At 33.9% G+C, this 72089-nt stretch overlaps 5 protein-coding genes across 10 annotated transcripts; 3 read left to right on the forward strand and 2 right to left on the reverse strand.

Moving 5' to 3' along the window:
* Positions 1 to 5139: 5139 nt before the first annotated feature.
* LOC121246666 (protein DEEPER ROOTING 1) lies at positions 5140 to 24274 on the reverse strand. Of its 4 annotated transcripts, none has more exons than XM_041144896.1 (10): positions 24142 to 24274; positions 22970 to 23093; positions 22644 to 22753; positions 18483 to 18523; positions 17285 to 17354; positions 7791 to 7863; positions 6240 to 6754; positions 5850 to 6015; positions 5665 to 5720; positions 5140 to 5529 (listed from the first exon to the last, which is right to left on the reverse strand). In XM_041144896.1, the coding sequence occupies exons 3-9, from the start codon at positions 22707 to 22709 to the stop codon at positions 5701 to 5703; spliced, it is 951 nt and encodes a 316-aa protein (XP_041000830.1). In that variant the 5' UTR covers positions 22710 to 22753; positions 22970 to 23093; positions 24142 to 24274; the 3' UTR covers positions 5140 to 5529; positions 5665 to 5700. The 4 variants fall into 4 exon arrangements, with proteins under 4 accessions (XP_041000830.1, XP_041000829.1, XP_041000831.1 ...); XM_041144895.1 differs by having other exon boundaries at positions 22970 to 23531; positions 24142 to 24267; XM_041144897.1 differs by lacking the exons at positions 17285 to 17354; positions 22970 to 23093; positions 24142 to 24274 and having other exon boundaries at positions 22644 to 22730.
* A 10087-nt stretch (positions 24275 to 34361) lies between these two features.
* Positions 34362 to 41972, reverse strand: LOC121247590. Its single transcript, XM_041145965.1, has 13 exons — positions 41278 to 41972; positions 39702 to 39854; positions 39386 to 39598; positions 39216 to 39305; positions 38948 to 39064; positions 38414 to 38683; positions 37704 to 37860; positions 37118 to 37195; positions 36635 to 36735; positions 36268 to 36438; positions 35699 to 35773; positions 35128 to 35235; positions 34362 to 34815 (listed from the first exon to the last, which is right to left on the reverse strand). Exons 1-13 carry the CDS (start codon positions 41671 to 41673, stop codon positions 34477 to 34479), a joined length of 2268 nt encoding a protein of 755 aa, XP_041001899.1. The 5' UTR covers positions 41674 to 41972; the 3' UTR covers positions 34362 to 34476.
* An 8666-nt stretch (positions 41973 to 50638) lies between these two features.
* LOC121247184 (proteasome subunit alpha type-6-like) lies at positions 50639 to 56790 on the forward strand. The gene is made up of 9 exons (XM_041145535.1): positions 50639 to 50875; positions 51730 to 51824; positions 51901 to 51982; positions 52545 to 52641; positions 54214 to 54272; positions 54613 to 54695; positions 55693 to 55788; positions 56339 to 56398; positions 56516 to 56790. The coding sequence occupies exons 1-9, from the start codon at positions 50800 to 50802 to the stop codon at positions 56606 to 56608; spliced, it is 741 nt and encodes a 246-aa protein (XP_041001469.1). The 5' UTR covers positions 50639 to 50799; the 3' UTR covers positions 56609 to 56790.
* Positions 56791 to 58951: 2161 nt separating this feature from the next.
* On the forward strand, positions 58952 to 63893 carry LOC121247024. Of its 3 annotated transcripts, none has more exons than XM_041145357.1 (8): positions 58952 to 59093; positions 59730 to 60048; positions 60240 to 60437; positions 60681 to 60953; positions 61401 to 61503; positions 61702 to 61820; positions 62119 to 62295; positions 62715 to 63893. In XM_041145357.1, the coding sequence occupies exons 2-8, from the start codon at positions 59743 to 59745 to the stop codon at positions 63534 to 63536; spliced, it is 1998 nt and encodes a 665-aa protein (XP_041001291.1). In that variant the 5' UTR covers positions 58952 to 59093; positions 59730 to 59742; the 3' UTR covers positions 63537 to 63893. The 3 variants fall into 3 exon arrangements, with proteins under 3 accessions (XP_041001291.1, XP_041001292.1, XP_041001290.1); XM_041145358.1 differs by having other exon boundaries at positions 59741 to 60048; XM_041145356.1 differs by having other exon boundaries at positions 58963 to 59165.
* A 5626-nt stretch (positions 63894 to 69519) lies between these two features.
* LOC121247524 lies at positions 69520 to 71200 on the forward strand. The gene is made up of 2 exons (XM_041145869.1): positions 69520 to 69957; positions 70459 to 71200. The coding sequence occupies exon 2, from the start codon at positions 70470 to 70472 to the stop codon at positions 70953 to 70955; it is 486 nt and encodes a 161-aa protein (XP_041001803.1). The 5' UTR covers positions 69520 to 69957; positions 70459 to 70469; the 3' UTR covers positions 70956 to 71200.
* Positions 71201 to 72089: the final 889 nt, after the last annotated feature.

Raw genomic sequence — 72089 nt, forward strand, 5'->3', positions numbered from 1 at the left:
AAAATCAAATTAACAGAAAATATGAGAGCTATATTAGATCCTAATTTCTCACAATATCTAATCGAAGTTGGCAATGGCAATGCTCCAATAACAATCGATGAAAATATCAAGATTCCAGAACAAATGATTATCTGTTATAACAACGAGGTTGAATCTCTAAACTCTTTGTTAGACACTGTTTATGGAAATATGTCAAACTATTCAAACAATTTAACAGAGATGGCAAATCGGGCTGTACTAACTCCAAAAAATCGATCAGTCGACGAAATAAATGCTATTCTCATTGACAGATTCCCTAGCGATATAGTACGTTATTATAGTTTTGATGAGACAGTTGATGTATCTAAACAGGAAATTATGGAAGATTTTTTAAATACATTAACACCGAACGGATTACCACCGCATGAATTGTTACTTAAGAAAAATTGTCCTATTATGTTACTTAGAAATATTAATCCTTCAGAAGGTTTATGTAATGGAACACGGTTGACATGTTGTAATTTTAGTCGTAATATGATTGATGCACAGATTTCATCTGGCCACTACAGTGGTAAAAGGGTTTTTATACCTATAATTCCATTTTTACCAGAAACAAATGAAGCTAATGGCTTCCCATTTAAAAGAACACAATTTCCTATTAGATTGAGTTTTGCAATGACAATAAATAAATCACAAGGACAAACATTAAATTATGTTGGAATATATTTACCTGAGCCTGTTTTCTCACATGGCCAATTGTATGTTGCACTATCGAGAGCTAGAACTTCTGATTCAGTAAAATTGCTTATAAGACCAACATCAAGTACTGTTTGTGAAATAAATTATACAAAAAATATTGTATATAGAAATTTCTTGAAATTAACAAATTCATTGTGACATAATGTAAGTGTTTAGATCCTTTTAACGTCATTATTATTTATAAACTTGCTCATTTGTTTTATTAATATTATAGATTTTATGTTATGTATTAACATTTCTTAATTTTCTCAGTTTTATTTGCAGTAAACATGCGGACTATCTATAAATCTGTTAAAGATATCACTCAAAATACCATAAACTGGAAAATAAAAATGATTGTTGCTGAGAAGTCACCAAAACGTGCAGCTCAAAATTCTCCTACAAAATATCAAAATTTGGTACTCATGGATGTTGAGGTATGAAAAAAGTCTATTTCATTACTTATCATTGTTTTATTTGTGATTTAAAATTAAACAAATAAATTTCATTTTTATATTTTTATAGGAAAATCGTGTGCAAGCAGTCATTTTTGGAAAAGACATTGACTTACGTGATGACACGCTGAATGTATACCAATCCTACTACATTGCTAATGCCTTCGTCAAACCATTAAATGCAAGACATAGAAGGGAGGCATATGAGCTTCAGTGGATAATTAATTCTCGAACTATTGTCGAAAATATTGAATACGACGAATCATCGCTTAAACCACCAGATTATAATATTGTTCCTTTAAATCAACTTGATATGTACAAGGATACAGATACCGAAGTAGGTACGTATTATATAAATATATCAATATCTTTATATGTTTCTGTTATTACAAAATAATAATAATGAGAAGTTTATAAATTAGATATTTTGGCAATAGCAATTAACACAAATGCACCAAGAGAGGTTAACACAAGCCATGGAAAATCATTAGTACAAGACATATATGTGATCGATTCAAGGTATGAATATATACATTTTTGTATTGATAAAATTTATACTTTAATATCTTATAATATTTTTATTATTGTGAATCTAATATTGTTTTTATTTTTTGTAGTTTAAAAGTTCTACGTTTGGCAATGTGGAACAAATTTGTTCATGATGAATGCCCTGAAATTTGTAATGTTATTATGCAAAAGCCAATTATTCTTGGGACAAAAATCAGAGTCTCTTCGTATAATGGTATTTTTTTCTTAATATCAACATTCTTATTAATTATTTATCTTACATTTATATATTTATTTATACATGTCTATAATGTAGGCTTATCATTATCATCGCGACCTACAAGTGTTTTCACTATTCAACCCTTTCTTGCATCTGCCATTTCATTACGTACATGGTAAATTATATGCTTAACTTGATTTATTATATTTAATATATATTTCTTCTTATTTAAATGTTTGACTTTATCTATTAATTCAAATGTTCAGGGCAACAGAAAACAATTCGTTACTTGAAGAAATAATTGCCAAAAATTTGAATAGAACAGGCGCGTCAACTTCAGGCAGTTCTACCAATCCATTAATAAAAATATCAGAAATTGCCGAAGCCTTAAAGTCCATACCAGCAATGACGGTATAATTTTATTGCTTAAAATCATATCTTATTTGTTATAAAAAATTATCTTTTTCACTTCTTTAAATTTCTTATGTTTTTTTCAAATTTGGAGATTGGAGATTGGTCGGGATGAAATAGAGATGCATGATACGAAGTTTTGATTTGTGTGTTGTGAATTTCAAACAGTACATGTTTCTAAATTGTGTATTGTGAATTTGAAAAAATATGGAGATTGGAGGTTGGTTGGGATGAAATGGAGATAGAGGATGGAAATTTCTCAATTGTGTCTTATGGATTTCAAAAAATATGGATATTGCAGGTTGGTTGGGATGAAATAGAGATGAAGGATGGAAATTTCTCAATTGTGTCTTATGGATTTAAAAAAATATGGATATTGCAGGTTGGTTAATATGAAATTGCGATGGAAGATGGAAATTTCTCAATTGTGTCTTATGGAGATTGGAGGTTGGCCGGAATAAAATATGGAGATTGGAGGTTGTTTCTTATGATTCAATTAATATGATTTGTGTGTTGTAAATTTCAAACAGTACATGTTTCTAAACTGTGTATTGTGAATTTGAAAAAATATGGAGATTGGAGGTTGGTTGGGATGAAATGGAGATGAAAGATAGGAATTTCTCAATTGTGTCTTATAGATTTAAAAAAATATCGACATTGAAGGTTGGTTGAGATGAAATAGAGATGAAGGATAGAAATTTCTCAATTGTGTCTTATGGATTTGAAACAATGCATGTTTCTATATTAGATATTGTGGATTTGAAAAAAATCTGGAGATTGGAGGTTGGTCGGGATAAAATGGAGATGGAAGATAAGAATTTCTGAATTGTGTGTTGTAAATTTCAAACAGTGCATTTTTCTAAATTAACTATTATGAATTTAGAATATAAAGATTAAAAATTGTTTAGAATTAGGTAGAGATAAAAGATAAAAACTTCTTAAATATATATTGTCAATTTGAAAAAATGCATGTGGTTAAATTTAAAATATTAATTGTTTCTTATGATTCAATTAATATAATAATACTAAAATTTTATTCATATATTTAATACATATATGATCGAAGTCAGCTTGATGATGTGTGATTTACATTTGTAATTTTTGTGTTGTCAATTTAAAACAGTTCATATGTTTGAACTTAGAATATTAATTATTTATTAGTTTCTATTAACATGATAATATTAAATTTTTTTTATATATTTAATTGTCAATTTTAATGCAGCGATCAACATTTCTGGTTAAAGGGAAATTTACAATATCCGATATGCATCAACCATTTTTTTACTTATCATGTGCAAACTGTAGTAAAACCACTGGATACGAGAAAGATGAAGAGTTTTTATGCTATAATTGTAAAGAACTAACAACTGCACAACCAAGGTAAATACTCATCATGATATTTTCAAGTTAACAAATTTTACATTATAATTATAAAATACTATTTGCTAATACCAAGAGATAATAACTTATTTATTATTCCCACAGTGGAACGAATTCTTGATTGTACAACAATATATATTGTACAATATGCAGAGCAGGTAAGATTTATACTTTTAGATACATTTAATAAATTTAACAAATTATTTTTTTATATGTTTTTGTCATTACAGGACGATCGTTCGTACATAGAGAACATTACAAATAAGATTCAAAATAAACAGTGGATGATTGTTTTAGGTGCATCTATGAATGAATTTGGGAAGCTGCGCCAAAATAAACTTAACGTATTATCTGTCAATGACATACCTGAGACAGCAGAATAACTATTTCAGAGAGTTTCTTCTAGACTTCCAATTATTATAATGTATAGCTATAAAAATTTCATATGTAATTATGAGATAACTTTTACTTTTTATCTGTAATTATAATGATAATGCTTTTGTTGCAATAATCACTTTTTTTTCTACAATAGAACATTGTGTAATTATAAATATGTTCATATAAATTTTTATATTGTAATCATGAATACTCTACAAATTATATATATGATTATTTTTATAATGAATAACAATTATAAAATATAAACAAAACAATTAGATTTTATAATTTTATGTATTAACTTATTTTTTATTATTACATATTTTTAGATTTCATAAATATTATTTTTTAAAATATTTTTTATATTCTCACAACTGGGCACACGTGCAATGCACGTGTTTGCCCTTTACTACTATATATATATATTTTAAAGCGATATTATTTTTTTATCTTATATTTTTAATCATACCAATGTGGCTCAATTTAAATAATTTTACGAATTAAAACTAAAAATCACTTCAAATATAACAAGTCAATCGTTATTAAAAATACATTTATATTCTTTGTCAACCATTATTAATATATATGAAGTAAAAAAAACTATTATTAATATCTATCAATTAACTAGAAAAAGAAAATAAATAGCACCAAATTGGTTATTATTTTTTAAAAATTTTGTGGGAATCGCAATCAAAATTAGATTAAAAGTTTGGAAAGGTTTGTAAGGCTATAGAGATTGAGAAGTGTTACAGATACAAAGAGATAACACAAAAATGGTCAAATAAACTATATTATGGTCTACAGGGAGTTTTAGAACCCTCAACCATTGATATCTTTTTCCCTTTCTAGCCATACAACTTCGAGTCTTTGACATTGAAAGCCACATTGCATCACGTACATTTTGTGTTTTTCATTTTCTTTCGTGCCACCAGGCATGAATATCTGGGAACCCACCTAATGCAGAGATCATCGAAAGGCATGGACAAAATGGTAGAGAAAGCGTTGAAACATATGTTAGAATGGTAAAAGCTATACCATGGAAACTTATTTTAGTAAGCTGCAATATCTCCATGATTCAAGGTCTCAATCCAATATTATTCGCCATAAAATATCTTACAAAGATAGGAACTAAGCAGGGAGAAGGGGAAAAAAAGAGTAGAATCGGATGAAAAATGTAGATAATGTCTAGCCTTGCCAGTACAAACTACAGAAATCCTTTTTGACGATATCTTACAACATGGGTTGTACTGTGTCCACAGATACAACCATGAAAAAAAGGTGGAGCACCTTCGAAAAAAGAGACAGAGACACAGTATCAGTATCAATACATTTTTTTTTTTGGATAGTAATACATTTTGATTTTGTGGTCTTCTGATCATGAGCCAACATTAAAAACTTTCTTGATGGTTGGTAATCCTGACGTCTGAGTTCCTCAAAACTCAAAAGCATAAACATTTGAATCTGCAGAGTGATTAGATGTAGCATGAAGTTAGAGATGTACAATACAAAGACATGAAATTGACACCCAAGTTAATCCCTCAAGAAAGAACAAATTGTTTTTTTTCAGGAAAGCTCAGATATAAGGTCCCCTCTTACCTTGTAATTGTAATGATTGCAGAGTTAGAGGTAGATTTATATCTCTAGAACAATATCTGCAAATCAAAGAACATTTCACATCAGAAGCCACCTTTTATGTATGTTTTCTTGTGTTAATTTGAAGCTATGCATTTTTCTTATGTGTGACTTTCACGCTAATCCGTGCATACTAAACATAACCTTACATTCAGAATCTGTCTTGACCCATTTGCCTCCATCAGTGATCTTCTCCTGCATTTCATCATCATCTCTCTTCTTTGGTATCTGTGTGTCCCCTAGATATCTCTTCATTGATGACGCCCGAGAAGTATTTTGAGGGTTGATCTTCTTGTGAAGCATTACTCTCAAAAGCTGTAGGCCAAAACGATATAGAAAGAGAAAAGATCAGACAAACAGTATAAACAAGTTTTATAAATCAAAGCTGGAATTAAGATGGTAATGTAATTAACAGTTTGGCATATGCACAAAATGGTATCAAAATTTCATATCCCATTATAGTCACATATTTGACATATGCGCATGTCCCTCTGCAGTCTTATTCCTACATATTAATTTGTGTAAGCATTATTATATACCTTCTCCATTCTTGACTCCTGAAGTGTATCTCTTAAACTGGGTGCTGGTGCAAACCCGCTTCCACAAACAAACATGTTCTTGAGTAGGAAGGAAATTGATTTCTTCCCAATTGCTTTCTTTTTATTATCTGCACAAATTTCCCTACATCTACCAATTATGACACTAATTGTCCGGTCGATATCTTCATCTCTATCACCAGATTCACTGCAAAGAGCATTACTAATTCTTCGATCAACCTCCAAGCTTGATGGGCAATTAAGGAATCTGTCCAAAGGAAGATCTGCAACTTCCTTCTCTTTGTTTGGTTTACGTGACAAGAGCTTTGTCAACTCTTTTTGTAACTTTCCAACTTCTTCTGGAGTAAAATCTAGTACTTCTTCAGATGAAGATGGATCATCTTGACTATTTTGGCTTTCTAGATTTTCTTTCAGATCATTGTTCCCAAAAGTTCCAATTGCTAGCAAGCCATGGGGCCAGTCATTGAATTCTTCACGTGGCTCTTGTTTCACATGATCTTCACAATAGAAAGACGGAAATTATACATCAAATTTGGAAAATGTATCAAATTGTGGCTGAACGAGTACATGTGAAGAAGTATAAATTTGAGGAAAAAAAAAGGACCCTTCCAATTTCCAGGAAAAAAATTATCATACAAGATCATGCATACCATTCACGGATGAGGTTATCTTATAACTCAAAGGGCTGCTACCATTTGATCAAAAGCTAGAAAACATATCAAGAGATAGGATTTGTGAGTTCCCATAAGATCAAACGGAAGGGACAAACGATCCAAATCAATGATCACATGTCAAGCAATATTTTTGGAATTGCCTTCTGGATACTAAACAACAGGACTACCTCAAATTAAGCATATTTAACTTTATCGTTTTGTAAAGCTCTCGGGATGAAGAGTGCCATTTCACGGTTCACTACTTTGATATGGGGAAAGTGGACCAATAAAAAACCAAAGCCCTTGGGATTCGATTCTATGAACATTTTTATGCTGGCAATATAAACAATGAGGTAGGCTAGCTTGAGAGAAATCAAAACTAAAATCCAATGCAAACTTTTACTTCAACATGTTGAAATATGTTTCTCCTATATTCTGATAATTCATTGACTGTTCCATATTTTTATAGCGCATGGTTAATGAACCTAATGATTAGGCTTAAAATTTCTTTTATAGGATTTTTTTGGTTCCGACTGTTGATCATTTTGACGATCATTTGGTATTGTGAAATAAATCTTAATCAGCTATTGGGTGCAAATTTATATTCTGATCTGGATCCGACCTGGTGATCACACACACTCTCTCTCACTCCATGGTAAAATCTAATCACTTGGATAATGAATTGAACCAATTAATAGTGATGCGTGATGAAATCAACCACAAAATGGATTCATATCTAAATCCAATCTCTTTCATGTCTCCAACACAATCACTTCCATGGGTGGAAGCCATCAATATATGGACGGCTAGGTCACGAGGGAAAACAATTGTATGACGAAGTGAATTAAGAATGCAATGTAGAAGTTCAAAGAATACTTACTCGTAGTTGAAGCTCTATGTGGTTTTTTGTTCCCTTGTTTCCCGTTAAGCTTATTTTGCACCCAACTGAAAAGCTGCAATCAAACAAATCAAAACCATCATCAACTTTGCGTCTGTGTGACCAATAAATGTACAAACCAACAAACCTCTCTCTCTCTCTCTCTCTCTCTCTCTCTCTCTCACACACACACACACACACTCAAAGCTTACCTTCATCTTCACGACGGAATTGAAAGCTCTGCGAGTTGTCGAAAGTTGAAGGAGTTGGCGGGTGGAATGAAGTATGTGGAAGCTAGACTGAGGCGTTCAAAGCCGATCTTAAGAGCCAATGACAGTCAAGCTTTGTGAATTTAAAACGATGGGGTTTTGCTGAATTTTATGGGCAAGCTGGGAATGATTTTTCTATTGGTTCAAGTTCCCACTCCCTCCCACCTATATGAGGACTCTGTATTCAAACTCTCTTCTCTAATCTCTCAACTTTTACAGCTAATTATATAAAAACCCCAAAACCCCACTAATGCAGAGACATTCTCTTCCATTTTATAATCCATGTGCACGCCTACAAAATATATAAACGCATGGACGAGAATACAGTGAGTCGACTCTGGAACATCTCTGTACCTAGCTAGGAGCCCTTTGTGTAGATAATGACGTACAGATCTTAAGATATTTTTCAAGTACGAAAGTTGGAACCAATCTCAATGCATCCATTATCGAAAGGCAATTAGGGTGACACGAAGGATGCAAATGGTGATATAGAAGTACTAGTTTGAATAGCATTTTTGTTACTGTTTGCTAGCTATTAATTATATTTACATAAAGTTTCATGAATCTTACTCGACCTTTTACGGCATTAACTTGGTCGTACCATTATTCACTTTGTCATACGATGCTAGAACTGCGGCTACAATTCAGCATATGTTGGTGCTCGATCAGAAAGATAAAGGCAAAACAATTGAGCAAAGGTTGGTCACTTAAACTGAACTAGAGGTTCCCAATAACGGGATTGCAGACTAGCCTAAGTGGATGATTCTAGCTAATTGTGTAATCATCCCATGATGATTGATGAACTCTCTTATGAAAAAAATGACCGGGATTGTTTGTTATTGCTCATTGGAGAGATGGGCAGGCATGGGGTTAGCTTTTCTTGTAGGAAACGACGCTTTGTAATTAATTTTTTTTTATTAATATATATATATATAATCATTATACAAAAAAAAAAAAAAAAAAAAAGTAAATTAGAAAGATTAAGGGAAGTCGAGAAAAGGGAAGGTATGGGGGGTAGGGCTAACAGGACGAATAGCTGAGCAGAGAAATCCAATGTTTCGCAAGGGAATGCCTCTCACTGACCGGACCGACCACCAAATCTCACCTGCCCCCAGTTGTAGGCCACTTCAATTCAATTCCTTCTGTTCCCTGAATTTCTTACATTTGTTTATGGCGTTTAAGTGAGCCTTACGGGGTAAAAACTTCTCAACTTTGTCACAGTGATCAGAAGGATCAGTATTCTAATAAATATTTTGTCTTTTCAGTTCTTTCATTTTGAACCAAAAATGAACGATGATATTATTTGAAACAATTAAATATGGAGAACGGGTTTTCTTCTTCAGATGGGTCGGCAAGAAAAGGAATTTTCCTCTTCAATCACTCTCTATTATTGAAGTTGGAAGAGAACGGCTAACTATTAGTTCTAGAGAGAGAGAGAGAGAGAGAGAGAGCGACCGCATGCACTCTCTCATAAACCCTATGTTAATATGTTATTTTATATATGAAGGAAAAAAAAAAAAAAAGGACAATTTTGCTAACAACTTACGTAAACACATGCCGGTTTGGCATTGGCCTCTTGATAAGATATGGTCTCGTCTCGAGAGATTGTTGCGTCGCATTCATTTTATTACTCATGACCACCGTCACGGAAGATCCTAAAAACCATGTAAATATAGGCCTAAGTGGGCAGAACTCTCTTAGACAAGAGAAACAGTAAACTTAATAAACTACAAGCCCCCCTTGTCAAGGTAACACTTAAACAGTACCATCATTAGGGATTTGAAAGATTATTATTATATTGAAATGTTAATTCAGGCCTTCAATGTTAATTCTATAACAGAATGAAGAAAATGGAAAAGTGCAAAAGAGATGTAGAGAAAGGGAGAGAAAATTGTTCTCTAAATATATTTGTCTTATGTGCAGCTTTACATGGATCATATATACAATTGCAAAAAGGAATCTTCTAACAAATTATTAAAGGATAAATACATAAATACCCTTCTGTACAGCACAGCAACGAAAGATGATAAACAGACTAACTAAATTATTCTGCATCAATATATGGCTCCTTTCCTTTATTTAAAAATTGAACTTGTTCTGTCTCATGCTCCAATACCCCCCGCAAGATGGAGAGTGGAGATTGAGAACTCCCATTTTGGATAAGTGATGATGAAGAACAGTGGAGGGCAGAGCCTTTGTTAGAAGATCAGCCAACTGGAGGTTGCTAGGAACATATCGAGTAAAGAAACTTCCATCTTGAATTTTATCACAAATCAAGTGGTAATCGAGCTCGATATGTTTAGTTCTCTCGTGGAAAACAGGGTTAGCAGCAATGTGAATGGCAGCCTGGTTATCACAATGCAGTAAAGCAGCTTGAGGATGAGGTATTTGAAGTGTGGAGAGAATGAAACGCAGCCAAGTAAGCTCAGAACAAGTAGCTGCCATTGATCGATACTCTGCCTCGGCAGATGAACGAGAGACGATGGATTGCTTCTTAGATTTCCAAGAAATCAAGGATGATCCGAGAAATATGCAGTAGCCAGTTAATGAACGCCTGGTATCAAGGGAGGAGGCCCAATTCGAGTTGCAATATGCAGTAAGTTGAAGAGAGGATGAGCTGGAAAGAAGTAGCCCCTGACCAGGTGCAGCCTTGAGGTATTTGAGAATTTTCTAGGCAGCTAGTAAATGCATATCAGTGGGTTGAGCCATGAATTGGCTCAATGTTTGAACACTATAACAGATGTCAGGCCGAGTGATGGTGAGGTATAAAAGGCGACCCACTAATCTTCTATATACACTCGGGTCAGATAAAAAAGTGCCAGTAGATTGAGTCAATTTCAGATTTTGTTCCATAGGAACCTCAGTTGGTTTGCTGCCCAAACTTCCAGAATCTGCCAAAATATCCAAAGTGTATTTTCTTTGGCACAAATGGATGCCCTTTGAAGACCTTGCAATCTCGATGCCAAGAAAATACCTCAAAGAATCGAAGTCCTTAATTTTGAATTTACTGTCCAGGAAAGACTTCAACTGGTTCATAGAATTGATGTCATTGCTGGCCACAAGAATATTGTCGACATATACAAGCAAAGCTGTGAATGAGCCATTGAATTCCTTGGTGAAAAAACTATAGTCAGCCTTTGATTGAGAGAAACCAGAATCAATTAGAGAAGTAAAGAACTTAGAGTACCATTGCCTCGAAACTTGTTTGAGGCCGTATAAACTCTTAAGTAATTTACAGACTTGGGTAGGTGTCCCTTTGGTATAACCGGGAGGTTTTCTCATGTATATTTCCTCATTTAAATCCCCATGTAAAAAGATATTGTTTACATCAAATTGATGTAAATGCCAGCCTTTGATTAAAGCAATTGCCAATAAACATCTTATGGTAACCAAATTAGCAATAGGTGAGAATGTCTCGTGATAGTCTACCCCGTCAAGTTAGGTGTAACCCTTTGCTACTAAGCGGGCCTTTAACCTCTCAACTGACCCATTGGAATTATATTTCACTTTGTAAACGTATTTACAATCAATTGGCACTTTGCCAGGGGGTAAGTCTGTAAGCTCCTAAGTATTGTTTGCTTCTAAAGCTGCTAATTCTTTGTCCATGGCTTGACACCAGCCTGGATGTTTCAGTGCTTGTTTATAGGTATGAGGTTCAAGGTGGGTAGAAATACTAGTGGAAAAGGCACGATAAGCAAGAGAAAAATTATGATTAGACAAAGTATTAGCTAAAGGGAAAGGTGTACCTTGTAGAGGACCTTGTTGCTGCCTGGTCAAAAACTGGGTTGAAGAAGTGAGAGAGGTCTGGTCACAATGAAAATCCTGCAAGTACTTGGGTGCATTCCGAGTTCTGGTTGACCTGCGAGGGGGAGGAGGAGGAGGGGGTGGGGGAGGTGGTGGTGGTGGTGGTGGAGAGGGAAGGGAAAAATAGTTAGAAGGTGAAATGGAAGGGGAAGCAGAAGTGGGTAAGGTTTCAGGATAGGATGGTGAAGAGTTTGGCATGGGTGAATCCTGAGAAGAAGGAAAATTTGAGGGGAAAACAGGGAGGGTCTGTGATGGAATATTAAAAGGAGTAGGAGTAAGGCGAGGAACAGAGGAAGTAAGAGGAGAATTAATGGTGGAGAGACTTGTATTGAAGGGAAAAATGCTTTCATGAAACACAACATCACGGGAGAGAAATATTTGTTCAATTTCTAAATCTAACAATTTGTAACCTTTCACTCCAAATGGATAACCCAAAAAAAACACATCTTCTCCCTCTCGGATCAAACTTCTTTCTTCCATGGGATAAAGTAGAAGCAAAGCTAAGGCAACTGAAAACTCTCATGTGATGGTAGGTAGGGGGCTTATGAAAAAGACTTTCATTAGGGGTTTTATTATGGAGTAAAAGGGTGGGGGTTCTATTTATTATGTAGACAGCAGTTAGGATAGAGTCACTCCAATATTTGAGAGGGATATGTGACTGAAACTTTAAGGCATGAGCTACATTCATGATATGTTGATGTTTACGTTCAACTATCCCATTTTGTTGGGGTGTTTCAACACAACTTGTTTGATAAATAATACCCTTGGAGGTAAAAATTTCCTTCATGTGAAATTCCTTGCCATTATCACTTCTAAACATTTTGATTTTTGTTTGAAATTGTGTTTCAATCAGGTTGTAAAAACTCTCAATGCAAGATGTCACAGCAGACTTAGTTTGCAGCATATAAACCCATGTGGTCCTTGAAAAATCATCCACGAGTGTGAGGAAAAATCTAGAACCATCAACTGCAACAATGGAGTTTGGACCCCAAATGTCACAATGAACAATGTCAAAAGTATGCAGAGATTTAGTTGTGGAAAGGGAGAAAGGAAGACGATGTTGTTTGGCTAAAGGACAAACACAATAAGGTGATTGATTATTGGAATGCAAATTCTATCTTACAAGGAGATCATCAATTAAAAGTAATCTAGAGAAAGAGATGTGTCCAAGATGACAATGCCATAAATCAGAGATTGAATTTGGGCAGCTAACAGAACTACTAATGAGCTAGTCTTTGTGAAGGAAAGCTGGTAAAACATCAACCAAAGCTGAGGGTGACACACCAAAGCGCAGCAAGTGATATAGGCCACCTCTCACTTCACCCATCCCAATCGTTGTCCAAGATGCTAAGTCATGTACAAAGCATGAATGGGAAAAGAAAATAAGGCAGCATGAAGAATGAAGAGCAAGCTTTTTTAGCAGAAATCAAATTGAAATTAAAAGAATGAACACAAAGCACGTTTTTCAGCACCAATTTATCTATTAAGTGGACAACACCAATGTGGGTGACAAGAACATTTGCACCATTTGGTAACTTAACCAAGAAGGAAACTATGGCTGTGACAGAGGTAAAATAGGAAGGGCAACAGATCATGTGATCTGTTGCTCCTGTATCAATTATCCAAGGAGTGGTGTTCAAAGAAATAGATTTGTGTGTTTGAGAGGAGAAACAAGCAATCATACCAGAAATTTTTGATGTACTGAGATGATTAGGGAGGGGGAAGAGGATGGCAACGGAAATGGTGGCCATGGCTAAGCTGGTGTCCTTAAATTGTAGCAAAGCAATCAGTTGATTGTATTGATTCTTGGTCAAAGCCATTGTCTCAGTAGGTTCTGCATTGGGTTCATCACTTAAACAAGACCGAGGAGTAACAGTAGCAGCAAAACTCTTGTTCTTGCCATGGAGCTTATGACCTGGGGGATATCCATGCAATTTATAGCACTTCTCGACAAAATGCCCAGTCATGTTACAATGAGTGCACAGGGGAGGTGAAGGATTCCCAACTTTAAAGCAATTATCAAGTGAGTGACCTTGAATTTTGCAATGGGTGCAATAAGGGCGAGCTAATTTCTGTCCACCAGAATTGGTAGATTTCGGGACATGTTTAGGATGAGAGGAATTGGTGTTAGCCATCATGGCCATGAGTTCTGAAGAGGGGGAGTGATTAAGCATTTGGTGTTGACACTCCTGTTGTTGGATCATAGAGAAAACTCGATTGAGAGAAGGTAAGGGTTCAAGTAGCATGATCTGATCTCTAGAAGGGGAATAAGAGTCATATAAGCCCATAAGAAACTGTATAACACAGTCTCTATCATAACGCTCATGGATAATCTTTAGCTTGCCACAATCACAAGCAGGTAGAGGGTCATAAATAGCCAATTCATCCCATAAACATTTCAGGCGACCAAAATAAAGGCTAACAGAACCTGACCTTGGGAGAGACTAGCAAGATCTCGTTTAAGTTGAAATATGCGAGGACCATTTTGTTGTGTAAAACGATCCTGAAGCTCAAGCCAGAGAACCCTGGAATCATCAACCAAGGCGAGGCTGGTTTTAACAGAGCTACTTACAGAATTTTCAAGCCAAGAGACGACTAAGTCGTTGCATCGTTCCCATGCTTCCAAAAGTGGATTAGTAGCATCAGTTGGTTTAGAAAGAGTCCCGTTGATGAAGCCAATCTTGTTTTTGGCTCGAAGGGTGCGACTCACAGCACAAGACCAACTGACATAGTTGTCGGCAGTTAATAAATCTGAAACCAATGCAGCAGTGGGGTTGTCACCATTGTCGATACGAAAGGGGTTGAAAGGATCTGAAAAATTGAGAAATCTTTCGGTAGAGGATGAATTGTGAAGTGTTTTAGGGGCTGCATTTTCAGAGTCAAATGTCATGGTGTAGGCTTAGGATCGAGGGGTTCTCTGATACCATGTAACAAAATGAAGAAAATGGAAAAGTGCAGAAAGGACACAGAGAAAGGGAGAGAAAATTATTCTCTGAGTATATTTGTCTTATGTGCAGCTTTACATAGACCATATATATACAATTGCAAAAAGGAATCTTCTAACAAACCATTAAAGAACAAATACATAAATACCCTTCTGTACAGCACAACAACGAAAGATGATAAACAGACTAACTAAATTATTCTACATCAATATATAGCTCATTTCCTTTATTTAAAAATTGAACTTGTTCTGTCTCATGCTCCAATAGATTCCTAAGTAGGTAAGAAGAATATTGAACAACAAGATTTAACTATTACCAGAAAATATTATTCATTTTGCTACATCCAACTTATATTATTGGAAAGGATGATAGAGACATGAGAGTTCAGACTCGTTAGTAGAACTCATGAACAATGTTTTTTAATGTTTATGAGTACCAATCTACGGACATGGACCGTGTCTTTAACATTTTTGTGACGCAAAATGCCATCTCTTCAAGAGTTATAGTCGGAAGTGTGGTACCAATTTGCAATAGAAACCATATACATATCCCAATTTTTTGTAACATGTAAAGCAACACTACAGCTAATATAACAAGTTTATTAGTGGAAACTAAAAATTTATATATTGTACTTTGTCGTTGGAGTACCTCGTTGAACGCCAATCCAAAAGCATCAGTGAGAATAAGAAGCAAGCTACACACACCCAAGGACTTTAGTCATTTAGATGCATGGTACTAGGATGCCGAAAAGAAGCCCCCCCGTTCAACTTTAAGCAATCTCTCCTCTCTATGTTGGTAGAATTATCGGTGAGATTGTGCACCACGAAATCACATGACTGGCCAATCACGTGGGACACAGCCATATCCACTTGGAAATGGGGGCACCAAATACTGCAGACTGGTTTAGGTTAGGGCAGTTGGCTACGTGTCACGACAATGTAATTCCCATCATCTTATGTCGGACCAACACGTGTGCCAAAGGGGTCGGGTTGACTTATACCCTGAATAAATTCGCACTAAACACCCAATTGGTGTAATGGGCCAGATACATGCCAGAACAACGCTCTTTAGATTTCTTTATAATCTTTTTCCTTGTTCTAAGTGCCACCTTTTTTTAAATTCAATTGCTGCTTTCAAGATTCTCCCTACATCGCTTAAGCATGATTGGACTATAGTATATTAAACAGTATCTTCACCAAATCAAGATAATCAAATGGTCACAAGCACAATTTACTTGGCTAAGTGTTCTGCTTCGTCACTCACATTGTAGACTACAATAAATTAAGGTTTCATACAAACGTGTTTGGCTAATTATTCTAAATCTATAGCATTTAATTAAATGGACAGCATAAACAAGTGGCATGCAAAAAGATGGCACCTCCAAGCAAAAGGTGCACCACGAAACATATGTAATTGAGGATTAAGATGGATGTTTAAGAACTCAATGAGCTACGTGTAAAGATGTTCCACAGAAGTAACACACAGCTTAAACCAATGCATCGTTCAAGACTATATGATAGAACCATGAGGAAGATCCTAGAAGCAATGTAGGTGAAAAATAATATCCCCCATCCATCGTCACTCGGCTCTTCACTGCAATACCTAAAAAGTTTTCCATTTTATTTTTCAGAATTGAAAACTCCTCGAGATGCAGGAATTGGGCAAGTGAAAAGGGTCCAAAAGAATCACACCCACCAAGATTACAACTTTAAGGAAAAGAGTAGAAGCCATGTGGGTTATCGCATCTACTAGATGTCTAGTGTTTAGAAATCCAAGCAACAATGGAAGAAACTTACTAATCCTGGAAACTCGTACACCATGCCCAAAGCAAACTAAGACCTTATATGATGTGGACCTCTATCTTCCATAAAGTGGTGGGCCATGACGGTTTGACTAGCTCAACTTTCATCGGATCTTCAGCAAATTAATAAACAGTGTCTTGCATTAAGATTAAGCAAGTGTTTCATCTTGCAATAAGGTCCCTTCAAATCTCAAAAATTAACTAATAATATATTACTAACGTGGAAATAATAAATTATGGTCTGTCTCTCAAGCACAGAGAAAGCCACCATTCTTGGCCATTAATCAGGACCTTGTTGGTATTCTTAAATCTTAGTACTTACCATCCATGAAAGGGCACTCCAGGAGTTGGTAATCTACGCTGTATTTTTAGGGATCTTATATAGCTGTTATAACATGCCTATAATCAATAGCTTTTGAACAATCTCTTCACAACATAAATACAAGCAGCTTCCAAGACTAATGGCGCCATTAAATTCTTTGGGCTCCAAACCAATAGATTAGGGAAAATGCAGTAATCACAGCAGCGTCTAATCCCTGCTTGCTTTAAAGCTTTCAAGTTACTTCTCTTAAATTCTATCTAGGTATATTTCCCAGTTAGTTTACTCCACCTAAATCTTACAGTTAAAGTGATTTCCTAAAAGGAGTAGATTAATATGTAAACTGAACGTGAACATACCTGAACACCACGTTTGCTAGCAATAAGAAGCCCCAAGTTACAAGCCATAAAGAAGACTCCAAAATTTAATCTGGTGCATGGAACAACCCCCATGGTGCAGTGTACCAAAACAGAATGAAAATGCTAATATGCACATTCTTGGTATAAATTGCGGTCATGTAACCTGATAATTGAAGGTTGAAGCCTAACAATAAAGTCATGAAAACCTAATGAATCAACATATTAACATGCATGCTAACATTTTTTCATTCCTCTTATTTTTCCCCTTTTCTTTCGGAAGGAGTGGGGGCTGTAATGTTTAAAATTATGCATAGTCAATATAATCACAACTACAATATTTACCTCAAGGATATTTTGAGTGGTAGACAAGCCTTCAACAAGGTTAACCTCAATAGTGAAAGATGTATAGATATTTTTCTTTATTGAAGACGAAGATACTTCAATTTTATAAAGATGCATAGATATTGCCGAGACCAATCAGTATGATTTATCCTGGCTTCTAAGAACCTGACTACTTTCAGCACTAATCAACCATGCCAACAAGTCAAACTTCTGGTAAATTTCAATTAGTTTCAGTTTAAAGAAACCAAGATTGGCTGCACGTCTATGACCAAGCTTATGAACTTATAAGCAACTCCTCTCTCTCCACTTTCCTAGTTTTCAGAAAAAAACTACAGAAATTAACGTTAGCAATCTGCATTGGCTTGCACTGACTTTGAATTTAAAACTGCTTACCTAAATAAAAGTAAAATCACAAATTTTGAAAAAGTACTTGCTCAATTCCAATTTCCAAACCTATACCTTTACCCAAATCAATCGCAACTAGAACACATTTCAATCATGATTTCCAAAATTCTAACTCAACATCACAAAGTCCATGTACTAACATAACCAACTCAATTGATTAGGAGACAGTATCCAATTTGGACACACAAACCCACAAACATTGTTAGCAAATATGGAATTTATGAATCACATGACATTAGATGATTTTTAAGTTCTCCTATAAAACCCTTTGAAACCCGCGCTAGGATATATATCACAAGAACCTATGAAGTTTGATAGAGCAGGACTTGTAAGAAAGGCCACGACTTTTAGCAACAGATGGTCTAACAGTAACCATCACAAAGGATTTGGCAGCGCAGTCATCCTAATTAGGAAATTCATACATGTAAATGAGTGTAAAGACTAAAGAGACCTGTACCATTTAAAGCTCATCATGTTCAGTAACTGCGGCACCTGTCAAAACAAATTACAGCAACCAAAGTAAATATAAAACTTCCCTTTGTAGGAAGATGCAGTTGGGAAGTATAAGGTATTAGACAGCTGTTAACATACAAAAGGGTTTTTTTTTTTTTTTTTTAAGTCTCTATCTATAACAACCCGGCCCAATATTCTAAGGACAATTTTATTGAGCCTAAATTATATTGATGGCCCATATAGGAAAGCCCAATTGCAATTTTTGGATAACCACGGGCCCAAAATTATTATGGTGGATGAGAGAATTTTTATTGGACTCAATACTTGAGCTAAAGCCCAGTTAATATTTATGAACCAAGTGGGCTTATATTTAAACGGTACGAGGCCCAAGAAATTAATTATAAGTCCAAAATACAATACCCAACCCACGTAGCCCATGCACATGCACGTCTTTCTCGCCCACTAGGATTTCCTACGTTGAAGGGTTTTCTAAATTCGTAATCGACACACGCCGGAATCCTCAATTACTTATATCCTTTAACCTTCCCCCAAGACATCCCTCCCTCAGCCCTCGGCACATCAAACCGAGCCTTGCACAACACCCAACCGTGAAGATCACCCACGTTCCACCGCGAAACACGCCCCACCAATACACGAACAAGCCTCTGCCTTTACACCACGAAAGCATAGCACAACCGAAAGACCACCTTAATCGCAACCCAGTCCACACTGTCAAGTCCCTTCCCTTAACTACAACCTCACATAATCCCTTGTTTTAATACATCATGGCACAAAGCAACAAACGAGAAAGTGTCTGTTTCCCATTCCAAAACAGAGCACACCCAACCACCATCGAGGGATGCATGAAATCACTACAACCCAAGAAAGCAACCACCGACGTCCAACAGAGGAACCCAACATGTCGCAGAACCAACCACGATTGCACCGCAAACCACGTTACATGACAACAACCAGTTGGACGTGCAACCGAAGCCGAGTTTAGCCATCCCCATGCCTACATCTAGCACGTAGCAAACCTTCCACCTCGCACAAATAGCCAAAGCATCATGTCGCCACACCAAAAGATCCCCACGTACGGCAGTTCGCGTTAGGGAGCCATGAAGCCGAAGCTCGGTTCGACCACCACCTCATCGGAAACTATCGAGAAAGTCACAAAAAGTGCCGCCAGTTCACTCTCTATCAGCCTCGTGCCACTGCAGTAAGCCCACGCTGAGATCTCCTTGCTCATCCCTTTACTCCACCGTTACCTCTGTTAACCGCACAAAACAACTTCTCTCTCTCTCTCTCCCCTCAAAGATCCTCCACCCCACACATGGGAAGCCCAGTAGCTCCGCCATGGTTCTGGCCTCAGCCACCGTTTCCGTCGTGCCCTGCCCTCTTCTGCACAATGTCGGATGTCCTCTATTTCTCCTTGGGTAAGCTGTGCCGAACAACCTTCTAGAATAAATAACTGCTACTTTAAATTACTTTTAGGCCTCGTTTGTTTTCAGGAAACTTCTCAATTCATCTCATCTCATTATTACAACTTTTTCAAATTCTTATATAAAAATAAAATAAATAATTCAACTTTTTCAAATTTCAAAATAAAAATAATATTAAAAAAATATTTTATAACAATATTTTATTCAACTTTTAACTTTTATCTCAACTCATTTTATCTGTGAAAACAAACGAGGCCTTAGTCTTTAACTTTACATAAAAGGACAAACACACATACACACATATACCACCATCATACTTTCATCCCACTATACAAGATGTGACACATTGATCACCATTATAAAGGATCATTCAATGGTGATAAATGTGTCACATCTTGTATAGTGGGATTAAAGTATGATGGTGGTGTAGTGTGTAGAATTTTCCTATATATATGTGTGTGTGTGAAGAGAAATGATATTTACAGTCGTAGAGTGCGCAAGTGCTGTAAAAAAATGAATAAATACAAGATTCACATTAAAAAAATGAATTTCTTAATAGTAAACTCCACTCATTTTCAAAGCAAAGTGCCACATTCTACGATTGTATGTAACATTACTTATATGTTAATATAATTTCAAAGATGCCCTTAAACCTTGCAGTGTAGCTCCTCACATATAGTCTAAGAATTTTGTGTAATTACATTACTGCCCTTTAATATATAAGTGGGCTGATTTCACTTGGGTTTGGACTCAAGTGGGTTTAATTCTATTTTATTTCATTTCAAAAAAACTATTTTATTTTAAGTTGGGTTGTGTTTAATATTTTAAATTAGGCATAATTTTACTTGGATAAATATATCAATCCACAGAAGATAGTTTACAGAAAATAATTTATGGTTTTAAAACATATTACTAAGTAATATTAGTAGTTTACAAGGATTTTTAATATTAAGTATTATTAAGGCTATTTTATGAATCACTATCGTTTAATAGATTTAGATAAAATACAGATTCCTACTAAATTAGATGTTATTAGTATTAAATTATGATTACAATAATAGTTTATAAGGATCTGAATTTTAAATATAATTAAGTTAATTATCGAAATGATTTTTCCATTGTTATTTTGTCAGCTTCAATAAAATTATTCTAATATAGTTATAACTATAAATAAAGAAATATGTTAAGCATATTTCAATGATATTATTATTTATTAGATTTCTTGTAAAATTAAATAATTATGTTAATCATAAGAAAGTAAACCTATTTTAAGAATTGAGGTTTTGACGACTTATTTTAACAAAATTGAATATAGCTTAATTACTCTACTAAATTATAATTTTAAAGTGAAAATATCTTATTAATATTTAATTAATTTTATGATATTAGTATTCAATGCTTTTTGTATGAAACATAATATGTATTAAATCATCCTCCACGGTACGTATTAATTAACTAGAATATTACAACACATTTTCTAAAAACATTAGTGACAATTCGTACTTCGTATAGGTAACGAGCTACAAAGTAAGATTCAGGAAGCAACGCAACGATGCAAGTAGCTTGATCATACATTAAGAGTAGCACATTAGTTTTTCAGATAGATTATTATTAAAGCCAGTTTTTGAAAGCCAGTGTTTGTGTATCTCGCATGTCATTCATCATAGCATACGATCATGTTAATTTTCAGCATCATGTTCAGATTTAACACTTTACAATTATGTATATTAGTATGTATGTAGCATCTCACGTCGCACAAGAAAAGTAAGCTTTCTTAAATTCAAGTGCAAAATAAGATTAGATTAGGGGTGCTACCCGCATAGTGCAGGGCAGGATGAACACACCCCCACACCATGCGGGGGAGGGTTTCCAACCCCCGCCCCGATACCGGGGGGTGGGGTTGAAACCGCACCCCGCCCCCCGCTCAACCCAATGACCCATTGGGTCAATAAATGTTTTTGGGTCTAAATTTTTTTTTACTCAAATTATAATATAATTTAAATTATAAATTATAAATTAAAATTTATACATTCAAAAATAATACTACTCAGCTACTCCCCTTGCAGCTACGGGACATGGGGCCAGTGCACAATCTTGCACATAAAGTTAAGTGTGTTGGCCAGACAGATCAGTAAGATAAATCAGATCAGTCAATTAATTCAGATAAATTAAGACAAGTCATGCATGACATAAGCATTAATATGATCAGTCATGATTTTAAGCTCTCAATATGAAAAATTTTATGAAAACCTTACGTTTATTATGTTTATGTTGTGATGATTTTCTTATTAAGTCTCCGACTCATTTTAGTTTTATTTCATATTTTTAACCACCCAGGTGATGAGGATGATGATCAGTACGAGCAGGAGGGTCAGGCCTAAATGGAGCAGTTGGATTTAGTTCCAGACTTTAATTATTTAGTTAGTTTGATTTATTCAAAATGAGATCTCTTGCCGGGTTATTTTTATGAAAACACGTAACATCCCTAGCTTATGGGAAATGGGTATTACACTATCATCCTCCACCTTGTTCTTACAAGGGTAAGAAGCGCTGGTTCATTGGCTTTCATTTTATCACCTTGTGTTTCACTTTCCAAACAGGTTGGCAATTTGAAATGAGCCAAATTTCCAGGAAAGTGAAACACAGGCTTGAGCAGAGAAGAATAAACGACTTTCCATATTGACTAGGGGGAAAAAAAAAACAGAGAAGAACTTGACCTGCAGACACCTCTTTAAAGAAAAATGAGATCTCCCTTTGAGCTGATTGAGTAGAATCTGAACCATGAATGCAATTCTTTTCTGAATCTAGCCCGCACATTGCTCTGATGCTGGGCAAAAAAAAAAAAAAAAAAAAAAATCAGAGCAAATAATAAAGATCTTACAAAGAACTATTTAACAGATGACATCATAACATTTTCTGATTGAATTCAAGAATCCTGATATTATAAGAAAAAATGACAATGGATCATACACTTATAAGGCAAAATAATGAGAAAGACGGTGAAAAAGGTACAATTACAAAGAAGATCAAACTTAGAACATACCTGTGTGGACGAGTAACCTTAGCCTTGTGTGCATCAGTTGGTCCAATCAGATCACGCCAATCGGCAACAGCATTTTCCTTCTCCAAAACCATAACCAACACTGGACCACTGATTCCCATGGAGTCTCAGAGAGAGGTATAAAGTGAGCCAAAGTAAGTATCATAGAGCAAATGAATCCCATCATAGAAGCAAACTAACTATTCAGAGTAGTTTCAAGATCATTAAAGCTCAATATGATGCCAGCTGTATAGAAACCCAACCATTCTATGATGAAAGCTACATCAAAATCCAGAAGACCCTCGATGCTTGTTATTTGTCATATTTCTAAAAACAAAAACAGCTATAAATTCTGATGCTTCAGAATCCCAGATATAATTTTTTTTAAGTAAAAGGAACAATGGAAGTAGCAAATGTGGACGCCCAACAATCAAATCGCCAATAAAAAGTAAAGACAAATACAGGTTGATCTTGCTATACCTCGCTTTTCTTCTCAACACAGGAGACAAACTGTCTCCTATTCTCTTAAACTGAACAGAGGCTTTAATATTTTTTTGAAATAGTTCTACATATGAGCAATTATCAAACAAGGTGTAACAATATACACCCATCGGAAAACCCTGACCTGACATTTCAAAAAGCTGTAGACAAGAACGGAACACTGACAGAGACCTCTACTGGATGACAACTTCAAAAGAACTCAACAGTCACAACTACCAGGCTCTGATAAGCTTCAGAGAATGATAGTATAAAACTTAACAGTTTTGCACATTGGGTACATACTGCCATTGGCCGACTAATTAGTGAAGACAACAGTTAATGGTTAACCATGATTTTCATAACTTTAGTTTCCCAACCACTTCCATGGCCATTGGAGATATTTATTTGTCCCACACTATTAGCATGAAATGTGGATCCTTGTGTAAATTTTATGATAGACTAGGAAAACATTTGAAAAGAGAAACCTGATGAAAATCTAACTTGCACTTTAATCCAGCGGTGTATTAACATGCAGCAATGCAGACAACTACTATGGAGCTTGCCAAACAATAAATATAAACAGCTAAGCAATTAAGGAAATTCACTCAAAAACCAACTCATGAGGTTAATTCTCATTTGAGAAAAAACAAAAACAAAAATAACATGCAATAATCTAAAAACAATATAGTAGATACCTCGTTATGTATTTGATGAGGCTAGAAAAGAAGCTTTTTGTAGAGTGCTCAGTATAAAAGCTTGCTGCAGTGTCTTCATCCAGTTGAACAATTGTTTCTTTGACAATATGGAAACCAGACTCCAGAATGACATTCTTTATCCTATTAGTGTAATTACCAGACATTCCATCTGGCTTTATCATAGCCAAGGTCTTCTGTGTGCTTCCACTGCTTGAAGACCTTTTTTTAAGCATTTAACACAAGTAGGTTAAAAGAAAATGGTAGACGTTGGAACCGCCCCCCCCCCCCCCCCCCCCCCCCCCCCCAAAAAAAAAGAAAAAAAAAGAGGCTGAATCAGGAAAAAAAAAAAAATTATCATCAGAGAAAGTTCATAAAACTTTAGACACAGAACTAGCAACGCATTGGAACTGTAAATGCTCATAATTATGCCTATATATATATTTTTCTTAATCTGCCTCGTCTCATTTTTTCCCATCAAGTGATGCATAGGCATGAAAGTGTGTAGAAAATTCCGGTCTCCTTAAAAAAAGCCCTACAACCGTTATACATATATCTGTAGGAATAAAATACGATTCTAATCACGCGGAATAACACTTTAGAAACGAGAATCGACAGGTTTTAATGTCAAGAACAGTACCTCCAGCCATTGATGTTCTTCACTGACTTGCTGCGTTTCTCACTGGTGTTTTGCACTTCCAAACTCTACTCCACTCTATTTAGATGGTGTAAGACTGAAGGGAATTGAGTGAGTGAATCTAGAGACCAAACACAGTATTTATAGCCGAAGCCTCTATCAAGTTTCAGTGCTACGTGTCCCACGTGCTCAGTTTTTCATGGGATCAGTTTCTACGTTTTATGAACGTGATGAATAAATCAGAATGGACCACTTCAAGGACTCTTAAACTCAAGGAAGCGAGAGACTCGTTCTCACGAACGGCCTCCAGGAGAAACGGTCAACATTCTCTCACTTGGTCCATATTTCTAATCTAATATTTCATCTTAAACCCATCGATAATCTGCATTTAAATAATAAATACAAGAATCATAGCAATATGTCCTCTAATGACGAGTATTATCTTCAATGTATTACCATGTATTTATTTCATAAACATTATAATTTATGTGGCAACAATTTCTTAATGAATAAACTCTATGTTTATTCTTGGTCCAACACAGATGAATTTTCTCAAAATTAAATTAAGGTGCACATCAATATGAGAAAAAACATCAAAATATTTAAGAATTTCATTAAAATAACATTGTTCATACAATGAAAAATTACATAATGGAACCAAGTCTCATATTCACTACATGATCTTTGAATTTCAACGGTGGCATGCCTTTAGTCAAAGGATCAGCGATCATTAGCTCAGTGCTGACGTGCTCAATGACCACTTTCTTTTCTTTAACACGTTCCCTTATAGCTAAATATTTAATGTCAATGTGTTTACTTCGACTCCCACTTTTGTTGTTCTTAGCCATAAAAACAGCAGTTGAATTGTCGCAATACATCCTCAATGGCCTAGAGATAGAATCCATAATTCTAAACCCAGAAATGAAACTCTTAAACCATACACCATGTGAAGTAGCCTCAAAACAAGAGGCAAACTCGGCTTCCATAGTAGAAGTGGCAGTCAATGTCTGCTTAGCACTCCTCCATGATACAGCTCCACGGACCATAAAAAAAAATGTATCCTGATGTTGATTTGCGTGAATCAATACAGCCAGCAAAGTCAGAATCTGAATAGCCAATTATTTCTAGATTGTCCGTCCGTCTCTACATAAGTATGTATTCTTTGGTTCCTTGAAGATACCTCATTACTTTCTTTGCAGCTCTCCAGTGGTCTAAACCTGGATCACTCTGATATCGTCCCAACATTCCCACAGCAAATGCAATGTCAGGTCTTGTACAGACCTGAGCATACATTAGGCTTCCGACAGCAGAAACGTATGGAATGTTCTTCATTTGTTCCCTTTCAAGGTTCTTTTTCGAGCATTGGTTCAAATTGAACCTATCACCCTTCACAATGGGAGCTACACTTGGTGAACAATCATTCATTCGAAATCTTTCTAAAACTTTATTAATATAGGTTTCTTGAGACAGACCCAAGATACCTCAAAATCTGTCTCTATGGATCTTAATACCAATTACATAGGATGTCTCATCCATATCCTTCATATCAAAATTTTTAGAGAGGAATTGTTTCACTTTATGCAGCAAACCCTTATCATTAGTTGCTAGCAAAATGTCATCCACATATAAAACAGGAAAACAGATTTTACTCCCACTGATCTTCTAGTATATATATTGATCCATAACGTTTTTTACAAAACCAAATGAAGAAATTATATTATGGAATTTCAAATACCATTAGCGGGATGCTTGTTTTAAACCGTATATAGATTTCTTGAGCTTGCAAACCAATTGCTTACCATCACTAGAGGGAAATCCTTCAGGCTGTTTCATGTAAACCTCCTCCTCTAGATCTCCATTGAGAAATGTTGTTTTCACATCTATTTGTTGCAATTTTAAGTCAAAATGGGCTACCAATGCCAAACTAACATGCAATGAATCTTTCTTAGATACAGGAGAGAAAGTCTCCATGTAACCGATTCCTTATTTTTGAGTGAATCCCTTAGTAACGAGTCTTATCTTGTATCTCTCAATGTTGTCCAATGAGTCTTTCTTTGTCTTAAAGACCCATGTACATCCAATGGCTTTTAAACCGTTAGGCAACTCAACAAGATCCCAGACTGCGTTACTCTTCATAGAATTCATCTCTTCCCTCATGGCATTGTACCATAATTCTGATTCTTTGCAACTCATGGCTTGTGAAAAGAACTCGGGATCATTTTCGGCTCCAATGTTATAGTCAGATTCTTGCAGATACACAACAAAATCATTAGGGATTGCTAATCTCCTTGCTCTAATAAATCTTTTTAATGTTGTACCATCATCTTCCTGAGAAGTATGTGGTTTAACTTGTTGTTCAAGAGTTGTTGGCAACTCTTGAACTACCTGATCTACTGGAATGTTGTCAGCAGCTTATGGAACTTCAATCATTGGTCGTTCAACACCAGTTTGTACTTGAGGGGTGTTGTAAACAATAACACTTGAGGTGGAAGGTTGAGATTCTAAATGATCATTCTCAGAAACTATGTTCCTGGTTTGATCACTCCCACTGATCAAGTCATTTTCAAGAAACTTTGCATTTTTTGATTCCACAATCTTAAAACTGTGAGATGGACAATCCTTAGACCTTTCAGCATATCCAATGAAATGCCACTAATGGTCCTTGGGTCTAGTTTCTTCTCTATCTCCAAACGCGAATATGTTGCAAACTCGATTTCCAATCTTTCCATAATTCAAATGGAGTTTTAGGAAAAACCTTGGTTGGAACTCGGTTTAATATATACACCGTTGTCTTAAGTGTTTCAGTCCACAAGAATTTAGGAAGATTGGAGCTGCTAAGCATACTCCACCATGTCCAATAATATTCGGTTTCTTCTTTCTGCTACACCATTCTGGTCCGGTGAACCAGGCATGGTGTATTGGGCAACAATCTCATGCTCTTGAAGAAACTTTGCAAATGGCTCAGGTGTTTATCCATTCTTTGTGTATCTACCATAATATTCTCCACCTCTATTTGATCTCACGATCTTAATTTGCTTACCGCATTGTTTCTCTACTTCAGCCTTAAAGATTTTAAAGGCATCTAATACTTCGTTCTTGTTATAAAGCATGTAGAGATACATATATCATGAGTAATCATCTATAAAAGAGATGAAATATTTCTGACCATGTGAGTCCATGTCTGGACTACATATATCAGTATGTATGATCTCTAATATGTCTGAATTCCTTTTGGCACCTTTCTTTGACTTGTTGGTCTGCTTTCCCTTTATGCAGTCCACACAAATCTCAAAATTAGTAAAATCCAAAATATTAAATACCCATTCATTTACTAATCTTTTAATCCTATCTACAGAGATATGACCTAATCTCCGGTGCCATAGTTTAGAGAAATCCTCATTAATAACACACATTTTAGTGCCAATGTGAACATGCATTGTATCATAAGTGGCATTATTTTGTAACTTAATGCAGTAAAGACCATCAAACAAAATACCATTCCCAACACAATCAAATTTATAAAATAAACTGAATGATGAATTTGAAAAATTAAAGAAATATTCAAAAGGTACAAGTCTTGAAACTGAAATCAAGTTTCTAGAGAAACTTGAAACATAAAAGGTATTTTCCAACTTTAAAACAAAACCACTAGATAAAATTAAATAGCAAGTTCCTATAACTTCCACATGCGAACCCATCTTATTTCCTGAAAAGATGCTTTGCTCACTTCCCACTGGCTTCCTTAGGTTTTGCAAACCCTCTAAGAAATTTGTAATGTGGATTGTTGATCCAGAATCAATCAACCATGTGTTAATATTGACATTAACCATATTAGATTCATAACAAACAAGTGAGGTTGGATTACCTTTGTTTGCAAATCATTTCTGAAATTTGACGCATTCCTTCTTCATGTGTTCCTTCTTTTTACAGAAGAAACACCTGAAATCTTTCTTAATACCACATTGGAGAGGTATTTTGTCTTTTCCTTTTTGATTGGCTTGAGATTTTCCATTTCCACTCATTGCCAGCATTGCACTTTCACCCTGTTCCATCATCAGTCTCCCTTTCTCTTGAACACACATGGTCATGAGTTCATTAATTGACCATTTATCCTAATGTGTATTGTAAGAGATTTTGAAAGGTCCATATTGATGCGGAAGGGTGTTCAAGATGTAATGCACAGGAAGGACTCCGACATTTCAACCTCAAGTTTCTTCAATTGAGCCATATTGTCCCTCATTTGCATGATGTGCTCACGCACCTCTCACACTAGCGAGCCTTAGGGAAGAAAACTTTATGATTAGGATGCTTGCTAGTGCCTTGTCTGAAGTGACAAATTGTTCGTCAATGGCTTTTAGTAAGTCTCCGACCTTTTCATGCTGATCGACAGAACCACGAATACCAGCAGAAATTCTAGTCTTAATGAACATCATGGCTGAGGCGATTAGATTGCTCTCATCGCTCATAAAGCGCAATATTCGCTACAGTGCTGGTATCAGTTACAGCTGGTGGTTCGTCTTTCCTAATAGTATAATCTATGTTCATCCACCCTAAATGAAGAAGAACTCTCTCCTTTCAAACCTTATAGTTATCTCCCTTAAGTTCAAGGATATCATATCGAATATCAGAGAAATTTGCAGGTTGTGAAACTACATAAAATTATATATTACATGCTTACGTTAAAATTGAGGCCTAAAAATGTCATGTTTCACCAATGTAAATCATGCTTAAAAATTGAATCTAATGATATAAAATTGTCTGTAGGCTAAATTTTTAATTCAAGTAAATTCAATTAATCTTTATGATAGAATTCTATCAAATTATTTACTTAATTCATAATTTTAAATGGTATATTATGATTTGATGTATATTTTATCTTAGATTAATCCTTTTATGATAAAACTATCAAATTATTTACTTAATTCATAATTCTTGTGGGTAATTTATGAATAACTTGATATTTTATCCTAATTAATAATATAAATATAATAAAAATTCCTGTGGGACAAAATTTATTATATTAAGTATAATTAATTACAATTAATATCTAATTTTCTTTATGTGATCCTAATCATTCATAATAATTTTACTTAATTAAAGATGATGTGGCTTTTCTCTAATTAATTAAAATTATATGGATCACTAGACATTAAATTGCATAAGACTAGCTTAATATTATGAATTACATAATTTTAACTAATACTAACATGTTATAATTATGCACAAAATATTTATAATATAAGTATAAATATCGCACAATCAAAACTATAATATTATGCATAACATTTAATTACATGCCTTTAACTTTATATTCATCCAAAAATGCATGTATCAATATAGAGCAAATTTAATCAATTCATACAAAAATATGAACATAACAAATAAATTTACACAACAATTATCCAAATTGCATCAAATAAAAAATTATAAGCATAAGGGACATGCATCCAAAAAAACCCACTTTCCAGACCATTTATAAAAGTGGAAAAAATAAATTCCTTTTTTTTTTTTTTTGAAAAATTGACCAATTAACACGACATGTCTCCAAAACTGAAAAACAACGTATCGTTTTACTTCATTGCATAAAACAAAAACAGGCCTCATAAACGACATGTCGTTTTTATAAAACTGAAAAACGACATGTCGTTTTTTCTCTCTTCGGAATAATTGAGACACGACTAAACGACATGTTGTTTCTACCAAAACTGAAAACGACTTGTCATTTATTTGCTATACTGAATGAACGCTGGCCCAACGAAACGACATGTCATTTTTCAACAAAACTGAAAATGACATGTCATTTATCTCTATACTGAACAAATGTCCGCGAACTAAACGACCCGTTGTTTACCAACACTGAATGACAGACTTCCCCACTAAACGACATGTCATTTTCAATAAGGCTGAAAACTACATGTCGTTTGAGTCGTCTTCAACCTCCAAAAGGCTTGCAGAACAGAATTTTTGGGACCATTTTCACGTTAAAAAACATGTTTTTAATCACAAAAAATTTAGAAAAACTATTTCTAAATGATTTCTAAACTTCTTTCAAACAAAAACATCAGAAAACCGAAATTTAAAAAATTCTCAAAAAAATCGGCCAAAACAGAGATGAGCAGAGCATTTGTGTTAAACACCAAGACAGAGATAACAGGGCTCTGATACCAAATGTAGGAATAAAATACGATTTTAATCATGCAGAATAACACTTTAGAAACAAGAATCGACAGATTTTAATGCCAAGAACAGTACTTCCAGCCATTGATGTTCTTCACTGACTTGCTGCGTTTCTCACTGGTGTTTTGCACTTCCAAACTCTACTCCACTCTATTTAGATGGTGTAAGACTGAAAGGAATTGAGTGAGTGAGTCTGGAGACTAAACACAGTATTTATAGCCGAAGCCTCCATCCAGCTTCGGTGCTACGTGTCCCACGTGCTCAGTTTTTCATGGGATCGGTTTCTACATTTTATGAACGTGATGAATAAATCAGAGTGGACCACTTCAAAGACTCCTAAACTCAAGGAAGCAAGAAACTCGTTCTCACGAACGGCTTCCGTGAGAAACGGTCAACAATATCCTCCACATTTTTCTTTCGTTCTAAACAGTTCCTTAGCAACTGAACGGAGCACGAAATGTACTTCAATTATGTTGATTGTAAATGACTCGATGTAGTCGTTGATCTTGTCCTAGGAAGCATTCTTTGCTTTGGTAGTTCTAAATTACCTTGAACTCTTCAATATAACACTTTCTGAGCGCTTATTCGTAAGCTCAATAGCTAGAGTTTCCTAGCAACCGAACTGAGAAAAAAAAATCAACCGAAGCAAATTCAAATCCAGCATCCGTCTACTTTAATGCTGTAAAATTCAAAAATGGTACTTTCTTTCCTTATCCATAGCTCAAAAAGAAGTATTTCTTAAAAAAAACTTGAAACCCTAGCTTCGTTTACCTGCAAGGGAAAGGAACAGAGACCAGAAGATAGAAGAATAGAAATCTCCCGAGGAGCAGAAAGATACGAAGCGTCATTTGAAAGGTTAAACTGCAATGATAAAAATGATCATAAATTGAATAAAAATTTCAAAAAACACAAAACTGATGATGGAAATTGCTGAACAGATTAACTTTCCAATTCTAACGCTTTGCACAAAATTAATGGCTTTGAAAGTTGAGGAAATAAAAGAAAACAGTATAAATGTGATAGCTACGTCAATCCGTGGTACTCTTCGACGATCGGTTCAGTTAAGGGGAGTTTGTGTTGTTGTCATTGCTGCTAGTATTACTTTTGGGTAATTTAGTCCATGAAATTGAATTTTGAAATAACAAAGATTGAGAGATTGTTAGAAAAAAAAAAAAAAAAAAACAAACAAACAAGTGGGGAAATACCTGTAAATTGTAATTGTGGGAATGAAACGCACAACGAAGAGAACAAGAGCTCTTGCCGCGAATGAGAGGTGGGCGGGAAAAATGGAATGAATATAGATTTGAAGTAAAGGATCGGGTTTATAAACCTGAGTTTTAGAGAGGGGGATATTAGATGATGGCTGAATTCCCGAAGCGTTTTTTTCCTTTTTTAGAAAAAAAAAAAAAAAAAAAAAATCTTTGCAATCAATTATGTGTTCATTATTTTTGCTATTTTCTTTGATTTTGGATGTTATATTTATACCTATCCTTTTTTTTTTTTCCCTCTTTTCCTCTTTCTTTTTTTTTTATGGGAAATAGATTTCATTCATTTATGAAAGCGAAGTTATAGCTATGACCTGATACATACAGAAAAAATCTCAGATTGCAAGCCAACTACTCACGGTTGGGACTCTACCAGTACACAAATTTCTTTGTAATTTGTATGCTCTTAACTTCTATAACTCCCTATAAAAAAATCTTCTGAAATACCACATTCTACCTAAAGCAGAGATTTTAAACCCCACCTCCAAAAGAGGTAGGGACTTTAACTCTATAGACAAAATGTCCAAGAAATTTTCTTTTTTATTTTTACCTAAACAAAAAAAAATAACAATAAACATAAAGATAAATATGAAAATGACGGATTACAACTATAGATCTGAATTTTCAAATTAAAGAAAAAAAAATACAAAAAACAAAGAGATTGTGGTGGTGCGTGAGGGACACGCACCACGCTGGAAGTGTAGCGGCCAGTCGAGTCTGAAAAAATCGAGGTCCCTGGTTCTAGAAACACCGCGTGTGGCAGCAATAGAAGCCTCCTGTAGCGGTAGGGCGTGGATCTCATGCGCTATTATGACTTGCATGTGTGACTCACATGCCGCTCTATTCGATGAAAACCTTCGGCTGTTCAAAGAATTGGCAGCCTAAGAATCTTGCGGAATGGTGCATGATGGTCACTGGCTTCGAAAAATAGCATATCGATGTTTCGCCATACTTTGAATGAAAAAATAACAAAAGTCTAACCAGATGAGAGGAGGGAGAGAGGGGTCAAAACCCTCCCAAGCGGGGGTTGGATTTTTGCTAAGGGAGTCTTTGGAGAGAAAAGTGAGATAGAGCTTTTTTTATATTTATAACTATTTTAATATTAATACTTGGATATGGTTGATTTTTCAATGATATTATTGTATAGACCTATTCGTCTAAAAATGCTTAAAAAATAATAAATAAATAAAACTATTTGTCTAAAAAAATATTAGGTCTATAGAGAGATTTGAGAACAGTCAATTTCTAAGAGCAATGTACAAGTTGAGAAAACCGGCCAAACTGGTTCTTGTCGGTTCGGGGGTTGGTTTTGAACTTTTGAGCCTCTACTCCTTTTTTGGGTCACATCCAAACAAATAGATACGGGTGTAAAAAAAAAAAAAAAACAGATAATGATATATTCACACTATTTTATATATAACAATATGTTAAATGAAAAATATTTTTATAAAATTATATTAGTGTTAAATGAAAGGTATTTTTATAAAATTATATTACAATATGTTATATAAAATGTTGTAGAAAAATCATTTTTCTTTTGAAAATAGGTTTGAACTTAATTGGACAGGTATTTTATATATATATATATATATATATATTTATATTTAATTTGTTTATATTATATATGCTAAATTGTTAATTAATATAATATGAAAATGTACTCTTATTATTCATATATATTAATCTTAAAGCATAAAATTAATTAATTTTTTCACAATTTTTACAAAATGATGTCATTTAGCTTAGGTGAGTTAAACAATGTCATTTTATATAACAATAATATATATATATATATATGTATGTATATATATTATATCAGTTGCTTCATTGATTTGAACACGGTGGAGAACCAATTGGCCAGCAGCCGGTCACAATATTTGGATGGCTGGCCAATCTGTTCTCCACCAGTTTCAGCCGATTCTAGAATCCGGTGATTTCTTTTCAGCTAACATATGACTTTCCTAAAAAAGTAATCTTAGTCAGGAAAAATTTTACACTTTCTCATAACGAGGTTCAATTTTTTTTTTTCTTTTTTTAATGAAACTGCGAAAGCCTTGTTAGAGTTCCTACAAATCCTGACTCAATTTATAAATGGATATGGCTTTACATGAGATATTAGTAAATTTATAAAACCAATTTATAAGTTAATTTATAATTTTTTTGTAAGATCTTGACTAAATATCTGACTTCACCTTATAAGGTGTCTTCGGGGTTTGTGCCTTCTGAATTCTTCAATGATCACCGGATTTACGTTGTTCATTACATGCATTCACAGAGTTCACAACAGCAATTGAGACACTCAAAACAAGCGAGAGCAGCGCAGAGCTGCGTGAAAACTATTGCACACCGATCATTCATGTACGAGCAAGTCTTAATGAAACACACGCAACAGCAGCGATCAAGTAGCTGGCCACAGCAGTTGGAAGCAGCCTTCATCAACAGTTGTGCAGGATCAAATGACCCGGCTTCTTCCGTTCCAGGTGCAATGTTCCCTGCCGTTGCAGCCAAGTTGCCAAAGCCGACCCCTAGTTTCCCCAGGATCATCATCTTCTGGCCCTCCACCTCCACCTGCTTTTGCTGTTTTAGCTTGCTGTTTGCCTGTTTCAATGCAATTCAAGGAAATCAGTAACTCTAATGAATTTGGAGTTACTTGCTGTTTAGGTGTTTTGTGAATGATCTCCATAATGAAGATGCTATGCGATAAGAAGTCTATGCACGTGAAAGCACTAAATGATTTTTAAGAGCAGAAAAAACTAATGCATGCGGAAAGATCAAACGCATGTTCATTTAATGGATCATTCTGGAAAAACTGTAGAATCTATTATCTGCTTGCTACTAATAAACTGCACCAAAAACTTGCATGTCAGAGTAGCTAGAAATATTGATGGAGATCCTCAGGAAAACGCATACCTCTTGTATCCAAACCCGTTCGGGTGCTTTCTTCCCTGCATCATCCTGAACAAAAACCACGCAAGTATACTCACATGGAACTCCAGATTGGACACTCATTTTGGCAACCTATAAGAATCAGCTAGGGAAATTAGTTACTTAAAATAAGCACATAAATCACGATTGCAGCAAGAAGGATGAACAATTATCCTTTGTCATTATGTTGGCACTTGTATTTGTACATACTAAGACAAGGCTACAACTTCATCATTTATGTTAAGTTGTCTAATGGTGAGAAGATTATGGTTGAAGTGATCATGCTGTAACTAAAATAAATTCTTACACAGGACTCTGAACTTCTGCAAGTATAGAATGATCACAGCTAGCCACTGCAAGTTAGTCTTAAAAAAACTTTCTTCTCTGTAAACTGTACCCTGCCAAGCTGGGAACGCTAATTCCTTTTTTCTTTTTGATTCTCTAGTTTACAATCATATTGATGGCTGTTTTCAAACTATATTTGTATATAAATTGAGTCTAGTTCTGTTCTTTATAATGACTAATCCGACTGTAGGAAATTCCATAAAAACTAAACCTTCTCCTCCAGTTCTTTATTTCCCGACAACCATGCACGAGCTGTGAGTATATCAATATGTCTTCTCGCAAGTACCTGCTGGAAAGAACAATAATTAGAGAATAAAAGTGCCGAAGTAGCCAAAAATATTAATTTGCACATTTTAATGGAGGCAATGTACCCTCATCAATTCATTCAGAGAATGGGGGAGAAAATTATATTCGAGCATGACAGCTCAGGAAGATAGAGATCCATACCTCTGAGTTAGTTTAGAATCTAGGTGAGTCTAGTAGCAAAAATGGTCATTCAGCAGGGGGGACCTTATAAACAATGGACGTGCAAGGAAGCATACATGTTGGGGAATTTTATAGCTGATTTTTTTTTTTGGGATGGGGGGGGGGGGGGGGGGGGGGGGGGGGGGGTTGCGTGGGAGATTTCCAAGATCCAAAAGTTTTAACATGCAACTTCATGTGCAATGTAGAGAGTGAGGGTAGGAAGATGATTGAGGAGTTTATTTCTGGGCACCTTCGCAAATTCCCTCCCCCAAAATATAACATAAAAACAAGAAACAACCAGGTTAGAAACATTACTCTATCAAGCGGCATATCCTTTGCTCTTTGCACTTTCAAGTCTAATACAAAATTGCTCATATCTGCCAAGGTACCACTAATGTTAACAGAGTCCGGAAAGTTTCCATTGTACCTTCCTGATAGAATCAATGGACTTCCAGAGGAAAGGTCCAAAAAGTGAGATGGAAACAACTGCAATCAGGAATAGGAAGATAACAATATGTCACTCTGCAGCCAAAGATATCCTACTAGACAAGTAAATGAAGGTTCCCTCCAAGAACAAACATATTTTATCAACAATCTCTTGAAGTGAAATGTGCGTATAATCAAGCATATTGTTCAATCCGGTATGAGCAGGAACAAAAATTCCCACATAGGACCTGTGTACCTCAAGTGAGTTGACATGTTCTAACACGTCCATCTTAACATTGGCAAGAATGACTGATGATGCACTAGTGATTAGTCTTTGCATTAAGAAGTAAATTGTATCTGGTCAAAGAAAAGATAACATGAGATTATAAAATATATAATCAGAGTTAGTAATTACAATAACTGGTATATTCAGGACAAGGAAAAAAACATTTGTGGTATTTAACAATTAGGCTATCCCTTACTAGATTATCAAGCATTCCATTGATAGTAATGGTGAAAACCTAGATGGCTTGGGTAATTTCAGGTTTTAAAATGATGCAGTTCCAAGTGTATTGCAGGTTTAGAGAAAAACGTGTCCATCTTGTGCAGAGTGCCTCAATGCTGCTAAGTTGCACTTTTACAAAAAAACCTTGGTGGGGTAATGATAATACTCACAATTATTAGAAAGGTTAATAACAGTTTCGATAATGGAAAAAGGAGAAAGAAAAAGGAAGCTGACCTGCATCATAAGCTGCATCATAGTGACCCATCCCAATGTGTGCTAGCATTTGCAAAAAGTAATGATTACAATAAGAACCTGGAAAAATGTTCCACTCGATAATTAATGAATAATATTAACAGTAAAACTACAAGGTGTATCACACGGAAAAACACATGAAAAATAAGAAAAAAAATAATGGATTGGCGGAAGTTGGAGAGCTTCAAACAGGAACCAGATGATAAAAGATTGGAGATTGGTTAAAATGGTTTGAATATGCACAGTGAAGAGTGAAGACAACAAAATTCACTGCCCTGACTCAGAAAGAGTGAGTTCAAATTAAAGGTGATGCAGAGATTGAAGGACCAGTAGCATAGGGTCAGAGGAGAACAAACATTAAAACATACTGTCATATATAATGTAGGGAAGGCAGTTCTGAATAGCTGGGACTGGAAATGAGTTGAGAAGATTACATTGAACTATGGAAAACGTAAAGCAAGCAGGAATGGATTTGCAGAGAGGTGAAGGGGTTTTGGCCTTGGTGAGTTGTTATATGATGCTGAAAAAGAGAGTTGACAAGAAGTGAAACCCCAAACAGAACTCCTACCTATGCCCAAAGTACACATGCGAGGACAAATTGAGTCCCCACTTTTGAGATAGCCTTTCATAATATTGCAAATCTCCTTTTCATCCTCAACAGCACCATCAGTAATGAGAAAAATGAGAGGAATTGAATCGGTAGTCTCAGCCAACAACTTCATTGCCTAAATACAGGAGATCGTAGTAAATATTATCTACTCCCTCATGAACATGAACAGAGAAAGTGAAGAATAATTAATTTGTAAAGTAGCCCATAAATGAGTTGTAAGAATGTCATAGGGGCATTCCGATAATCCAATTTATCAAAAACCTGCTGAACAACTTGCTTTAAGGATAAACCTTTTTAATGGCAGTAGCCACACAGTCCACGTTACAACATGGCAGTGGCAAAAGACCTCTTACAGAATCTTCTATAAATGCAGTACGGCAGGAAAAAATATAGTAAAAGAAAAGTAAGAGCTCCGCTTGTTATCTACTAGTTCCACAACATATGATTTCTTATAGACGACAGATCATGGAAGTAAGCAGAGTAGAATAGAATAAAGTTGGTAGTTTCTTTGAGTTTCTATTTTGCTTTTTTTCTTTTAAGCAACAACAACTATTTAGGAAGGAAAATGGATGAAAATATTCAAAAAAAAAAAAAAAAAGAACTTCGCAAGTGTTAAAATTGGAGTAAATTTGATTGGTGATTTGGAACATGTTAAAACTTAAAATCACCTGATTTAGAGGAAGCAAAATGTTTGTACCACCATCTGCTACAAGATTAATGTCAACCCACTCTGTAGCATTTGAGACTGCTTCCATGGTTGCCAGCTTCATTGTTGATGAGAATAAGTGTATCTCTCCGTTAAAAGCTATTATGTTAAAACTATCTTGAGGGTTGAGCTTGGAGAGTGAGGCCACTAGTGCATTCTTTGTATTCTCAAGAGGATCTCCCCTCATGCTCCCGCTTATATCAATAAGAAAAACAACGTCCTTTCTGAAAACCTATCAAAATCACTAAAATTAATGGAAAGAGAATTACCAGGAGGAATTTGAAAATGTCTAAAGTATTATTGTTGCCAATAGGTTTGGTAACTTAAAACTATGCATATAAAAACTCACATTATTACCACACTTTTTCAAACACCAAAATGACCACCACATAAGAATTTAGTTGAAAGTGAAAAACCAAGTAAATGCATTTCCCACAAATGCAAGGCATCAAAAGAAAAACGTTAGAAAAGAAGATACTGCGTTCTGCTAACAAACCTTCCTACTCTGGATATTTACAGGAAATAGATAGAGGCAAAACATCTCTCTTTGATCAAAATCCCGAGGAAATGGAGATTGCAAGAGCACACCACCAAAAATGTCACTTGAAGTAACCTGTAAAAACAGAAGCATATAAGACAGATCATTCTTGCATCTTTGAATGTGATGATATTATCATAACCATTAACACTGTTAAGTACTCAATCCTTCCTATAGCAATACATGCCGAGAAATATTCAATCACAAAACAACCAATAGTTCTTACAGTATAAGAGAAAGTGAAGTCTGCATTTGACCATACTGGTACTTCAGCTTCATATAAGAAACTTACTTTACTAACTTCTCGTGTTAGTTCCTGAAAATTCATAAAAAAAAAAAAAAGCATGTTATTTATGTGTATCTAGAAACTGAACAAAACATACAAAGAGTAGTCACCTTTAAAGGATGGCTGATACTTCTGCATAACAATTCTCTCCCAGTACCAGAGTTCACTTTGAGAAAAATCTTCTCTCTTTTAGAAATTTTCTTCCCAACGGGATTGACATATGCTGGAAAACTAAAAGGTACATTGAGGCAAAACTGGCCACCAAGATATATTAATTTCTGAGACCAACTTATCTTAATCGAGAGAGTGGTGCCTCCATCAACCTTTAGGATAAAACTAATTACTAACATCAAAGAATTGAAAAATAAATAATAATTCTTTGGTTTGGAAACTGAAGAACGCACTGCATGCACTTGATAATATAACCTGTGGAACTTTTAAAGTGAATATCTGGCATTTGATAAAACGTCCATCTTCACATTTGGTCATTTTCTCGATGTCTTTTACATCTTCCATTCGAATCAACTGAATACGATAAGATCTTCCACTAACATCAACCTCGACACCTAGAAGTGAACCCTGTTAGCCACATCAAGTTTTTTCTTGAGAACTTAATATGAGTAGCCCGAAAAACTAAAGGAAATGACTGTCGGCAAGTAGCTCGAGTATTTTATAGCATGCCATCAACTGATCAACATGTGATAATCCGAACAACTTCGGAACATACAGACGCTATGCATCATAAATAACAAAATGCCAAGCATTAAAATTACTTAACAACGCAAAACCCTGAGAAGAGAAAAAAGTAGATGCCTTTTCAAACAACTCTTCTTAATTTCAAATTGACTCGACAGGAAAAATGAATGTGGATACCTACCGGAAAAGAAAGAAAACTGCATATTGTTCTTAACAGGCAACTTAAACTGGAATCCGAATCACACACATAACTTTAATTAATAATAATAATAATAATAGAACACATGTTGAATCAAAATGCTAAAATGAGATGAGAATTTTATATATATTAATAAGATATTTTGTAAATAGTAGTGTGATAGTTTGAGTTAAGTATTTTTTTAGATTGAGCATTAACATTGACTTCATTAAAATCATATTTAAAATTTGATAAAAAATACATATTTTTCATAAATTCAAAACCTCTCTATTCATAACCTAATATTGGATTAGCCATTGGATTCATTAAAATAATAATATAATATTATTTTTTTAATAATAATATTTTTAATTTTTTTTCAAATTTTATAATTATACTAACTATATGTATATTAATAATTTAATTTCATATTCAAATTATTTTTTTCAACTATTTTTTTTCATCAACCTAATTACCCACGTCATACTTATGTTGCCTCATCATCTATTATTTGTTTACTATAATTATTGTTTGCGAGATTCATGAACGACTCTCATTCTATCATTATATACCAAGTACTTGTTTACTTGTATTGCTACTTGCACACGAAAAATAAAAAGATAGTTGTGGGATTAAATCGAAATAAAAAACATATTTGGTTAGTAAACAGTAGCACTTCAAATATAAAGGAAAATAGAGTTTTACTGTAGTTCAAATTTTCCTATCTATCTTTGAACTAATCCAATGCAGATGTATTTAAAAGAAATAAGCTATATTTTAGCTTTGATAAAATTTTTGATGAAATCAGTATCTATGAACTTAGGAAGGAGAGAAAAATAATTAATTTAAAAATATTATAAAATTAAAATATTATTATAATTTTATAATATAATTTTTGTTTAAAGATTTAAAAAAATTGAATTGTTTTTTATTTTTAATTTGAAAGATTAAAAAAATTATAATAATTAGTTTAAAAAAATTATAATGAATAATTTAAAAAATATTTATATTTAAATTATGTTCGCAAGGAAATTGAGATGAGAATTGTAATATCGAAATCTATTTCTAAACAAATCCTTGAGCACCGTTTTAATTCGACAAAACCACAAAAAAGTCGTTAATTACCACCTGCTCTCCCATCGGCACAGCAATGCGACAATCGCACCTCCGGCCCGCCATCACGCAATGCACGCGCCACGTCCCGCTCACCGCCACGAACGCAGTGTCTAAGTAGCTCTCGATCTCCATCGCCACCGCATGCATTTGCAGAGGTATCAAAGCCGGAGGCACGCACAGGCCGTGCACGTAAGGTTGGTAGCTCGGAACGTCCGGGTTGTCCACCACCTCAGGCTCCGGTACCACCGCGTACACCGTCGGCGCAGATGGCAAGTAACCCTCCGCCGAGAACTTCGACATCGCTGGAACTACCACAGGAGCCGAAGAAGAAGCCAATTCCTTCCCATAGTATATTCTCTGTGAGAGCTTCAGACCGTACGCCACGCAGGTCGAGAATTCCGTAGCCATTTGTTTCGCCTCAGGAACTTCCCGGCGAGGTCAACATTTATGTTGTCCAAATCATAAAATTTTTTATCAATCTATTAGTATTTATGAGCGCAATCCCTCTCAAATCACGTTCATCAATTGAAACAGTGATTGTTCAACCAGAGTCTCGATCAAATGTTCTAACTGTACGTGTGCGAGACACAGGAAACTAACAGAGTTTGATGTTGAAGAGGTTGTTAGAGTGTGGAGTACGCAGAAGAGAGAACGATGCAGAGCTTATTATTTTTTTCCCGAGAGAAGAAGAGGGTGGACTGGCAATGACTAGTGGGTCTCTGCTCTCAAAATGCAATTGAAGACAGTGCGCATACAATATAATAACGCGGAACCAGTGGGAATTCGGCACATGGAGCATAATTGTGGGACTCGACGGAATATACATTTTCCTTCGCCAATAAGTATAAAAGAAAAAATATATTTTTTATAGTTTAGTACTTTCCTTAAAATATATGTAAACACTAAAATAATTACCGTAAAATTTAAAACAAAAAATAAAAAACACACATCCTATCACTTTTCCATTTGCTAACCCAAACCCCATTATCCCAAACCACCAAATCCCAATCCCCAAACCTTAAAGTCAAAAATCTAGATCCATTTGTTTTTACAGATAAGATAAAATGAAATAAATTGAGATAAAAGTTAAAGGTTAAATAAAACATTATTAGAATATATCTTTTAATATTATTTTTATTTTAAAATTCGAAAAAATTGAATTATTTATTATATTTTATGTGAAAATTTAAAAAAATTGTAATGATTAGATAAGATGAGATGAAAAGTTTGTGAAACCCTCAACCCTAAACTAGGGGTGGCAAATCCTACTTTCGGGTCGTGTTTGTATCGTGGCAAATGATAAGCATTCAATTATATAGGTCAATCCGAACCCAACCCGTTAAGCTAAACGTGTGAAACTTCAAAATCCAAACCCAACTCTTTTAGATAACGGGTCGTGTCGTGTCATCTGTTTTGACTCATTTAATAATTAATTAGAAATATTTTAACATGATATAACTAATTTAAACCCGTTTGTTTCATGTAAATGGATTGAACTAAAATGCAAAACTGATTTGACCTGATTAACATAATTTTATATAAAAGTTAAAACAATATTTATTAATAACCGAAATATCTTAAAAAATATATATAAATATTACAAACCATACAATAACAAATGTGAGCATATGTCAAAAATTACAATTCAACAATAAAAGCATTAATATACTGAGAAATATTAATATTACAACTTAAACATAATAAAATTGTAATCTTGAAATAAATTCTAAACGAGTAAAAACAAGATGATTTCGTGTTAAGCAAATTGATCCCCATATAAATTATGTCTTAACGGGTCAACCCGTTTTCACTCAAACCCATTAATATCAAATTCAAACCCACTAATTTCGTGTCATGCTTGTGTTGGCTTACAGGTTGCGTCACATATTCCCACCAATGCCCCAAACACCCAGCCATAAACCCATACAACCTAAATCCTGAACCCTAAACCCCAAACCCTAAACCCCAAAAACCCTAAACCACTAAACCCTAAAGCCGAAACCCTAAAGTTGAAACCCTAAAGTCGAAATCCTAAAACCTTAAACCCTAAATCCTAAAACCCTCAAACTCTAAAACCTGAAACCCTAAAACACCATAAACCCTAAACCATAACCCCCAAACACAAAACCCTAAACCATTAAACCCTAAAACCTAAACCCCAAAACTTAAACACTAAACCCCAAAACCCAAACCATAAACCCTTAAAGCCTAAAGCCAAAAGCCTAAAGCCAAAATCCTAAACCCTAAACCCAAAAACCATAAACCCTAAAATCCAAAACCCTAAACCCTAAACCCTAAATCCTTAAACCCCAAACCCCACAACCATAAACCCAAAACCCAAAACCCTAAGCACTAAACCCTAAAATCCAAAACCTAAACCCTAAACCCTAAAACTCTGAACCCTCAAACCTTAAACCCTATAACCTTAAACCCTAAAACCTAAATGCTAAACCGTAAACCTTAAAAATTTAAACACTAAACCCTAAATCCCTAAACCTTAATTCCTAAACCCAAAAACCCTAAGTTTAATAAAGTGAGTTGAGATGATTTGTGAATAGTAGTGAGATTGTTGACTTGAGATAAGATGGGATGGTTTTTAAAATTTTGTGTGTTTTGATTAGGAAGTGAGATGAGATGGTTATAAATTTTTGAAGATTTGATAATTGTGGGTCCCACCAATCATTGTATAGTGTTTGTAATAATTGACTTTTATTTATAAATAAGTAATAGTAATTAATACATCTGTATCCTTTTGGATTGACAATGAGACAACAATTTCTCACCTTTCTGTAGAGAAGTTAGACAACAATTTCATAATGAGAAAAAAATTTTGATTAGAAATGTTGTTTCGTTGTTATGTGAGATGAGGGATAGAGATATCCTTGAAACCATCTTTAACATTTCAATTCAAGCATTTGGATAGAAAACAAGTTCTCCGTACATAGTGAGTCAACTCAACTACCAAACCAAACCCCACCTAAATCCTAACATCCTAGTCCCCAAACCCTATAACCCAAAACCCTAATGTTTAACCCTAAAACCTAAAATCCTAAATCCTAACTCCAAACTATCAAAACTCTAAACCCTAACACATAAACCTTATAACCCTGAAGCCCGAAAACGAAAAGCCCTAAAAGACAAAACCCTAAACCCCAAGCACTATAGCCAAAAACGCAAAACCATAAAACTTTAAACCCTAAACCCTAAATGATAAAATTGTAAAACCTAAAACCCGAAACCCAAAATCCTAAAAGTTGAAACCCTAAACCCTATAAGCCTAAACTTTAAAACCCTAAACTGGAAACCCTAAAACTTAAACCCAAACACTGTAAACCCTAAACACTCAACCCTAAACCTTAAAACCCTATATCATAAAGCCTAGAAGCACAAAGACTCAACCCTCAAATCCTAAATCCTTAAAACCCTAAACCTATAAACCTTAAGTGCTATTCTCTAAAACCTAAACCCTAAAATCCTAGTTACATCTTCTTTTTGTGTATCGAATGACTTTCTTTATTTCTTAGGAAACGAGAATTCTACAGTTAAAATGAAATGGGCCTAATTAATTGTTTTAAGTCACTCTAATTATTTTTTTATGGGGCCTTTGGAGGATATTTGGATAGAAGAATGGCATAAACTGAAAGTCATCTAATCTTGGTTATCAGACTTTACTAAATTTAGTCAAAGTAATCAAGCGACGGGTCCCACTATTCTCCTTTTATCTATTTAATTGATTTATTTACAAACTTTCGTTTAGTTTTTATTCCTAAAAAGTAATATTAAAATGACCATAGAGATGTCTAGCATCGTAGGAATGCATGGATTTTACACTTATAAATTGCATGGATTTTACAGTTTGCACCGTAAATTATTAAAATTGGTAAAATGTATTTTCAAACTATTAAGAATCGTCATTTTACACTATTCTTTAAGATTCGACTTTCAATATTATGCTACATTAACTATTTTTTATTCAGCTTAATGAATAGCATCTCAATTTATATAATTTAATGGTACACCGTGTCAATTTAATAATTTAAGTTGTTAAATTTTCTATTATCAAAGTTCACCTTCACTTTGAGACTAGTTGACAAGAAGGGTAAAAAATATTTTTCACTTGAGAATTTCATTTGTCTCAAATGAGAAAGAAAAAAAATACATGAAATATTGTTTATAATATTTTTTGTTATCTATATAAATATTTTAAATAGTATTTAATTAATAATAAATGTTATAGAAACTACTTTTAAGCATCTAGCTCCTTTTGTCTTTTGAGATCCTCAAGTTATAATAATTTGAGAAAGATCTCTTATTATCTTAGGATGCTAAGGTGTAGGGGTGGAACTACCTTAAGGCTTGGGGGTTTTTGACTCCCAAAATTTTTAAAATTTAATAAAAATTAGGTTTTAAAATATATTTTTATAAAGTAGACTATATAAAAATTAATATTTAGCCTCCCAAAATTATTTTTTCTTAATTTAGTCCTTCAAACTAGATTTTTAAGTTCCGTCCCTGCTAAGATGCACAGTGTGATTACTTTTCAGTAATGCTAGTTGCGACATCCCATCATAACACAAACGACATTGTTAATGTGATAATATTTATTAAAAGTTATAATATAATTTTTTAAATTTAAATATTTATAACCAATAGGCATCTATCACAACAATGATGTTGTCATTGTGTATTAGTGTCAGGAATAACATTTTTTGTATTTTTTGAATGGATGGATAATAGTTTTACATCTTAATTGTTTACTCTATTATTCTCATATGCTATTTTTTCAACATATATTGTTTGCGTCTCATTCTGACATACGTGTCTCATGTATAACAGGTTTAGAATATACTAGTTTGCTCCCTTATTTGATCTCTTGAGTTTGAACGTTCATGTATTTTATTTTTTTTATTTTTTATTTTTTTTTTGTTGATAGTTAAACAAATGACTGTCAATGTATCTGTGTATTTATTTGAAATATTTAAAAATATTTAAAAAATGTTTATAAGAAAAAAATATATATATATAATTAGGCTAGAGGTCACGCTCAGCAATACATACTGGACTAGAGAGTAGTAAGGTCCAATATATTTTAAACTATTTTCTCACGAAAATTCGTATAAGTTTGTTTATTGACATATAATTAATATAAAATCCCGATACATTTGAATTTTGTTATGATTATTTTGATCTTACAGTAAACGCACTAGTTTTTAAAAACTAAGGGCTTATTTGGATAGAGTTTCAATTTTAAAATTTTCATCTCATCTCATTTTATTCTGAAATATCATTTAAATACAAATATTTTCAAATTAATTATTACAATTTTTTTCAAATTAATCATTACAACTTTCTCAAACTTTCAAACACAAAATAAATAAAAAAATCAACTTTTCCAAATCTCCAAATAAAAATTATATTAAAAATTATATTCTAACAATATTTTAATTTTATAATATTTTTTATTCAATTTTTTCTTTCTTCTTTCCTAAAATCCTATAAAATATTAATTCAGACTATTTCACTATTATTTACAAATTTTTTATCTCATCTGACTTACAAGCTTGTCCTTAAACTCAAGATTATATAAATTGCATTCTCTGTGTGATATTATTCACGTATCCTTAAATATAATAATTAGTAGATAATAATATAAGAGTATTGTTACATCTAAAAATTGATTATACAAAATAATTTTATAAATTGATAATATCATCTGATCTGTTAAATTTATTGTATAATAAAAATAATTTTATAATCTAAAAAATTACATCAAATTATATTCATTTATAAAATTATTTTTATATAAGAACCTTCTAGCTAAAATATTTCCCATAATATAGTACTACATTAACAAAATGCAATGAAAGTGAAGTGTCGGATAATCACTCGTGTACAGTACGTGGCTGAAGTCTTGAAGCCTATAGGCTAGATTCCACCACTATAAGTCTACAATGGTGTGAGCTTAGGGGACATGAATAGCGTAAAGTGCGGTGGCATTATTATTACTAGCATCGGCCGCTAATCCAATGGATTTTTCATAAGAATAATGATGGGTTACTGTCTTATTATTATTTATTTATTAATTTTTTTATATTTAATTTTTTTTAAAATTTTTTATTTTACTTAATAATTAAGAAAATATATATTAATAAAGTTATATATTTTTTTAATTTTTTTTAATGATTAAGGATATTAAAAAATAATTTTAAAAAATAATAAAAAAATAAAAAAACTTATAATACATTTAGATAATAAATGGATTGTAATAAAGTAGACTAATAAGTCACTATCTTTCTCAAAAAAGGGTTCGAAGAGCGGTCAAAATCCTATTAATCGGGTACGATGTAGACCACAGTGTTCCCCATGGAAGGGTCATCCGGTGGTGCGCTTCTAAAGTTCAAACAAGTATCCACCGACGGATCTTGGCAAGGACATGGATTTGGACTTTGAGAGCACAAGGTTTGGAGGGTCGGGAATTCGTCAAAAGGAGATGCACGACATACATTCTACACTAACGGTTTGCTTTTTTACGATGACAAACGATATTGGTGAAGTATATAAATATTATATAAATTTTTTAAATAAATAAATATAAAATTTATATAAAAAAATTAATTTTTTAATAATTAACGTTAGTTTTTTTTTTTTTTTAAATTTCACACCATCCTTACCTATTTCACGACTTATTAACAATTAGACTTCGTTTGAAAGTTAAACTCATCTCAATTTATTATTACAATTTTTTCAAATCTCAATATAAAATATAATAGATAATTCAATTTTTTAAAATTTTAAAATAATAATTATATTAAAAAATAATATTCTAATAATATTTTATCATCTTAATTTAATTCAACTCAATTCAGATTAATATCAAAATTTTAAGCAGCCGTTCTCATAATTAAAAATGCACGCGCCACCAAATTAGACCGTTTAGCATTGATGTTCGACTACACACAAAACTTTTGAAAAAATGTGACAACATGTTCTGTAGATTTCACGACGTTGGTTGCATGTGTCAGCCACCTACACAACTTTTAAGCCTAATTTGTTTTTCAAATTGGATTAAAGTTAAAAGTTAAAAAATAAATAAAATATTATTAAAATATATTTTTTAAGTTAATTTTTTTATAAAAATTTAAAAAAATTATAATGATTAAATAATATAAAATGAGATAAATTTTTTTGTAAAAATGAATGACGCCAGTCTTTTCCCTTCCACTGGAAAATATTTTGAAAAAGAGTAATGACGTATTTATAAATATTTTAGAACTCATTTCTTAACTAATTAATATAATTATCTTATTTTATTAATTTTTAATTTTGATTTTTTAATACTACTTTTAATGTTGATGTAAAATAGTTATGAAAAAGAGTTGGAAATTAATATTTTTATTTTAATGTTGTGATAGCTAAAAATTATTTTAGGCATTGCATAGTCTTCTAATATGTGTGAAAACTAGATAGCATTTCTAGATTCTTTGTATCAACCGTTTCTAAAATACTTTATTTTGTCAAACACACAATGATAAAAAATAAAAAAGAAGAAGAAAGTTTTCCTCCCTACCCCACACGGTGGGGGTGAAGTTTTCCTTTTTATTTTGTAATCATTGGGAAAATTTCTTTCAAAACATTTTGTTAAGATGTTATGGTACCAAAAACGCTTAGTGAGGATTGAATAGCGAGTTGAAATGAGATGAGTTGAAATGAAAGTTAAAAGTTGAATAAAATATTATTTTTTAATATTATTATTGTTTTGAGATATAAAAAAGTTGAATTGTTTATTATATTTTGTGTGAAAATTTGAAAAAATTATAATAATTAAATAAAATGAGTTGAGATCAATTCTAAATCTAAATAGGACCTAAAGCACTTACATGAAAATCTTTTAGTTGATCTCAATTCTATTATTGGCAATTGGTGGAGTCATTGAAACATTACCCAATTTATTTTAGGAGAGTACTAGATATATATAAAGAGATTTTTTTAAAAAAAATAATAAAATTTACAAATCAACATAATTAAATGTGATGCCTTATATCTATTTTATAGAACAAAAAAACTTATAATATCATGTACTATTAGGGGTGCTATCTGCATAGTACAGGGTGGGGATCCTCCCTGCACCATGCGGGGGAGGGATTTTTTCCCCCACCCTCGTCAGGCGGGAGCAGGGGACAAAATGTCATCCATCCCACCCCCCACATTGGCATGTGGCCTCCAATATAAACGTTGATTTAGGAGATCAAGTAAATTCAATAACTTGAATACAATTTTAAGTTTTTAATAAATTGTATATATGTATATCAAATATATTTATTTATATATATAAATATAAAAAAAATAGTGATCCTGCCCCCAAACCCCCCGTTGGTCCTTCTCTCAGTGGGGCGGGCCGGATGGAGGCAGGGTAGCAAGTACACTGTTGCCCACCCCTATATATTACGACAAGTTTCATTAGTTTATAAAATTATATGACTTAATATGATTGGACATATTATAAATTTCATTATAAATATAAAAAGGCAAATAGGTAGTGAATTAAGATGAGATGAAAGTTAAAAATTAAGTAAAATATATTAATTTTTTAATAATATTATTGTTTTGTAATTTAAAAAAATTAAATTATGGAAAATGATAGATGTCCCGCTGGAGGCTCCCGTTGGGAGCTCCCGCTGGGTCTAGCAATGTACTTCTATGTGTTTTTTTATATTTTTTTAACAATTTTAAATATTGTAAAAAAATAAAAAAAATTATAATATTATTAAAAATTATTTTCTTAATCATGAAGTAAAATAAAAAATATTTTTTAATATTTTTTATTTTACTTTGTGATTAAGGAAGTATTTTTTAATATTTTTTTTTAACTTTTTGATTAAGGAAATATTTTTTTAATGATGTTTTAAATTTATTTTATTTTTTAAAAATATTAAAAAGTATTAAAAAATCTATATAAAAAATAACTTAAAAAAAAACACATATAAAATAATACTATATTATATTTTATATTATAATATAAATTATTTATTATATTTTATATAAAAATTATAATAATGAGAAAGGATTACGTTCGATTCGAACCGAGCCCTCGTAATTGTTAACGGATTAGATCCTTGTACCGACTTTTTTGTCCAGTTGTCTGTATGTCTGATGCGTTGAACCAAAAATAGACAAGTCATGTCACATGTGACAGTGGTCGTGTTAATTGCGCCCACGAACTCGGAGTCTCGGAATACGAAGGAGCACGTATAATTTAAATGGGCCAGAAATTAAGGGCTTTTCAACGTTTCGGCTTAATTTCTGGATTTTTGATAGTGAGGCCCGGCCCAGCTCAGTAATAGGAAACGACATCGCTTCCATTGTCTTGGAACGCCACTTGTCGCAACTTTGTTCTTGGGGAGAAAGAAAGCCCGGTTTTACAATTCTTCTGTCTTCATCTTTCCCAATCAGTCTCTCACTCTCTCGGCTGTCCCGTACACAAAAAAAAAACCCCCCAAAACACGAATCAAAGCAAATCCAAACGAGTCCGAAGCAATGAGTCGTGGAAGCGGAGGTGGCTACGATCGTCACATCACGATTTTCTCACCCGAAGGCCGCCTCTTTCAAGTGGGTACGTGCTTTGTAGTAACATCTGTATTTTACCTCCAAATTTATAAACTTCAAATCACACACAACGCATCTTTTGATAATTTCAAACACCCATTTTTTTTTTTTAGGTAAGTGTTCTTTTGGGGGTTGTTACCGATGTAGGACTGGTTGTAGAAATGAGTTGTGATTAATTGCACTATTTGTTCCAGTCAGGTATGCAAAATGACACAGATCCATTTATATTTCAGTTGAACCTTATTTGGTTGCTGGGAAGTTAGAGGAAAATAACGGGAAATTACGATCTTGAGCCTTATTTTAGCTACTCAGATACTGAAAACATACCTCCAGAAATTTTTAAGTTGTGTCCTTTAGTCTCAGTTTGGTATTTAATATCATATATACCCCATTGATAATTCCACTGAGCATGGTTTGTTGATGAAACCTATTCTTTGCTAAATTACGATTTATGCATTTGTTTTTTGTTATCCAATAATTTAAAGCACATTTTCCGTGAGTCATTATTGAACTAAAAAGCCATTTTTAATGGTCTGAGTTAACCTTTTGTTTGGTTAACGGGATATCCAATGAATAGGAAAATAGAAAAAATATAGTTATGTCTAGTTTTGGTTATTCACACCCCCGCCCGATTCTAGCAATAAAAAATAAATCATTGTTCGAGGGGTGAATGCTATTTTCTTCCTTTGTTTCAGTAATCAGTAGTGTCCATTTTGTACATTTTCTTGGCACCTTATGGCGTCTAAGCTCAATTTGTAATAATTTAGAACTGCGAGCCTTCAAATGAGCAAAATAAAAAATTATAATCTGTCGTATTAGGATGTTATATTCTACTGAGTTTGCTTTTGAATGAATGAATAGAGTATGCTTTTAAGGCTGTAAAAGCTTCTGGAATTACCTCGATTGGTGTACGAGGCAAGGACTCAGTTTGTGTGGTGACTCAGAAGAAGGTTCCGGTGAGCAACTGATACTCATTCTACTGAGAATCCGTTTTACCTACAGTTATAATTGATGATGTGAAATTTTATACAGGACAAGCTTTTGGATCAGACGAGTGTCACGCATCTCTTTCCCATCACTAAGTATCTTGGGTTGTTGGCTACTGGCATGACTGGTGAGGCAGCAAGTTTCTATCTAAACCTTTCCAATTTATTTTTATGAAAGCTTGATAAAAGTCAAAACAGCCTGTATGCATCGAAATTGCAATGGAAAGAGTTCGATACGATAACATGTCTGACCATATGTACTTATAAAAAAAAAAAAACGTCTGACTATATGTTCTGTTGTTTTGATTTGTATTTTTTTATAAGCCTGTAGTTATTGAGTACATGTCTCCATTACTCTATGTTAGGCATAAGCAATATATTGGCATCTAGTTAATGTTTTTATTTGAGAATGAGAAAGGATGATGATGTAATGAAATTGAAAGATGTTCCCCTTGTATCGGACCTGCTAATTACGTAGCACAACGTTTCAAAGCAAAAGTTGATGGAACTTTATTTATCCTTGTCATATTAAGAACTATGTAAAGAAGTGGAATTTAATCCTCCCTAGTTTTATCAGTATGAGGTTCACATATGCTTCATTTTCTCTGGTTATAATGTGAATATATGTTTTCTATGAAGTTCTCTTTCCAATGAGTTAAACAGTTACAATTTTTGGATGCCATTTTTCAGCGGATGCGAGAACCTTGGTTCAACAAGCAAGAAACGAAGCAGCTGAGTTTCACTTCAAATATGGATATGAGATGCCTGTGGATGTATTGGCTAAGTGGTATAATCTTCTATTTCCAGTACTCTTTAATTTGTAGCTTGCAGTATGTTTTTAATTAGTCGACTACTCAACTTTATACGTATGGAGTTAGTCATCTCCACAATAAACTATATTCATTGAGTGCAGTAATTCAAATAGAATCTTGTTCGGGTAAACTGGTAACTTATGGGTTTTTAATCGAGGTTTCGAGGACAATACACCCATAATACCCCCACAACATCTGCTAGGAGTTTTCTATTAGTATTAGTTACTGCAAGGGCTCCTTTGGACATAAGGCTATGTTTGGGAAGTGAGATGAGTTGAGAACATCTCATCTCATTTCAAAACTTCTCATAATTTCCTTCCCAAACATCACTCAAACACAAAACATTTTTTAATTTCAAATCTTCAACTTTTTCATCTAATCATTAGAACTTTCTCAAACTTCCAAATAAAACATAAAAAACAATACAACTTTTTCAAATTTCAAAACAAAAATAATAGTAAAAAACTATATTCAAACAATTTTTTAAATTTCTAATATTTTTATTGAGCTTTTTCTCTCTCATTTCCCAAAACTCAATAAAACATCTTAATTCAAACTATTTCACTACTTTTTTTTATTGGCATCGGGTGCCCAAGAACAGCGTCCCAACTAATTCCAGGGGTACAAACCATTTCACTACTATTCACAAAATTCTCTTCTCATCTCACTTCCCAAACATGCCCTAAGAATATTTCAGAATTTTGTGAATAATAGTGAAATGGTTTGAGTTAAGATATTTTATTGGATTTTTGAAAATGGGAGAGAGAAAGTTGAATAAAAAATTATATAGTTAAAAATTTGTTTGAATATAATTTTTGTTTTGAAATTTGAAAAAAGTTGTATTTTTTTTGTGTTTTGTTTGGAAGTTTGGGAAAGTTACTTTCTAGTAAGAAGACAAAAAGCATATATTCATTATCATGGAGTAATGGAGGAATCAATTCTCAGCACAAAACATGAACTAATGCCATTGATTTATGAAGCGAGTATTCTCACAGGTGGAATACCTGAAGAAGAGAACATTTTTTACCAAATAAAAACAGCCATAAATCTCCAGAAATATGTCGAAAGTCTAAGCCATTACAAGAATCACTGACCAAGGTATTCAGACTAGATGACAGCATTGCGTCGCTCATCAAGAAAATTTAGGAAAGAAGAACAAAATCTCGCCTAAACATATCATCTTGTTTTTTGGGAATCTAACTTTCCCAAATTTAGGAAGTTTGGTAAAGTTGTATTGGGTTTTGTGTTTGGATACTGATTAGATGAAAAAGTTGAATACTTGAAATTGAAAAGTGTTTTGTGTTTGAGTGATGTTTGGGAATGAGATTATGAGAAGTTTTGAGAATATCTGAAAATATCTCATTACCCAAACAAGGCCTTATTTTTCTTCAGATTCTCAAGCATATGTAATCCTGTGTTCTTCATGTCGTTCCCCTCTCTTCATGAATATTTGCATATGTTTATAGCACTGAAATCAGAAGATTGTATGTAATTCTAGGTAAGTTCAAAATGATTTTAACTAATGTTTCGAGTTTTTTGTATGTTAGGATTGCTGACAAATCACAAGTCTACACGCAACATGCTTATATGAGACCACTCGGAGTTGGTTTGTATCTGGCTTTTCTGTGACTGTAAAAATTTTTACCCCTTTGATGTTATTGTCAGGAAAATGATTTGTGTAGGCCCAGGGCGTGCAAGTCTTGTATAGTCCATTTTGAAAAAGTGGGACCCATTTGAAAAAAAATCCAATTTTTTTATGGTGAGTTCCACTTATGTTCAAAGGGACTGCATGATACTTGCACGCCCTAGGCTTGTATCTAGCATTATTTTGTGTTAATTAAACTTAATATAATACCTTTTCTTTTATGGATTTGTTTTATATTTGTCAGCTTTATTACTGATTTTTCTTCCCCCCTCGTGTGATTTCCATTTTTTGCTTTTGGCAGTCGCTATGGTTTTGGGTATTGATGATGAATATGGCCCTCGACTCTACAAATGTGACCCAGCAGGCCATTTCTTTGGTCACAAGGTATTAGCAAGTCTTCACCCCCACCCTTCGCGGGTTGTTTGTTTTCCAACACTTCTTCACCTATAGGGCCCCAATTGGTAGAAAAAAACCCGCAACCCCTTAGGGTTATCCTGCACTTGGAAGAAGAAGTAGAAAAATGAATAAATATAGTGATAATTTGATTCTTCGTCGCCGTAGTAATTAGGATAGGAGAGAAAATAGAATTTGTTTCTTCGTCTTTACAAAAAAAGAAATAAAAAAAAATAGGAGTAATTAATTGTGACACGCTCACTAAAACTAAAAAAAATCCTTTTGTAGCGAATCATTTATTAAGAAATACAACATTCTTTTTGAGGGCTGATTCAAACAGTCATAACTAACTACCGCATCTCCTCCCTGATGTGTTAATGCAATTATAGACTCTTTCTTTTTTATAAGTAAATTATCTTTACTCCTCTTTCTTATAATGCTTGAACTGTCTAACCTGACTAATATGTTATTGTATGTATCTGGAAAAAATAAAATGAAGGATCAAAAGTGTATGTAGTTTATGGCTTCACGGTCAGCAACTTTTTTACCATCACTCTTCATTTTATTGGTATTCAGTTGAGTTATACAAGATAATGGTAAAGGCCTTCTTTTGTTGCTTGTGATGCTTATCCAAGGAATGATCATAAAATGATTGTTAGTGTTCAATCAGCTGAACATGTATTAGATTTTGTAATCGCAGATGCGATCTATATATTAAATGCAGCATATAACTTACTAAAAATTATAAAAGAAAAAATGGATGCAGTCTGTTAGTTGCTGTTATTTAAACGCACTCAGAAAAGATTGAGCAGTATTGAGCTTGTGATGTTCACTTGTACAGTAATGGGATTGCTATATGTATTTCTATAGTGCTTTCTCATAGACATTGTTATTAGTAGCTTTATTGGAGCATTAATCAATATTACTAGTTCATTAGTATTAGATTGATTTTTAACCCTATGAGTTCTTCATGATATGCTATGATTAGGCCACAAGTGCTGGATTGAAAGAGCAGGAGGCAATTAATTTCTTGGAGAAGAAGATGAGGAATGATCCTGCATTTACGTACGAGGAGACTGTTCAGGTGAAATTACATGTTTTTTTTTTAATTGTTGAAAAAAAAATAGGACATATTATATGATTTTGAAAAATTCCATATGTGCTTTCCGTTCGTTATCTTATTTTTGTATTCAAATTGGGTAGAAGAAATGGTTTCTTTCGGGGACACCATTTCCTTTGAATGGTCACTCGTTTGTTTAGGTCAGTAATGATATGAATTATTGCTCTGTGCAATTTCAAATTGATTGGGAATTTCTTATATTTCCTTTCACAAATTGATTGGGAAATTCTTACATTTCCTTCATGTGAAACTCTCCTACACGGCATTGAATTTTTCACATTCTTAGTTGTATTAGGTGCCATATAAGATACACGTCTCATTTCTTTGTGTTATGTTTTGCTTATTATCTTAATGACATGAAAATAATAGAAAAAATGTTGTTATTTCTTAAATTAGACATTTTTCATGGGCTCTCAAAGCAAATTTCTTCCTTTTGGCAAACACAGACATGTTAATGTGTCTAATGGTAGATTCTTATTCTAGATCTAATGTCTCCAATTGCTTCCATTTATAGACTGCAATTTCAGCCTTGCAATCAGTTCTACAAGAGGATTTCAAAGCTAATGAGATTGAGGTATGAATATCCCTTCCATGTTATCCCCCCCACGGGAGTTAGATGGGGAGTTCTCGAGTTTCTGATGATGATGACAACAATGATTTTGATTAAGCTTTTTAAATTTCCTATGAATAGGTTGGAGTGGTGAGGCAGGAGAATCTGGTCTTCAGAGTATTATCCATGGAGGAGATCGATGAGCACTTGACTGCCATAAGTGAGCGTGACTGAGAATGAGCAACATCTGAAACCATCTGGAGGAATAGCTAGATTCTGCTTGGATGTTGGATGCTTTTTAGTTTTCTTTTTTTGTTATCGTGAATCATGAAACGTGTTATCGAGGATTTTTCCATGAGCTTACTGCTATTTGGAAATGCTTTCATAATCAAAGATTCAAAAAGCCCTTCAAATTCTTTCTCAGGATAGTTTGGAATGGAACGATTGGTACGTTTAATTATCGGGTCTTAGTTCAATGCTGACAACAGATAATGGCAGTGATACGAGAGAGATTGACATCTGATACCCGTTTGATTAAGTTATTCATCTTATTGGGGTTTCAACAGCAGTCTCCTACGGAAATTTGATACATATTTTTTACATATTTTGGATATACTTTTTTATAAAAGGTTTGCATAGAAGTTGCATACTCAATTTGTACGTGACATAAGTCTGTTTAACTATTAAATAGCTCATTAGCTTAAAGTTAAACCTAAACATGTAATGTTAAGGTTAGATTTGGATGTTGAAATGAGTTGAATTGTAAATAGTAATATTTTATAGATTTAATTAAGATGAGTTTAACTTTTTGGGGGGATGCTTCCAGTCAGGAAATTTACTTTTACACCGTCCAATTAGCAGCTGTCACACAGAAGTCTCAAAAAAATCCTATTTATACCTGCATACAGGTGATGAAAATTATCTCTCCCTCTCCCTTCCCACCCACGTCCCTGCTAGTACCTTATCTCCCATCTCTCTCTCTCGCATAGTCGTATTTATCACATATCCTGCTTAGCTCTGTTTCGAAGCTATGTACATTCCAGTCCACCCATCTTCTTCTTCTTCCGAGTTACAAATACATAAGCTTAACCGAGATAGTTTGCAAAGAACAGAGAGCAAGAGATGATGGGTTTTCTTTTTCTTATTCTTGATTCCTTATCGTATCCACAAGAATAGCAAAGCATGAGCCCTCGAAAGCGTCTTTGTGACAGTTGAGATGAAAACCCAAAAGCGAAATCATTAGAAGAACAAAACCCACTTGCCATTGTGCCATCAAAGGAACAAATCACCTCATCCCCATTTGCCACTGCTTCACTCTCTCTCTCTCTCTCTCTCAATACAATTCACCCCACACCGTTCTCTCTCCAACCCAAGATTTACTCCTTATTTTCTTACCAGCCAACCAGGCTCAAGGAGTGTATACTCCTTATTTTGTCAATACAATTCTAAAACTCAAATTTTGATTTTTTTTTTCCCTTTCCCTATTGTTTTCTCGGCAGCCAAACAAAACGATTTTTTTCGTTAAAAAAAAAAATGTAGAAAAAAAGAGAAGAAGCAATACAAACATATAAAGTACACATTGGCTTACCGAGATCCGGGTTGGTCAAAATTCTGTAATTCTAAAAAAAATGTCCCGGAAGAGAACAAAAAACGAAATTTGTTCCTGTGTGGACATTTGACAGGAGACAGTTGGGGCCCAGACCTCCATAATCGTGGAAGATAACAGTTTGTTTGGAGGGGGTGAGGACTCGCTTAAAGAATTCGTGGGAGAGAGGGAGGGAGAAGGAAGGGAAGGAAGGGGAAAGAAGAATACGCGGGTGGGTGTTGATGCGTCTTACCTACACCTCCTACGTGGTGAATTGCTATTGGCTGGTGTAAAAACAAATGAGTCAGACCGGCTTGAGTTTTTCCCAACTTTTTGAATTAAACTATACGAAATAAATTGTGATGAATTTAAATTTTTTTAAAAAGTTAAAAAAATTAAATCTCATCAATAATTAATTTAAAATAAATTAAATTTAATTCAACAACTAAACACAACCTTAAAAATTATCACGCACTGCATAAGTTACACCCTAGCATTGCACACTTAAAAGTAAAGAGTTAAGCGTTGGTAGATGTGCCAAATTCCTTTCCATCAATTGGCAAAATTTTGTTTTTACTGAGAGATTATATATAATTCCTGAATAGAGTTGCATTTTTTTATTTATTTATGAATAAAGAAGTCCACGCAATATATTTCACGATATATTTTATAAGAATACATATTTTAAAATAAAAATATTTTATAAAATGATATTATTTTTATAAAATATTTTATTAAATTATTTTTTATTTTAAAATATAATTATGTAATGTGTTATAAAAAATGATCTATATTTATCATTTTTCTTTCTGGATAGACCTCTCACCGGCGGAGAGACCAAACCACAGCCACAACTTGCACCGATCACCATCTGGAACCAATTTAGTTACGACACCGCGTCCTTGTCCGACAACCACGTGGCAAAACCAAACAAATTAAAATTTAAGGAGTCGGGAGTTTGCGCCCTTGCTCCATCCGATATTAAATAAACAAAAAGAGGAAAAAGAAGCCCCTATCCTGAAGTGTCTCTTCAACACTTATATCGACAGACTAGTAGAGACTAGAGATAGATGCTTTCGTACAGCTCGTTTTGATGTCTTACTAGAGACTAAATATATACTTCAACGTCTTCTGGTTCGTCTTCTTATTTCTCTCCCCGATTTTAGGGTTTACGTATATATATTGGTTGTGTTCGGCCAGGTTCATGTATGTAAAATTTTTCAGGCTTCTACGGAGTTTTGTATCGGTTCTCATTAAGTTTGTTTCGTATTTTATTTTTAGGCTGTGGTTTTTGTTTTGGAATTCAAGGTTAATGTTCGTCTCGTTTGAGTTCGAATCAATTTGTGTTTGCTTCTGTTTTGTTTGGTTGATGAGAAAATGGTGGAAACGATAAGGGCACCATTGAAATGTGCGCTGATTCGACTAATTTGTATTTTTTTCTTCAAAAGTAAAGCTATATTGAGTTTTAACTTTTAGGTACACCGTTTCAATTTTTCTTTTCTTCCCGAGTTTTCTCGCAAACCAATCAGAGAATTAGGTTCGGTGGAACTGCACTTTTTGTTTCCTTTGGACGGAACTACTGAATTGACTGACAATACACAATTTAGAAATTTGGGTTGCTAGTCATTGAACATTGAATCGAAACTGAAGGGTTTATATGAAATTCCCATTTGATTTTATTTAGTAAAAGTTTGACTACAATTTGTGAACATTTTATTTGATAGTAAGTTGATTATCTTGTTTAATATAGCTTTATTTTATTTGGCTTAGGAATCGTTTAGTAATGGCCACTGCAACTATGGCCACAGTAGCCGGTGCAGCAGCTCTTTTGTACTATTCATTGAACCGTAAGTTACCGTCGAATAGGTCTCATGGAGATGATGAAGATGAGGAAAATGGTAGTGATGCTATTAATGACGCTCCTTTGGGCATTGACCGTGTTTCGCATAGGCTAATTCAAGCTCCTGGTACATGGTTAGAGACGATTTCGACTTTGTCGGAGACCCTTCGGTTCACATACTCTGAAACTCTTGGGAAGTGGCCCATTGGGGATTTGGCATTCGGGATCAGTTTTCTTCTTAAGAGGCAGGTAAGATGCTCTCATTGCTTAATTTTCTGAAAACTGGATATAGTCACAAAATTATTGCGTGATATTCTTGTGCATAATTGAAGGAATAGCTCATCATCATCATTATATTGGGTTATAAGATCACGAAATGAGTTCATGCGTGGCAGGATTTTTTATCAGGCAAAGCTCTGACAGTTTCATTGTTCTTGCAGGGAAACTTACATGTTGGCAGTGTGTTTGGTGGTGAAGACAGTTTACTGCTCAAGGGACCAGATATAACTGCTGAACTTAGATACCTTTTGAACTTGTTGACACTATGTTGGCATTTTTCAAAAAAGCCATTTCCTTTGTTTTTAGAGGAGACTGGCTATTCCAAAGAGAGTGTTCTCCTCCATGAACCCAAAGCAGGAGTAAGTCATGTTTGAAACTTGAATTCTGCTATATTTTTAAATGTTAAGTGTTTTTCTCTCCTTTGGTTTTTCTTTTTTATTGGTCGGATTGGGGGGCAGATTAACCAGAATAATTGGTGAATCTTACCAGATCAGTTTACCTGACAGTAGTTTATTTCGTAAAGTTTTGAAGCATGATTTTTGTTGTTACATGTTGTGCACTGAATTTTTCTTCCTTTCTATTTATTTTTATTTGTTCTGCAGATCTTAAAGCCAGCTTTCACAATTCTAGTTGACCACAGAATGGGATGTTTTCTCCTATTGATTCGCGGGACACATAGTATTAAGGATACTCTGACGGCTGTAACAGGGGCTGTTGTACCATTCCACCACAGTGTTGTTCATGAGAGAGGCGTTAGCAATTTGGTTTTAGGTTATGCACATTGTGGGATGGTTGCGGCTGCTAGATGGATTGCGAAACTTGCTAGTCCTTGTCTAATTAAAGCACTCGGTGAATATACTGGTTATAAAATTAAGGTAAAGCCAGGAATATAATTGTTCTTGCCTCTGTTCATCTTTTAAATCATTTAGTGGGCATTTATAGGTAAACTAAAGTAGCATAGTTTGTTTATTGGTTTCTCAATAGTCTTGCATTCTTCTCCGTATCTATAAAATAAGCTAATGTTTCTGTGCAATGCCGTAACTTCCTGAATGAAAAAAGCTGATGTTCCAGCCAAAACTTTCTAGCACCAAATACTGCCGTTCAATTATAGTTTTTTTTTTCCCTCTTATCTGCACCAGCTGATAGCTATAACAGCTTAGTATTTATGCTCCTATTTTTGGAAAATTTTGAGTGGCCCTCTTGGAACCTGCAATGAACTCTGCAGTATTTGATTGAAAAATTATACAGTTTCTTTATTTGGTGGCTTGTGCCGGTACTGATTGTGTTTGTTAAGATCTTTAATATGCTTTTGGTTCTGCCAGATCGTAGGACACTCTTTAGGTGGAGGCACTGCAGCACTTCTAACATACATACTCCGAGAGCAGAAAGAATTCTCGTCAACCACCTGTGTTACTTTTGCTCCAGGTTTGTGTCTGTTATGCATCATAGTCTGGTATTTTTTTAACTTCAACGAACTTCAGGTTCTGATCTTGCTTTATATCCAGCTGATAAGAATGTTTTCTGTCTCATTGTTTTTGTTTTTATATTTGTAAGTTAGATTTGCTAAGTTTACACGCTGTTTTATTACATAGCTAGAGCACTGACCACATATATCACATGCAGCTGCTTGTATGACATGGGAATTGGCAGAATCTGGCAATGATTTTATTACTTCTGTTATAAATGGAGCTGACTTGGTACCTACATTCTCAGCTGCTGCATTTGATGACTTGCGTGCTGAGGTTCTCTATCTTGAGCTTTGTCATTACTTCAAATACTTGTCTTGTCTTTAAAAAGGATTAAGTTTGACGATTTGTTGATCTCTTGTTTTTTGTTTTATCTATTCACTTCAAATGGTTATGATGGTTGTATGAACTCTAGCTAGTCTCATCCATGTTCGTACAGATTGCACCAGCACTAATATGCTTTGCTCTGATGTCATTTATGGAAACACTAGACACGCTTTTGTCTCTTCTCCATTATTCTTAAGTAAATGGTCTATTTCATGTATATATTCCAAAAAAATATTTCCTCTTACAGGTGACAGCGTCGGCTTGGATAAATGATCTGAGGAATCAGATTGGGCGGACAAGAATTCTCAGTACTGTCTACCGTTCTGCTTCAGCTCTGGGTTCTCGTCTTCCATCTGTTGCCAGTGCTAGAGCAAAAGTTGCTGGGGCAGGGGCAATTTTGCGCCCAGTTTCCAATGGTACACAGGTAACTCCTTTCTATTAGACAAAATTGATTTCCCCATGCACTTAATTATGACATTGCGTCTATTCTGAAAACCAGTGCATAATAGAAATTTGCTAGTGTATGTCCTTTTTCATCAAGTAGCCATTAGTTGATCTCTTTTCCTAGTTCCTGGCTTATCTAAAGTTTCGGCCTTTGTAATGCAATACAGCTGTACGGTAAGCAGCAGGATCTGGTTTCTCAAGTGACATGATTATAAGTTGACTGAATCAGTTCTTAATACTAAAAAAAAAGAGAAAAACTTATCAAAAAAAGTTCTTCATATTAATTGGCGGTTAATCTCTCTGTTGATAAAGAAGTTGAGAGCGCCCAAGTTTACTTGATTCGTTTATTAATTTAAATTATTCCATTTAGCCATTTGATTGCATTTCTGACGTCTACAGGTTGTGATGAAGAGAGCTCAGAGCATGGCTCAGGCAGCATGGACCCGTCCTGCCCTTAGCTTTTCTTCTTGGTCGTGCATGGGTCCCCGTCGTCGGGCCACTGTTACTCATACTAACTCAAATGAGGAGGGGAGTTCTCCTGAATCTTCTGCTACCAATATAGAAGCTTCTGAGCATTTCCTTTTGCCCCCTGAAAAAACCACAACCACAACTGCTTTTGAATGTCCTGTATCTTCTTCTATAGGAATGGAATGGACAGCAGAAAGTGAACTTTCTTATTCTGATGAAATAGACCCCGATGCTTATGGGGATGCTGATCTCAGCGATGGTGAAGATGTCATTGGCCATAACAGTCATGAAGACTGCATAACTGAAGTTGAGCTATGGCAACAACTTGAGCATGAGCTTTATGATAGGCCAAAAGGTCGGGAGGCTGACGTGGCAAAGGAAATACTAGAAGAAGCAGCAGCAGCCATTGCAGAGGTAGGTGAGGACCAGCCAGAGAGCTCTACGCGAGAAATAATAGAAGTACACAGATTTTTCCCTCCAGGGAGGATCATGCATATTGTTACCCTTCACTCTGATGGGGCCGCATGTGAAAGTGACGGTGGCCCTACCGCCAGTAGCTCAGACAATGGCAAGGTAGAAGAGACTAGAGTTGGAATTTTCCTCACTCCAAGATCGCTGTATAGTAAATTGAGGTTGTCACAAACCATGATTAATGATCATTTCATGCCTGTCTATAGAAGGCAGATTGAAAGATTAATAAAAGAATTTGAAAAGGAAGAAGGCGTTGACCATAAGACTGGAGAAGTTTTATAGGGAAAGAGATTATTTCAACAGATGAAATAAGAACACCACCAAAAGGAACCCAAGTTGTTTACCTTATTGATTTTGAAGCCAAGCTAACTAGAAGTCGCCAGAACTTAATGTAAAGCCCCAAGTGGTAAACCAAGGAACAAGATTGATCGAACTCTTTTATGCTGCTCCGAAAATGATCCTTGTACGGAATGTCATCTCAGTTATGTGTACAGTAACTGTAATTGAAGTCCACTGTAAATTTAGTTTTGAGGTTACAAATGTATCTTGTTCTCAATCGATTGTTTTGATACAACGGTTCTGTCTTTGTTCATTCCTCTCCATAGAAAATTTAACTAATGCAATTCGTGTTGATGATTGCATGAACGTGTTCAATTTTGATCATTGACACGAAGTTGGGAAACAGTGAAGAAAAAAAAAATTTGAGAATGTTGAGAAAGACAAACGAGAGAAAACCAAGAAATGGGGTAATTTTCTCTTAAAAAAATAATGACCGATCTAGCTTCCATTTAGATAGTGAGATGATATGAGATGAAATGAGACGAGATGGTTTTAGATAAAATTTAAAAGTTGAATAAAATATTATTAGAATATTATTTTTTAATATTATTATTGTTTTAAAATTTGAAAAAGTTGAATTATTTATTATATTTTATATAGAAATTTAAAAAAATTATAATAATAAAATGAATTGAAATAGTTTCTCGATCTTGCTATTTCATGATCCTAACTTTGAACGACCTCAGGATGCTTGTGCTACTAAATGAAGACAATGATCTGTCTTTAATTTATTGGAAGATTGTCTGAAAGCAGTCTATTCGCAAGCCCACTTGCCATGGATAGGTATTTGAAGTGATCTAACCTATTATTCATGATTTGGAATTTGTAATTATTTTTCTTAGATACGTAGCATAAGGCACCAATTCAGTCAGACCCAATATCTAAAGTGTGTCACAAAACAAAGCTAGAATACACATCAGCAGTCATCAAGATTAGAATTAAGAATATTCCTGCAAAATAAATGGACTCTGATATCTTCCCTAGTAATCTCTTGCTAACGTGGCTTCATGGGAATCTCATTGCTAATGTGGTTTTAAAAGCATAATTAATTGGTCTAATTACGATAATAAATCTATGGGATCCTCTTTTCCTACCCTTATCTCAATTACAGAATCATGGTTTTTTTTTTCTCAAAAGAAAGATGTTTCAGGCTGCCATGACAGCAACAATCCAAATCCGCCTACATCAGTTTACTTGCATTAATTGAAGTTTTTCTTTCATTTTACTCCTCTCTAATATCTTTTGCCCAAAACCATGGCTACTTAAGATTCATTCACGAATCTGAATGCACAAGCAATTAATTCTCTGGGAAAAAGGCATTAATTATTTTCTCTGCAGCCAAACATCGTCTCAATTAGCATCACAAATATTATACTGTTTGATTAATTAGCAGTATAATAATCCTGATAAAAGTGGTCCAACTTGCAGCCAATTTGTTTTGAGCGTCACTATAGTACTACCACTTGACCAACTAATTAATTATGACAATATAATATTGATTTGGACTAGCGCTGACTATTAGTTTTAGTTATTATCTAATGGTTTTGGCTCGGTTGGTTGTACAAAATTAAATTATTTCATCTCATCTTATATAATCATTTTAATTTTTTTAAATTTTTATATAAAATATAATAAACAATTCTAATTTTTATAAATTTTAAAATAAAAATAATATTATAATAATATTTTATTTACATTTCAATAAAATATTTCATCTCATTTCATATAAACTGCGTAACAAAATTAGGTATGAGTAAATATCAAATTAAATAAAGAAAAAGAGCTACTATTTGTGATAATGATAGTTACCAACATTAATGCATGTTAACGCAATATTTTTTTAAAAGATATTTTTTCCTTTTCTTTCTTTCTTTCTTTTTTTTATTTTAATTCATTTGATTGATTGATTGGCATTAAATTAATAACCACTGAATAATGGAATATCGAGGGAAATATATACACAAACACAAGTGCATCTTGATCTTATCCTTTTGTATGGTATAAAGATAGATTAATGGAGAATATATACATTGGACATGATGAGGATCAATGGTCAATGCATGAAACGTTAAAAAAATAATAATTAAATTAAATTAAATTAAAAAAAAAACGAAGAGAAAATTAGACACTCTTTGGACCAGCTTCTATTTCCAGTTTTAGACAGGTACCATTCTATTTTCTATATCATATTCACCTGCACCCTCCAATCACTTTATTTTTCAATTTTTCCCCTTTCAATCTACCAACTCAATTATTGAAAGACAAGAAAAGCCGAGAAGTGAAGATAAAAACAAATTAAAGAAGATATCCACGGATATCATGAACAAGAAATCCCTTTGATACACTTGAAAATTTAACACATACCAAATCATTGAAAAAACAAATACTATTTTAGGTCCACTTGGCTAATTATTTTCAATATGACAATATGAATTGTGAAGTACACGTCAGACGGATCAAAATGCCATGTCAAATTTAATTTCCAATCAGTCACCATCTCACGGCCTCCCAAACTTTATATATATATATATATATATATATATATATATATATATATGGGCCCCACCACCGAGCAGATAGGAAAGCAGATTATCTTAAGCTAATTAAGATTGCGTTTGAATATTGAGCTGAGTTAAATTTTTTATGAATAACAGTGAGTTAAGATGGTAAAGTGAGAGTAGAGTCCACTTAAAATGAGTTTAAAGCTCTGTTTAGTTATTGAACTTAGCTGAGTTCAATCTAATTTTAAGCTGAGTTTAACATTACAGTTAACTCTCAAATTATTAAATTCATCCAAACTCAAAACCTGCTTACACGTTAGACCATAATTTTTTTCAACTTAAAACATTTTTATACGTAAGACCTACAACATTTTTCAATTTTTCATAAAAAGTACTAAACTCATCTAACATCCAAACACACTTTAAATTCAGTTTAGATCAGTTTTACCTACATGGGATTTGCAATCTTAAAAAACATCTTTATACGTAGGACTTACAACCTTTTTCAATTTCTCATAAAAGTACTAAACTCATTTTAACATCCAAACACACTTTAAACTCAATTTATATGGGTCCCACATAACTCATATCACTACTCAACTTACTACTATTCATAAAAAACTCAACTCAGTTAAATTCAACTCAATATCTAAATGTAACTTAAATGTGTTTAAATGTTAAGATGAATTTAGATATATTTATGAGAAGTTAAAAAATATTATGAGTTCCATGTGTAAAGAAGTGTTGAATTGAAAAAGGTTGTGAGTTCCACGTGTAAAAGGATTTTAAGTTGAGATGAGTTTAGTAATTTAAAAATTGAGTGTTTAGATGTTAGATTTAACTTAAAATTGAACTGAACTAAGATGAGTTTAATAACCAAATGTAGCCTTGGCGTTTCCACCTATACAACAAATAAAAAAATAAGAAGGAAATTAAAGTGCCACACTTCACATAGGGAGATGGGGAAACTTTTTTGCAAGTCATGTACTGTTCCCTATCATTAAAACTAATTAATTACTAATGCACTCATAAACTTGGATCATTTTATAAGGTCCTTTAGAATTAAGAATTCTCACAAATTGACAATGAGAATGATTAATAATGTCCCATGCACATGCAATATGCATGCTCGTGTTCTGTCAGCTTCTTTTGCTAAAAAAAATATTAATGCCATAATGTTCAAACTTATACACTAGAAGACAACTTTTGCTGCAAGCTCGAAGTTTATACTTTTTGACTCCATATATATATATATATATATATATATATATATAATTTAATGCACCAAACATATTATATATGCATGTTTCGCATGCATGAGCGAGACTTTTGGATGCGAAGGTCGTGTGTACAGATTTGCAGAGTTAATCATTTGAAGAACATATATCTATAGATGAAGACATGGAGCTTGTGTTTCTATTTTTTAATTAAAAAATCTATTTGTAAGTCTTTTATTGATATACTTAACACATGGTTGAAATGAGAGTTTTACATGCTAGCTAGTTACCATAAAAACCTACTAATATTATGCTTTTTTATTTTTAAAAAAAATGTAATATATCTTAAACAAACAGTGTATTTACGTACCGACTTGTATGTAAAATAATTCATGTTGTTATGTATGGAAAAAGAGATGCATGGGCTAGTGGCTTAGTTGCAGGTCCCAGCTTTCACAATCGATATGTGCAATAATTTCAGTCCCTGATCTCTTTTATTTATTTATTTAGCTTTAGGCAATTCTATGTCCATTTCTTTTGTGCGTGTATATATAATATTATGGCATATTATGTATTGGATTAAAATTTAGTTTGGGTATTGAGAATATTTTAGATATTTTTAAAATATTTTACTATTATTTATTATTATTTATTATTTATTTTTCATTACTATTTATTATTATTTAATATTTTATCATTACTATTCTTAAAATACTTAAGAATACGTAGCACAACGTAAGACTGGTCGGTCTCTAATGTTTCGTCGTCAAATCGAGTGGTCGAGGCATAGCCAAGGAGGGATATGAATATTCTCAGCTTGGAAATAATAATAATAATTATAATTATGAGTAATGATATATATATAATATATTTTTATAATATATTTTATAATAATATTATATTATAAAAATATTTTTATAAAATAATAATATTTTTTATAAAATATTTTATAAAAGTATCTCTCATTTAAAATATAATTATATAAAATATTATAACTATAAATTATCTCCTTATAATTATAATGGAGAGGAGATATTATTGGTTGACAGCAGAGATCAGGAGTTACGTAGAATGCACTGCTTTCCATAATCAAGCTGAAGCTTTCGTTCACTTGAGTCCAAGTTTTTAACTTTTTCTCGAGCAATGGTGAATGGGATGCAGTCTGTATGAATATTTATTGACAAAAACTTCCGACCGCTCCGTATACTATTCCTCAAATAACAGGTTGTCAATCCCTTGCAAAATATCATCTTCCCCTCTCCCTCTCGCACTGCTGCCCACTCTCAAAATTTTTGTTTATTTATTTATTAATAAAATGAGATGATATAAAAATTAAAAATTATTAAAATTTATGTTTTAATATTATCTTTATATTAAGATTTTAAAAAATTAAATTATTTATTTTATTTTATATAGAAATTTAAAAAATTTATAATGATGAAATAAAATGAATTGAAAAATTTTGTGAAAATAAATGAGATTAACTCTCTCGTTGACGACAGAGCCGCTCTCCGAGAACCAACGCGACGTATGAGAAGCATCTGCGGTGACCCCCCTTCCCGTCAGTTTTTATTTTTGGAATTCCTCTAATTAGTATATGCTTGATTTGAAAAGAGGTAATGTTATTGTTTATAAATGCATGAATTTAAATCTGAACTGTTTTTTATTTTTGTATCAAAGGTTCATAATTTTGATATTCCGGATTTCAGATATTTCAGAGAACTAAATAATGCAAAAGCCGAAATGCGCCGCCCTTAACATATGAGAAAATTTTGGACGTCCAAAAAATAAAGATTTGGATGTTTTAAGTAATAATATGGAAAGATGGTTGAAACAGCGAAAAAAGTGTGACCATTATTAACATTAATTAGGAGATTGCAACCAAAATTCACACTACGCTGAACAAGATTTAACTCCAATTAGGAGAGAATCTGACTTGTTGGGATCTTGTTTCTAAGCTGTACCTCGCACGCTTTGAGTCTACACGTGGCGAGTAAAGATTGCTCAATAAATCACCTATAAAACGAGAAAGAAAAAACCTCCCAAACAGCACATATTGGCCTAAGAATAGACCCCTCCAAATCGTCATATGATGATGCTTAGCTGGCAATCCAACGATCGACGGCCAGTAATCACTGACAGCAATTGTTGCTGATGTGGATTATACCGCATTCCTCTCCTTTAAAGCTTCAATCATTGGGTTTTCTCTCTCTCTCTCTCTGGAACTCTGTCTCTCTCCCTTGAAAGCCTCCACCATTTTCTTCATTCGTTCATAATTTAGCTTCGAGTAGAGGATTTTGTGGAGGAGAAAGAGAAAGAAATCTCTTTGTTTGTTCTAATAAGATTTGGGTTCCTTTTGAAGTTATCAAAACACAGAGAAAAAAGTGAACAAGTAACAAAGGAGAGAAATTTTTGGGTTTCTTTGCGTTGCTTAGGAAGATCATTGGAGAAGAACATACAGGGCCAGAGTCCTTTTGGGCTTGTTTGGATTGTCACGTTTCTTTTTGAAATGGTTTTCATGAGTGAGATTTTATTGGCAGACGAAGATAAGCTTGAAGAAGGAGAGTGGGAGACAGAGAGATAATATACATCCAGTGCCAGATTGGCACAAGAAGAATTGGGATTCAATTCTTTCTGCTTCTGCTGGTAATGTTTTTTTTTTTTTCAAAGTTCTTTTCTGTATTTGCCGTTGAATATTGGGTTTTTCTCTTTGAATTTGATGAATAAGGACTCGTTGTTATATTCGTATAGATCATAATCCAAAGCCGACTCTCTTTATATTCTTCTCGTGGGTGTGTTCCAGAAAATAAAAGATTCTGTTAGATTTCATTCCCGATTACATGTTTTCAATTTCATAATACATGGTGGCTGTGTTTTTAGAGTATTTGGTTTCTCTGATGAATCATTAATGTACAAGTGAGGAAGAAATCATTATAGGAAACGATATTAAAGCATAATCAAGTTGTCGGCTTTGTGAAAACCATGCAAACATGAAAAAGAAATTTCTCTTCCCCTGCAGCAGAACAAACAGAAAAAGGAAATCATTTTTTTTTTCTTGGCTAATAGTTGTTTCGTATTTGGAAGCGGTGAAAATGTGTATATTCATATGTACTTGGAGCTTGAAGTCTGATTTTTCTTCATTTTCAGCGTTATTGGCAATGTCTGCAACAACAATCAACGACCCAATGGTAATATCAGCCCCGGAAACACAACCACCCGCAGTAGCTACCAAACTCATCACCCAAATCGAAGTAGAATTCGCCATATGCGACTGCTGCGGGCTTACCGAGGAGTGCACGCCGGCGTACATAGCGCGCATCCGGGAACGTTACCAGGGAAAATGGATATGCGGTCTATGCTCCGAGGCCATAAAAGACGAGATCATGAGGTCCGAAAGGCTAATTAGCACTGAAGAAGCAATCACGAATCACTTCAACTTCTGTAAAACATTCAAGTCCTCGGCGCCGCCCCCGAATCCCACCGTGCATTTGATAGCTGCCATGAGACAGATTCTTAGGCGCAGTTTGGATTCTCCAAGGGGAATGAGGTCTGCGCCAACTAGTCCGGTGAAAGGTGACCGGAATATTCATGGTCCGGGGTTTCCCAGGTCTGGCAGTTGTATTCCTAGTCTTTCCGGTTCGTGAAGGTTTGGGATGGGAAGGGAACAATATAGAGACATACATGGGGGAGTATACGTACGTTTCTTCTTTGTGCAAAATGAACACCCAAAAAAGGAATAAAGGTTGAAATGATTAATGTAGTTGTGATCTGGTTATGATCAGGTATATATGAAACTTTTTTCTCTGTTGCTAAAAACTTTACTTTGTTTTCTCTGAATCCAAACACTTGTCTAGCTACTAGCTAGTGGCATATTGTTCTGATTGGAAAACTGCAAATGCTAAACACTTCATCTCACAGGTTACATATGCCTTAAATTGTGGTTTGAAAATTTTGCCAGATAGGTTGTGACTGGTTCAAGCACTTGAGTTTTGTTTATACTCTCTCTAAAATGTAACTAAGCTGGTGAAGATTGCATTATTAAAGTTCAGATGGAGAGAGTTGTGGAATATGCATGCCTGATAATTAGGCTGTTCTGTTTTAAGCATGAGCATATCACACAGTTTTAGGATGGTATCTGTAGTACTACGCTATAAATTATGACTCTATGCCATTAAATTATACATGTAAGTTGCAAATTTTTTATGAGATCCAGCAGATATAGTAGCATGTCATGGCTGCATTACAGTTGTATAAACGATTCCGCTGCTAAATACGAGAAATTGATTGAGCTGTCCGACAATGTACTTTATAGCCTATTTTGGGGAAGATTATTCAAACCTTCCTCACAATTGTGCAGATCATGAGATATCGACCACAGGCCGAATTTGTAAAAATCTTCAGGTTTAGAGTTAAAAGACTAAAAAAAATGTGATTTGGGTTTATTTTGGTGGCTTACACGTGGCATGGCGCAATTTATTAGAATCTGGCTGTTCAACTCTCTACAAGCGAAGTGATGACTGATGAATAGAGATATTGTTCAATTGCTTAACTGGATTGAATATTAGTGAAATATATAGGTAGATACTACGATATTTAATATTGCTTGTATATGGTTTTATTTTTTATTTTTTTGCATAGAATGAACTTCACATGTTGTATGTATCTCTCTTTACATTAATCAATCCAATTCAATTAAGAAATAAAAAAGTATTTCAATTGTCAAAGAAATTACCTTAAGCAATAGTTGCCTGATTGGTGACCATAAATGGTAAGAAGCA

Source organism: Juglans microcarpa x Juglans regia, chromosome 1S (assembly GCF_004785595.1).
Source record: "Juglans microcarpa x Juglans regia isolate MS1-56 chromosome 1S, Jm3101_v1.0, whole genome shotgun sequence".
NCBI classification, from domain to species: domain Eukaryota; kingdom Viridiplantae; phylum Streptophyta; class Magnoliopsida; order Fagales; family Juglandaceae; genus Juglans; species Juglans microcarpa x Juglans regia.

Bases quoted from the DNA above. Each gene is read 5' to 3' on its own strand.
- LOC121247024 (XM_041145356.1), top strand. The intron at 60,438-60,680 runs GTAAGTCATGTT...TTTGTTCTGCAG, and splicing joins TCCATGAACCCAAAGCAGGA to ATCTTAAAGCCAGCTTTCAC. The intron at 61,504-61,701 runs GTTTGTGTCTGT...TATCACATGCAG, and splicing joins CTGTGTTACTTTTGCTCCAG to CTGCTTGTATGACATGGGAA.
- LOC121247590 (XM_041145965.1), bottom strand. From the start codon at position 41,673: ATGGCTACGGAATTCTCGACCTGCGTGGCGTACGGTCTGAAGCTCTCA. The intron at 39,306-39,385 runs GTGACTACTCTT...ATGAATTTTCAG, and splicing joins GTATCAGCCATCCTTTAAAG to GAACTAACACGAGAAGTTAG. The intron at 37,861-38,413 runs GTGATTTTAAGT...TCCTGTATTTAG, and splicing joins TTTTGCTTCCTCTAAATCAG to GCAATGAAGTTGTTGGCTGA.
- LOC121247184 (XM_041145535.1), top strand. From the start codon at position 50,800: ATGAGTCGTGGAAGCGGAGGTGGCTACGATCGTCACATCACGATTTTC. The intron at 51,983-52,544 runs GTGAGGCAGCAA...GCCATTTTTCAG, and splicing joins GTTGGCTACTGGCATGACTG to CGGATGCGAGAACCTTGGTT. The intron at 54,696-55,692 runs GTATTAGCAAGT...TGCTATGATTAG, and splicing joins GCCATTTCTTTGGTCACAAG to GCCACAAGTGCTGGATTGAA.
- LOC121246666 (XM_041144896.1), bottom strand. From the start codon at position 22,709: ATGGTTCAGATTCTACTCAATCAGCTCAAAGGGAGATCTCATTTTTCT. The intron at 7,864-17,284 runs GTATGTTCACGT...GTTTGATTGCAG, and splicing joins CTAGCAAACGTGGTGTTCAG to CTTTTCAGTTGGGTGCAAAA. The intron at 6,016-6,239 runs GTATATAATAAT...TTTGGCCTACAG, and splicing joins AGGAGTCAAGAATGGAGAAG to CTTTTGAGAGTAATGCTTCA.
- LOC121247524 (XM_041145869.1), top strand. From the start codon at position 70,470: ATGTCTGCAACAACAATCAACGACCCAATGGTAATATCAGCCCCGGAA.